The 72089-nt window shown below is 42.2% G+C and overlaps 1 long non-coding RNA gene across 1 annotated transcript; it reads left to right on the top strand.

Annotated features, from left to right (window-relative positions):
- The first annotated feature begins 44369 nt into the window (after positions 1-44369).
- LOC120398571 lies at positions 44370-70167 on the top strand. Its single transcript, XR_005594546.1, has 3 exons — positions 44370-44550; positions 59040-59225; positions 70053-70167. It is a non-coding gene; the product is annotated as an uncharacterized LOC120398571 (long non-coding RNA).
- Positions 70168-72089: the final 1922 nt, after the last annotated feature.

Below are 72089 nucleotides of genomic sequence, written 5' to 3'. Positions count from 1 at the left end.
GGAACAGGCACATGAAATTGCAAGCCCAATAGCAAGGATTTTTAATGAATCTGTAAACTCAAGATCATACCCTATGACTGGAGAATTGCTAATATAATAGCAAATTTTAAAAAAGGAAAAAAAGTGATCTGGAAAACTACAGTCCTGTTAGTTTGACCTTAATTTCATGCAAGGTCTTGGAACAAATTTTGAAATAAAGTAGTTAAGGACATGGGAGGTAAACAGTAATTAGGAATAAAATACAACATGGTTTTACAAAAGGTAGATCATGCCAGACCAATCTGATCTCTTTGTTTGAGAAGATAATGGACATTTTAAACAAAGGAAATACTGAAGTCCAGGTAGATTGGTTCTATTGCAAGGCATTTGATTCAGTTCTATATTGGAAATTAATTAAATTGGAGAAGATGGGGATTAATATAAATATTGAAAGATGGCAAAGGAATTGGATAAAGAGGAGTCTACAGGGGGTCACATTAAGATGTGAACTGTCAGGCTGGGGGAATCTTACTAGTGGAATTCCTCAAGGATCTGTCTTGTTTCACATTTTCATTAACGATCTTGGCACAAAAAGTGGGAGTGTACTAATAAAGTTTGTCATTTGCAAAGTTCAGAGGTATTGCAAATACAGAGGAGGACTTGAATATCATACAAGAAGATATGGATGACCTGAAAACTGGAATAATAGAAATGAGATGAAATTTAATAGTGTAAAGTGCAAGGTCACGCACTTTGGGACTATCAGTTGGAAGTAAAAGAGGAGGAGAAAGACCTGGGGTATTGGTTGATCACACTCTGAGCCGCCAATGTGATACAGCCAGGGAAAGGCTAATGGAGTCTGAGGATGCACCAGGCAAGGTATTTCCAGTAGAGATAGGGAAGTGTTAATACTATTTTACTAGGCATTTGTGAGGCCTCATCTGGAATACTGTGTGCAATTCTGGTATCCCATGTTTAAGAAAGATTAATTCAATTTGGAACAGGTGCAGAGAAAGGCTATAGGATGATCAGAGTAATGGAAGACCCTACCTTATGAGAGGAGACTCAAAGAGCTTGGCTTTTTCAGTGTAACCAAAAGAAGACTGAGGGAAGAACTGATTGTTCTCTATACAACACATCAGAGGGATAAATATCAGGGAGATGGGAGGAGTTATTTAAGTTAAGCGCCAATGTGGACACAAGAACAAATGGATACAAACTGGCCATCAACAAGTCTAGGCTTGAAATTAGATGAAAGTTTCTAACCTTCACAGGAGTGAAGTTTTGGAACAGCCTTCCAAGGGAGTAATGGGGGCAACAACAACAAAATGGCTTCAAGACTGAGCTTGATAAATTTATGGAGGGGATGGTATGATGAGACTGTCTACAATGGCATGTAGCTAATCTGTGACTGCTAGCAGCAAATATCACCTATTGCCATGATGGGACACTAGATGTGGAGGGCTCTGACTGCAGATAATTCTTTCCAGGTGTCTGGCTGGTGGGTCTTACTCACGTGCTCAGGGTTCACATGATCACCATATTTGGAGTAGGAAAGGAATTTTCCCACAGGTCAGATAGGCAGAGAGCCTGGGTGGGAGGGGGGTTGCCTTCCTCTATGGCAGTATTTCCCAAACTTGGACACCGCTTGTGTAGGGAAAGCCCCTGGTGGACCAGGCCGGTTTGTTTACCAGCCATGTCCACAGGTCTGGCTGATCACGGCTGCCAGTGGCCGCAGTTCGCTGCTCCAAGCCAATGGGAGCTGCTGGAAGCAGCAGCCAGTATGTCCCTTGGCCTGCGCCACTTCCAGCAGCTCCCATTCGCCTGGAGCAGTGAACCATGGCCAGTGGGAGCTGCGATCGGCCGGACCTATGGACGCGGCAGGTAAACAAACCAGCCCGGCCCACCAAGGGCTTTCCCTACACAAGCAGCATCCCAAGTTTGGGAAACACTGCTATACAGCATGGGCCATAGGTCACTTCCAGGTTTACACTAGAGTAAAAGGTGGATTCTCTGCAACTTAAAGTCTTTAAATCGAGATTTGAGGACTTCAGTAACTCAGCCAGAGGTTAAGGGTCTATTACAGGAGTGCACCGGCAAGGTTAACATAAGAACAACCATACTGGGTCAGACCAAAGGCCCATCTATCCCAGTATCCTGTCTGCCAACAGTGGCCAATGCCAGGTGCTTCAGAGGGAATGAACAGAACAGGTAATCATCAAGTGATCCATCCCCTGGTGCTCATTCCCAGCTTCTGGCAAACAGAGGCTAGGGACACCATCCCTGCTCATCTTGGGTAATAAATTCATGGAGGATAGGTCCATCAGTGAACAGCTAGTTCTTTTTTGAACATGTTATAGTCTTGGCCTTCACAAAATCCTCTGACAAGGAGTTCTACAGGTTGACTGTGAATTGTGTGGAAAAAAATACTTCCTTTTGTTTTAAACCTGCTGCCTATTAATTTCATTTGGTGACCCCTAGTTCTTGTGTTAGGAGAAGTAGTAAATAACACTTCCTTATTTAGTGTCTCCACACCTGTCATGATTTTATAGACCTCAATCATATCCTCCCTTTGTTGTGTCTTTTCCAAGCTGAAAAGTCCCAGTCTTATTAATCTCTCCTCATACGGCAGCTGTTCCATACCCCTAATTATTTCTGGTGCCCTTTCGTGAACCTTTTCCAATTCCAATGTATCTTTTTTTAGATGGGGCAACCACATCTGCATGGAGTATTCAAGATGTGAGCATACCACGGACGTATATGGAGGCAATATTATATTTTCTGTCTTCCTATCTATCCCTTTCTTAATGATTCCCAACATTCTGTTGGCTTTTTTGACTGCCACTGCACATTGTGGAAAGTTCAGTGAAAACATCCACCCAATGACTCCAAATCTCTTTCTTGAGTGGTAACAGCTAATTTAGACCCCATTATTTTATATGTATACTTAGGATTTTGTTTTTCAATGTGCATTACTTTGCATTTATGAACACTGAATTTCATCTGCCATTTTGTTGCCTGTCACCCAGTTTTCTGAGATCCCTTTGTAGCTCTTCTCAGTTTGCTTTGGACTTAACTATCTTGGGTAGTTTTGTATGATTTGCAAGTTTTGCCATCTCATTGGTTTACCCCCTTTTTCCAGATCATTTATGAGTCCACAGCCTGCAACATGCAGGAGGGTAGACTAGATTATCATGATGGTCCCTTCTGGCCTTAAAGTCTATCAGAGTTCAGATCCTTCCTGTTTCTCTGAAGTCACCTTGACATTACATTTTCTGCATCTTATGGAGTAGCCACTGCTAATTCAGCAAGGCTAGCATAACATTACTTCTTGGCCAACACACAGAACACAAGTATTTAATGTATGTGTGGGATGGAATATTAGAATTCTTGCCAACAAATGGGTGGTGTGGTATGCCAGCTCCATTAGAAATGCAGCTGCATGAAGTAGCTATATCAATCTTAGAAAAAGAGATCAGAAAAACAATTTTGTGCACACACATATTAGCATTAAAAAAAAAACAACTTTCCAACCTTTACAGCTTTTAAACAGCAGGCTTGCTTTCCACAACCAACCTCATTTTTGCTTCTGTGGCTTGAAGTGGCATTTGAGGTAAGGCTGTGCAGTAAATCTTGGACAGATTCAGGAGATGAACAAAATGTGACATTTACAACTCTGTCACAATTTAATGCTGCTCAGGAGGGACATTTCATTGTTCTGGTTCAGCATAGATTCGAAAAGATGATTCAGCATATTGTTCAAAGCTGTGTGCCTTGGAATTGCCAGATCTGTCTGATGAGGCATGACCTTCCCTTTTTTGGAGTTTCCATTTGTTTGTCCTCAGAAGCAGTAATAAATGTTAGTGTCTCCCTCTGCAAAAGCTAGGGCAATGAAATTCCATATACAGGGTATCTGTTATACCATAAATCTTGGGCCACCTAATATTTTCCACTTGTCACTATACTACACACTACAGCCACTCAATTTCATAGGAGCAATGGGAATAGAACATAGTATAAATACTCCAAAATAGAGTCTATGGTAATAGGGGCTACATAAGTGCTTCACAATTTGTACGTTTTTAGCCTCAATAGACCTGTGAGGTAGAGATGTGCTATTATCCTAATTTTACAGATGGGGAACTGAGACAGAGAGATTGGCCCAAGGTTACACAAGAAGTCTGTGACATAACAGAAAGTTGAAATGAAGTTTCCCAAGTTAAAAGAAATACCCTAATCACTGGATCATCTTTCCTTGCTGTAGATTCTCCTGCTCAGAAAGTGACATCCCTTACATCTTGCACTAAAGATGAGCTTCTATTATCTGTTAGTAGCATAGGGTCTATAACATGCAGTTGAGCAGTTAAGACTCCCATGCAGCAGAAAGCAATGGCAGACACATTAGCTACTTCTATATGTACTATATTGCAAGCTGGCAAAGTTAAAGTAGGAAAACTAGAGACAACATCCTGATGGAGACTTTCCAAGTGTTCCTCAAAACAGTGAGGAACTCATTTCAATTCAGTGTTATCTATAGCCCACATAAAAGTGAAGTGACACCAAATTTATCATTGGAAATTTCTTTACATCAAAAAACTAAACTAAAAAAAGTTACTTGCACTAAAGCAATGAACCCCACAGTATTTTGTGTCCCTTGTTATGGGTCATTATCCTTTGTGCCGCACACCAGGTCTTTGGCTGTGCAAGAGGTATATGGAAGAGTATGTACAATGTCAATGCCAAGGTATCACTGGCTCATTCTCTAGACAATGAAAGCTGTGGCACACAAGAAGGTTGAACGAGCACTGCCATTTTGTATAGGATTCACATTCAGGATCATGCCTGGAGATCTTTATTTGGGCTCTATCTGAACAGAAGGGGCTTAGTTCATACAAAAGTCAATGGAGTTAAACTAGTAATGAGTTTGGCCCACCCAACACCATGATAAAAGGTGAAAACGTCAGTTCCCTAAAGGATTTAAGTGATTTCAACAAAGCACTTTGTGTGCCACATCCAACATTATACAACAATTAAAATCTCTTTCCAGCTCTGCAAGTTGTCCGTGGTTGACTGGGATTCCCAGGAGGCCCCCTACAACTCAAGGCAGACTCTAGTTAGTAATGAAGCAGACTGTAATCCCCGGCACTGAAAGAGATTCTTTCCCCAGTTACATTGTAGGCCAAAAGCCTAATAGGAAGAAATTGTCTCAAGTAAATTATACTCCATTTTGCTAGCTTTGAAGTAGTAAGAAGAAATTGTTCTGAGTTTATTTTTTGCTGATTGTGTTAACATTTGTTCTTAGAAGGATAACAGTTTTATGGCTGTAATTGCCTTATTTACTGTTTGATGTGAGTGAAGACCGTATGGTAATTAACTGAGAAAGGACAACTGGGTCGAATGATCAAGAAGGAAGTGGAGGAGTCAAGAGGCACCAACTTTACTATCAATCACCCGGCTGGTTGATTGACAACCCTAAAGCAAAGGCATATACCCCAAGGACGAGATAAGGAGTTCAGCCAAAGAGACAGATAAACAGCTGTGAATCCTCCCCGTAACAACTCAAAATAATGCTAAATTAAGAGCAACCTTGAATACCTCATGACACAGCTAGGTCAATAGACTTGTATAGGAACCTATCACTATAAAATAACGGTGTATTGCCATGGGACTTTGGGTTCATTCTGCATCAACACTGGAGCTTCAAACGCGTTCGACAGAGGCCCAACTCTCCACCCTTGTGTGCAGTTTCAGCTGGCCACTGGAACTGATCAAGCAACACTAAGGACTGGTAACTATAAAATCCAGCTGCAGAACCTTTTGGTGGGTGGAGGTGTGTGAGAGAGAGAGAATGGAAGCATATGCTAATTTTAGTGCTTAAATTGTACTCTCAATAAATGCGGTGTATTGCATTATCCCCTTTTTTAAAAGATTCCGTGTGCTTCTTAAAAGCATAAGAACACGTCAATCTGAGTATTTACAGATTCTTGTTCAGGAAGTGTGATGCTGTATGATTGAATATGAGCATTTTTATCATTGTTGCTACCACTATTATACAATTGCGACAAATCTTGTACAGAGTAGGTCATGTAAGGTGTCAACAGAAAAGTTATGGTTTGCTAAGTATGATTATCTTGTTTATAGGCATGTATCATCTTTGTATCAGAAGTTATAAATATTGGCAAATTTACACATGTTGTACACCTGGCTAACATCTCCCAGATAAAATTTACATCCAGGCCAGACAGCTATGCATTGTTGGCCCAAGCATCAAGGACACTTAGCTTCCACAATGGGCCATAGAAGAAACCCATTGCCCCCCAAATAGCTCTTCCTGCGGAGGCCTTATACTCCAAGGGGCCAATGATCATGCTGTCACTCGGTAAACTATGCAAGGATATCTGATATGCTCATGTGATTCCACCTTGGGTCAGTAATTTTCCATGCACCTGGGCTGTGAGCTTTGTGTGAGGCAGTTAAACTCCATGAATATGACAGAGGATATAAAAAGGCACCTGAGACATCTCCATTTCATCTTCATTTCCTGCTTCATTTCTCTGGAATAGATTTCTAACAAGGAAACTCTAAACAAGGACTGATGATTTCCCCCCTCCCCACACACACTGTTTGGATAATGCCAGCTAGAGACTTTTCAAGGCACAGTTTATTCCATCACTGCTACGATCCTGATCTATGAACACTGGGGAAAAAAATCACTTGTATGTATAGGATCTATTAACCATTTGTAACTCTCTTTTCTTATTAAACCTTTAGTTCAGGGATTCTCAAACTGGGGGTCATGATTTTCTATTACATGGCGGGTCATGAGCTGTCAGCCTCTCCCCCAAATCCCACTTTACCTTCAGCATTTATAAGTGTTAAATATAAAAAAAAAGTGGTTTTAATTTTTAAAGTGGGGGGTGTCATGCTCAAAGGCTTGCTGCATGAAAGTGGTCACCCATACAAAAGTTTGAGAACCACTGCTTTAGTTTGTAGTTACTGCAGGATTGGCATCAGCGTGATTATGGGTAAGATCTGAGTTATATATTGACCTGGCTAAGTGGCTGAGCCCTTGGATTAGAAGGAACCTATATTTGCTTAAATTGGTTTTCAAGTAACCACTCTTCATAAAGTCTAGGTCTGGGTGGTGCGCCGAGGGCTGGAATGCCTAAGGAGACTGCATTTTGAGCTTCTTGTTAGCCAGTGTGGTGATAGAATAAACCACCAGTTTGGGATGAGTCTGCCCCATTTCTCAGCAGCCTGAATTTGGTATTCTCAGCTATGACCCACTGAGGCATGGTGACAGGAGTGAGTGAGTGAGTACCTTCATTACAAAATTAGTCTGGACACATTGGCATGAGATGGTGCAACTCCACTAAAGGCAATGTAATTACACCAACATACATGAAGACTGACTTTAGCCCATTAATTTTGTAAGTGCTATACAAATCCTGTAAATAAGTTCCGTACTGCTCCTTTTTTTCCAAAGGATGTAGTTACAAGAGTGCTCTCACAGCATTCTACTGCGTATGCATTGTCGGGGCACCATGCCGTCACATGTTCCCTTCATTTTGCTTAAAAGACACAATTTTACCCCTCTTATCTTAAAGTTATTAGGCACTGGGCCAGAACTTTAGTTGATGTAAAATGAAGCATAGCTTCAGGATGTGCACAACTTGCTGGTATTCCTAGCCATGAAAATTGATGCCAATCTACATCAGTTAGGGATTCAGACCAGTATGTCCACATATATCAAATAAATCATGCAAAAATACAGTTGTGTCATTTGAAATGCCCTTTTCTGTTTCTCACCTTTTGTTTGTTTTCTAAAACTTTAGGGACACAAAAAATGTCTTCATTGGTTCAAGGTTAAGCTAAAATCAGGTATTTTTAACTCCTGAGATAACATTACATAAAAAAAGGCACAAAACATCTTCTAAAGAATTTGGCCACATTACAGTATTACATTTCATTTTCTAGAAACACCCCTTTTCATGCATCACACTTCCAGTAATAGATGCACAGATTCTAAAGCCAGAAGCCACCACTGATCACAGAGTCTGACCTCCATAAGAGGCCAGAGAATTTTCCTGAATCAATTCCTGTTTGAATTGGAGCTTATCTTTTAGAAAGACATCCAATCTGGATTTTAAAATTGTCAGTGATGGAGAATCAACCACAACCCTTGATACATTATTCTAATGGTTAATTATCTTCAGTGTTCATCTGCATCACAATTTTAATCACAGCACACACAACAGTCGTCTTCCTTCCACAGTGCAGTGAGATACCTAGGATACACCTGTTCATTGGTCCAGATTGTATCCCTCAGTTCTATAACGTGGGGTGCTTTTACACTGCATTGTTGTAAGAGCAACCACTCCTGGTCTGCTAATACACATCTCCAGATGGCAATTACTGCTGGTAATATTGTATGAGAAACATAACCAGCCACTCTTGAATTACTCAGCAGAGCAACACCAGTCCCAGACTTTCCCCAGAAATGTAAGTCTTGTACTGCCCAGTTTTCTTCTGGACAATACAAACTCATAAAGTTCATCATTTTATTAATAGAAAATAACAGGATTTGTGCATATCTCAACTTGAGTTTCCCAAACACTTAAATTCAACCACCACATTGGTTTAGATAAAAATAAAACAAGTTTATTACCTTCAAAAGGATAGATTTAAAGTGAATCTAAGTCAGGCCTGCACAACATACGGCTTGCGGAGCCTCACTGTGTGGCCTGCGGAGGGATTCTAAATCCCCCGCACACGGCGCTCTGCGGGCAGCCCAAAGCCCTTTGAATCCCGGCCGCGGGGTGGGGAGGGCACTGGTGGGGAGGAAAGGGGAAAGCCCAGTGCTGGGGTGGCAGGGGGTATGGGTGGGTGGGGGGAGAGCCCAGGACTGGGGCAGCAGGGGGGTACAGGGGGGAGCCCAGGGCTAGGACAGGGGGCAGCCAAATTTTTTTTTGCTTGGGGCAGCAAAAAACCTAGAGCTGGCCCTGCTGGGTTCCCCCAGCCGCCAGAGCCCTGGGCCCTTGAATTTGCCCCTGAGGGCTCCCAGCCACCTCTTCAGCTGGGAGCCCCTGATTGATTTAAATCAAAGTATCACCTCCCCACCCCCAAACTTCCTTTTTGGCCCACAGTTGTTTTGGTGGGGCGGCGCTGGTGAAGGAGGGTTTGTTTCCGCAGGGCTGGGCGGCCCTGGGGCGGGGTGTTTCTGCGGGGCCGGGAGGTTTCGGCCCTTAGCTGTTTTCTTTGGAGTAATGTGGCCCTCGCCACTTTACGAGTTGTGCAGGCCTGATCTAAGTAATGAGGCATAAGTCAGAATTTGTTCCAAGAAAAATAAAAGTAAAACACAACTAATGCCTAACTTAGCCCAGAGTGAATTCAAAACAAAGGCCTCTCACCACTTACTAGAGAAAGAAGCATGTTACACTATAATGTGCATGTATGGTTTGAGAGTCTACATGTAATGAACTTCAATGACTCAGTGTCCAGTGTGACCGTATAGCACATATTCTGAAAATAGGCAGAAAACATTCACAACTCACATGTTCTTTGTAATGATCACCAGTTGAACTTAAATAGTATCCATTGAATAATTTCAGTTTTTCATACGAGATTATTTAATGAATAACCTTTTCATTACTCACCCAGCTCTACACCCAAAACACAGATAAAAATCCTTTTCTCCAAAAAGGAAATTGTAAAGCCAGGCCCTACATTAAAAAAGTATTTTTATAGCTCTGTTATTGAGTTTGTTTCACCTCTGGCCATACTAAAGTTTCTGTTCAGCAGCATATACAGTAGAACGTCAGAGTTAGGAATAACATTGTGACAAACTGACAAGTCAGCCACACACTTCATTTGGAACCGGAAGTACCCAATCAGGCAGCAGCAGCAGACAAAAAAAATTAAATAAAAATAAAAGCATTCCTGTGTTAAACATATGTTACTAAAAAATTAGGGAAAATTGAAAAAAGATTTAACAAAGTACGGAAACTGTTTCTGAGCTTGTTTTGTTTAAGGTGGTTAAAAGCAGCATTTTTCTTCTTCATAGTAAAGTTTCAAAGCCGTATTAAGTCAATATTCAGTTGTAAACTTGTGAAAGAATCGTAACATTTTGTTCAGAGTTGCAAACATTTCAGAGTTATGAACAACCTCCATTCCCAAGGTGTTTGTAACTGAGGTTCTACCAGATACTGGTCTGACCTGAATTCTTCAAGCACACACCCTAAAGAGCCCATGCTTTTGAAGCTTTAAACAGTTGGTTTGCTTTAAAAAAAGTTCATTTAAACAGGAGGACTAAACCCAAACTGATAGCCACCTTGCCATCAAGATGTGTAATATAAAAGTAAATAAACATTTGATCACATTACTGGAACCCTTGAGCTGTCCAGAGGATAATAAGCCCATTTCTTAGCGATTTACAAAGTTCAGACATTTGTTTCTGTTCTGCACTGGAACAAAAAAACCAAAACATGTTGAACATTTTCATGAAAACACATGTGAGCAGAGCAGAGTTTTCCATCCCAGATCTCTCCGATTCAGCCAGAGCACAGACCTAAGCCTGGCTCCTCCATGTCCCAGGCCAGGGCCTTAACTACCTGGCTTTAGAACGTCAAGACACACTCACTGCAATGTGCTGCAATGGAAAGACCACGTGCTAAATAATATCAATGGGGTCTATGGGTCTGATTTTTCTAAATGAAGAAAAGTGCTGTGAGGTATGGCTTGAAGGAATAAGCAAACTAACTGCGGGGGCGGGGTGTAAACCTGAACAGATCCAAGCCTTTGCTTGACTCTAAATCCAAACCTGGAGTTCCATGTGTTTTCTCCCTGTCCTGGGGTGCACCACTTACTTTTAGTCACTCTGGGGATTAGTGCTTGAGGTCAATGGCTCCCTTTTGTAGTTTACATACCATCCCTCTCCCTCTGGTCTACAGCCCCTCTCTCAGCCCCAGGAACCCCAGCGTCCTCTTCGTGACTCAGCCCTCCAGCCAGGTCACTCAGTGTTCCCCCATTCTTGGGTGGAGGGTCCAAAGTCCCTTCACCCCAGCAGTTCTAGGCAGTATTCCCTTCCACTGCCCCACAGTACCACACTCTCAGTAGCTGGCAGGGGAACCCCGGCCTACCCTCTACTCCAGGTTCCAGTCCAGGAACCCTCAGCTCAGCAGGTCTGGGCTTTCCTCTCTCAGGCCTCCCTGCTCCATCCCTGGACTGCTGCCTACCACATTCCCCTTCTCTTTCTGGGTGTACTAGCCCCAAAACCCTCTTCCCAGGAAGTGACTGATGCCTATTTTTCTCCAGCCCACCTGTTACCAGCCACCTGGCTTTATACAGGCCTCACCTGTTGCTGCCCAGCTGAGCCTGATTTCAGTTAGTTCCCTGCTCCCTGGCTCCTCCTCCAGATGCAGCCTGGAGTTTATTCTCCTCCCTGGTCCCTTAACCTCTTTCAGGCCTGTACAGGGTGGTCCCCCACACACATTCCCTCAACTTCCCAATTTGGGCTGAAGTACTATACAGGGGTGTAGCCACAGGTGGGCCATGGCCCACCCCCTTAGCATCCAGCCCACCTCCCACCCCCGCCCAGCTCTGCTCTGGCCCCAGTGCTTGCCATGTTTCACCCACCTGCCCAGTGCTCCTGCCAGGGAGCAGGGTTGGGACATGGGGCTTGCTCTGCTCTGCCCACGTGGTAGTCCTGCCGGGGCCAGACAGGTGGAGCAGGGCAAGGCCCCACAACCTGGCTGGAGGGGCAGGCAAAGTGAGACAAGCCCCTGTGTCCTGACCCCACTGCCGGCTGGAGTGCCAGGTGTGGGAGCATTCATTTTTCCAGGACCCCAGGTTGGCCCAGTTGCTAATCTGCCACTGGGAGGAAGGCAAGCAAGCAGGTGGCTGGCAGAGGTAGAGGAGAACTTCAGAAAAGATAGGCCCGCTGCCTGAGGGAGCTGGGCCCAGAGTTGGGCGGTGGGACCTGGAAAGGAGCCAGAAGCTGTGTGCACTAGAGAACAGTATCTCCTCCCAGAGCTGGATATGCACCCAGGGTGCCCCTGACCAGAGGGTCCATCCATCACTCCCCACAAGGCTGGCTGCAGGGTGTGGGGAGAGGTGGGCCCCCTATCCCTTCTGCCCTCCCACCCCCGTTAATTGCCTGCTCACCCATCCAAAGTCAGGGCCCACCCAAATATCCCATGCTGAGTATGTCACTGGTGCCATCACAGAAAATGCTGACTTTGACAGACCCTATACAGCTAAATCCATATGGTGCATAATACTTTGTGAGAAAGACTTGATACCCGATTTGACCCCCAGCCAGGGAAAGGAGGAGGTAGCTTGTCATATTAGTTGCATTCGCTTCTAAAAAAGGGTAAAGGTTGTCTTTCAGTTATTGCTCAGATATTTGAATTAAAGAGCTGGTTTCTACCTTAGATACCAGCACACAAAAGTTGTACAGATCTGCCACAGTCCCTGGGAAAGTGGAATCATTGAGGGGAGAAGAAGGGGTGTTCTCCCCTAACCCAGGCGCAGCTAGAGTGACTAGATGTCCCAAAAATTGGGACTGTCCCTATAAAATTGGGATTTTTTCATACATAGGCTCCTATTGCCCTCCACCCCCGTGAAAAATTGGGACATTTGCTGTCTGGTCACCCTAGGCGCAGCCCCTCTGTGAGGTTTCCATAGGAAGCTGGTTCAGCCAATACTACCTCTGAAGATCTGCAGGGAAGGATTACAGCATTTCCTCCTTCACAATCATCATGCCCTTTTAAGAGATTAAAGGACCAGGAGGTAGTAAAGGAAGGCCCTCAAAGCACAACTCCAGCAAGATTCTTACTGTCCAGAGCCTATAGAAATCTGGGAAGACTGGACAGCAAGAAGGAAACACCTAGTATGCCATGGATTCCTATGGAAGCACCAAGAACTATGGCTTGGAGAGTAGGATCTTTAGCTTCTTCCACACTGAGCAAGCAACCCAGGCCCTTCATCAGTAGAGAGCCGCAGAGAATCTGAGCCAAAATTCATAGCAGAAATCAGGGCCCCATTTGACTCCCATTGACTTCATTGGGGCCAGAATTTCAGGCAAATTTCAACTCCCTCTAGGAGAAAGTTGGGTCCTTATTTAACCTAAGAAGAGCAAATATAGCCCAGCACTTTGGATTAACAAAATAAATTCACTACAATTCCCCCAAATCACCATTGTTGTTGGCATGCTGTGCAGAGGAAAAAAAAGACATTCAACTTTAGAGTTAGCGAGAGCATCAAAAAAAAATGAAGGGTCACATCCTGTCCCACATACTGGAGGGAGGGGATGAAATTACAGTTTCAAATTGGGAGGAGGACAGGAAGAGGAGTGATTGAAATAAATGCAAAGAAAGTTGACTGACATCAGTTTTGCTTTCATGTAAAAAAATACTGCCTGAAACTAGACTTGCAGAAGCAGATGATAGCATTTCCAAGAAGCGAGCATAGTCCTTCTGGAAGGTCACCAGAATGCAGCAAGACACAAAGCTCCACACTGAGGGTATGTCTATACTACCCGCTGGATCAGCGGGTGGTGTTCAATGTATTGGAGATCAATTTATCGCCTCTTGTCTGGATGCGATAAACCCATCCACTAATCGACGCCCGTACTCCACCTCGGCAGGAGGAGTAAGCGCAGTCGACAGGGGTGCCGCGGCAGTTGACTTGCCGCCGTGAGGATGGCCAAGTTGCGTATCTTAGTTCGAACCTCCCCGTCCCCAGTGTAGACCAGCCCTAAGTTATTTATCTTTCTAGGTAGACGGTACAATATCAATATAAAGTATTTGTTTTCTCATCTGTACCTTCCTTATTCTGAGCATCAATATGGTTGAAGAGAAGAGGAAGGATTATACTTTTGATCAAACTAAGTAAGTATAAATGACACTAACATTTAAAAAAAGCATTAGAAATAAAGTGTTTCAGGCTCTTTTACAAACACAGCTGAAGACCAATGAAGATGAACACACACACACCCACCCACCCAAGAGATTTGACAGAAAATATTGATGTCCCCTGAGGTATAGAGGCTCAGTGCTTTGCCATTCTTTATTTCTCTAGCCATCAATAGCATACTGTAATGAAAAATAATTAAGTAACTGATCAAAGAATCTACAAGATTGATCCTACCCAATATCTTCCTGACTTCAAAAGGCATGATGGAGCTGGGAAAAAGAAAGGATAAAATTTGGGATAGGCTATAAACTTTCCATCTCCATGACCTTAGTCAAGGCATGATTTTGCATCAGAGCTATAAAATTTGAAATAAGAGGTTTTTAACCAATTGCAATCTAGTTTCCTTTGGAGTTGACTAAACTGAGAATATCTGGCACACTTTAGAAGAATGGGGATACCTAATCCTAATGGGTTACCGAATGAGAGATGTAAAACTGCCTTTTCTATTATTAGCCAGATGATCGTCGTCATAACCTCAGTTAATATACTGAGTGGTGATAACTGCAATTAGCAAATGAGAATTCACTGAAGGAGTCCAGAGCAGAGATTCAGTTTCATATGAGACTCTAGGTCCTTGTTTTACCTTCATATGCTATGAGACAGCATTTATTAAACTGTGGAGTATCCTGGTGTAAAGGATGATGCATTCTGAGAACCAACCAAAATGAGGGAACCAGGGAACAGACAGGTGGAATTCATGAGAGGTCAAATTTTTTGGAAGAAGTGATCTGCAATATCAAAAAGATTAGAGAACCTCTCCAGTAAGGTGTCCCACTTGCAGCCCAATCCTCAGCAAGCGTTAGTTAGCATATCCCCTTACCATTTATTTGTAACATGTGAGTATATCATATTCTGATGAAAGTAACACTTGTGCCAGGGAAAGCAAGTGTCCTGAAGAGATAATAAAGCAGCCTGAAAAACTAATGTCCATTTTAGAGAAGAAAAGCTAGAAATATATGTTAATGAACTGAATAAAGCACGGGTGACTCCACTGGTTCAGTAAGGTGCTAGACAACATGGAGTTGCTTGATACTGTATTCATCCAAACCTTTGGTCTATTTAATCTCACAAAGGTATATAGGGGGAGGAGCCGCCCTTTATTTTGGCAAGGGAAGAGGGTGGAAGAAAGGAAACTTAGTTATTGGCTTTATTGAAACAATGTATATGTAAAAGATAGTCTCTCCTCTCTCCAATGGCTTTAATGGAGCAATCCTGATTTATGTAATCAGCTGAGAGCCTCTTTCCCCCTCACACATGTAGGGTGACCAGATGTCCCATTTGTAAATGGACAGTCCCATATTTAAACCCTCGTGCAGGTGTCCCGGCTTTGTTTAAAACAGGCAAATTGTCCTGTATTTGTCTCCCCCCAGCCCACCCCGGCATCAGCACTGGTGGGTCCTGCTGCTGGCCAGATCCCTGCTTGCCAGCCAGCCTCCATGGGGTGATCCAGTGGCCAACGATGGGGGTGGGTGTACAAGGCTGGTGGCGGGATAAAGATGCAGCATACAGGGCTGACCGCTGCCAGTGGTGGTCTGTCAGTGCAGCCCCACTGCATGCCAGCTCCTGACCAGCAGGGCTCTGCCCCTCCCATTTCCTGCTGGCACTGACTGCATGTGGTGAGCTGTGGTGGCGGGTGTGTGCAGGCTGGTGCCAGGCAGCAACCAGTTACATGTCGCCTCTGCTGCCCACCCATCAGCCCTTTATGTGCTCCCCCATCACTGTCTTCTCCCTGCTTTGCCCCTTCATCCCCCACACCCAGCCCTGCTCCTCCTCAATATCCCCACCAGTGGCTCATGTCCCAGTCCCAGTACTGTGCAACCAGCCCCTGGTCACAGTGCTGAGCTCACCAACAGCCTGGCCGGCAGGCTCCTTCCTTCCCCCACTGCCTCTGGCTGGGCTGGAGCACCGGAAAAACCCAAGACCCTCCAGCCCTTGGTGCTGGCCAGGAGGAGCCGAGCCCTGGATGTGCCAAAGTCCCGCACAGTATTAGCACGGGGAAGCCTCTCTGCCCCTCAGCTAAGCTCTGGAGTGGCGGGGGTGGGGGTAGCGATTTGCAGCCTGTTCACACCCTGAACCTGCAGGCTCCCCAGGAGCCTGGGGCAGGGGCTTAGCATCCTCATCACCCTCCACCCCTCCATCCTGGGTCCTGCCCCCAGGGAGTGCGGGGCTGCTCCGTCCCCTAGGCACTCTTCCCTGCTGAGCCACCTCTTTGGCCAGGTTCGTTGAAGTCCCTGCAGTCAGGTTCCCTAGGCCTTGGTGCACAAAGCATCTTTAGAGCTTAACACCTGCCTGCCCATGCTGTAGCCAGGGGACAGGAGGCAGCTGGGTTATGTCAATGGCCAGCAGCAGCCTGAAGGTCTTAGCTGCCTTTTGACACTGTCCAGACTGGAAAGGACAAACTGCTTCCAGCCGGGTGGGGAGTGTGGAAGAAGAAAAGATGAGCTCTGAAAAGACCTGGACCAGGTCATCCCTTTCCCCCCCCCCCCCCCACACACACACACCCTCCTCTCCTGTGACTGAAAGTAGCTCCCATCCCTTCCCTCACACACACAGTGCCAAAATGCTGCTGGTGGCTACATTCTGGTGTGAACCCCTGGAAGAATCATAGAATCTCAGGGTTGGAAGGGACCTCAGGAGGTCATCTAGTCCAACCCCCTGCTCAAAGCAGGACCAATCTCCAACTAAATCATCCCAGCCAGGGCTTTGTCAAGCCTGACCTTAAAAACCTCTAAGGATGGAGATTCCACCACCTCCCTAGGTAACCCATTCCAATGCTTCACCACCCTCCTAGTGAAAAAGGTTTTCCTAATATCCAACCTAAACCTCCCCCACTGCAACTTGAGACCATTACTCCTTGTTCTGTCATCTGTCACCACTGAAAACAGTCTAGATCCATCCTCTTTGGAACCCCTTTCAGGTGGTTGAAAGCAGCTATCAATCCCCCCTCATTCATCTCTTCTGCAAACTAAATAATCTCAGTTCCCTCAGCCTCTCCTCATACGTCGTGCTTCAGCCCACTAGTCATTTTTGTTGCCCTCAGCTGGACCCTAAAGCCTTAAAGATAAGAAGATAAATAAAAGGAAACCAACTTCTTGATTGCCATTGAATTCGCTTGAATACAAGTAATTTTACCAGCTGTCCCATATTCAGCATAGGGAAATATGGTCACTCTACACACATGTATCTTTGTCAGTAATGGGTTAGTAGTTGCTAAGGTAAATAATCTGATCAGACCAGGGCATAGGTTTAAGGCATGAAAGCTAACATTAAAATCAGTAATACCACAGCTAATCTGATTACCCATTAACAAACAACAACGTACACGCAAAAGCCAGCCCCTTGTAACTGGACTCAGTTTTCATAATGATGCCCTTCTCTTTATTGCTATATTAATTTAGTTTGCAGTATCACCCCACTGATAAAAGAAAAACAGAACTCCTGCCAAAGCAGTCAACTTGATGCTGACTCCTAGGCCCATGGGCCTTTTATACTAGCAAGGCCCATCCAATAGTATGTTTTGTCACAGATTCTTGAGTGACTGCGGAATTTATGCTTTGTTGCTGCCACCATTGCCTGGGCTGCAGGTTTATAGAAATAAAGCAGTAAGCACTGTATGATTCTCTGGGGCAGAGGGGAAAAGTAAAATCAATACCTATTTCTGCAATACCAACATTATTTTTTTGTGGAGAATCAGGTGCCAGTAGGGCCATCAGGCGCCGTAACACTGCTGTTCAGCAGACAGCTCATTACTCAATAATAGGGTAGCAAGAACACAGAAGGGTGTTGGCTGAATGACATTCAATCCCTATTGTGCTGAACCTTCAGGCTTCCCTGCAACTTGTTAAGATTGCTTAATTGGTGGAAGCATTCTACAACCAGACAGCAAATCCTTAAAAAAATAATAATAATAATAATAAATCCTACCTACCTACCTTCTCTAGTAAGCATTTATTCTTTTTAGCTCACAGGGCAGCAGTCATGAGTGATTTTTTTATATCTGGAAAATAATGAGTTTACTCCCAATCTCGTTTACCCTACCAGTAACACAGGTGATTTGTTTTCACACACAGCTATAGCATGGTTGCTTTCAAGGATACCCTTTGGCACATAACAGCATCTTGGTTTTCCTCTGTCAAATTTTGCCACAGGCTCCTCCTTTGTGCATTTGTAAGGAAACCAGCTTGATTGAAGCTATTTTCCTGGATTATATGTTGGATATACCAATCAATTGAATGTAATACCTGCTATTAGAACCATATAACAGACAAATCCAGCCCATTGTCAGATTCAAGTACTTGGGCAAAAAAAAATCCACTGCAAGTCATTTGACAATGAAATAAGATATTTTCTTAATTATATATTATTACAGTGCCTTTCATCCTGGAAATATTTCCTAAAGACTTAAACACATCTTGCACTCAGTGAATTGCAGCCATCTCTAGTTTCCAGTATGGGAGCAGTTTTTAAAATGTGCATCAGTGCTACGTAACATCAAGGAAAGGTGTGAGGTGTTAAAAAAGTGCTGGTGAAATCTAAGGCCACAAGTGCAATTACATTGAATTAGTGGTCTGATGTATTTATCTTCATGTCACATTTGCAAGGCAGGGAAATCCCTATTTTGGGGATTGAAATGGGAAGCACAGAGGACCCAACATTACCTGTGAAGTTTGTGCCAGAGTGAATTGAATCTGGGACTCCAACTCCTAGATTAGTGATCTAACCATTGGAACATGCAGTTTGTTATTGTTGTGGGGCTTTTCCTTTAGATTTGATCATAAGAACATAAGAACAGCCATATTGAGTCAGACCAAAGGTCCATCTAGCCCAGTATTCTGTCTTCTGACAGTAGCCAATGTCAGGTGCCCCAGAGGAAATGAACAAAACAGGTAATCATCAAGTGATCCATCCCCGTCATTCATTTCCAACTTCCGTCACACAGAGGCTAGGGGCACCATCCCTGCCCATCTTGACTAATAGCCACTGATGGACCTATCCTCCATGAATTTATCTAGTTCTTTTTGGAGCCCTGTTATAGTCTTGGCCTTCACAACATCCTCTAGTAAAGAATTCCACAGGTTGACTCTGCATTGTGTGAATAAATACTTCCTTTTGTTTGTTTTAACCTTCTGCCTATTAATTTCATTTAGTGACCCCTAGTTCTTGTGTTATAGGGAGTGAATAAAACACTTCCTTATTTGCTTTCTCCACACCCATCATGATTTTATATCATATCTATCATATTTCCCTAGTCAACTCTTTTCCAAGCTGAAAAGTCCCAGTCTTATTAATCTCTTCTCATATGGCAGCCATTCTATACCCCTAATCATTTTTGTTGCCATTTTTGTACCTTTTCCAATTCCAATATATCTTTTCTTAGATGGAGCAACCACATCTGCACGCAGTATTCAAGCATTCATGGATCCTCCCAGTGTCACAAAAATCAGTAGCAGGGCTGTAAGAATTCTGTTGTATATCCTTTTCTATTTGAATAACCCTAGTTTTATTTAAAACTTCAGGCTAACTCAAAAATTTTCAAGAAAAATTAGAATGCCAAGGAGCATCACACACACTGCAGCCCCTGAAGTTTTGAAGGCTCAGGCATGAAGCCCTTGCAGAAACAGTCCATCCAGTACAGTGGGATATTTCAAAGAAAAATCCTGCACTTCCCACTCAGGCAACAATTTTGCTGGATTTGATGCTTCTGTTGAAATAATTAGGAGAAGCTTTTTCTCACTACCTCTGATCTTGTCAGAACTCATTCATAACATAAACAGGGTAGGGCCTCATCAGTAACAGTTAAAATAAAGTGAACTTTGAGAACTAGTGATTCAATAATTGGCATTTTCCCCTCAAAGATCCCAACCACAGCCATTCATTTAATATCAGACACGTAGCATTAAACATGAAATTATTTCCATTGACTCTGTGCAAGCTTAAAGTTAGAGAGACAAAGTGAGTGAGGTAATAACTTTTATTGGACCAACTTGGCAAGGGACAAGCTTTCAAGCTCTACTTCAGGTGTGGGAAAGGTACGAAGTATCAGAGCTAACTACAAGTTTGAACAGATGTTTAGCATGGAGTAGTTAGAGGGTTACAGATGATGAGATCTCGGGGGGGGGGGTTGTTTCTTGCATTTGCTCAGAAAGTAGATGTAGCTGTTAAGTTTTGCTTCTTTTTTCCTGCAATATGCTGGGACTGACACAGTTACAACAGTATCTTCCAGGGTTGAATGCAGTGAATTTCACCATCTGAAATCGAAGCTCCACAACACAAAGAAAAGAGAAGTAAAACTTAATAGTGACATTTACTTCTTGAGCAAATGCAAGAAATAAGACACCCCCAGAGGTCTCACCAATCTCTAACCTTATGATCATTACACACAACTCTAACTACTTATTCTAAACTGTTTAATCATGCATTTAGCTGTAACACTTAGCACTTCTCATTTTGTACACCTACAATTCTCCATATATGACCACTGTCCCCATCCTCAGAAAGGACACCTTTGAAAGTCAAGCCCAGGAGCTTAAATTTATAACTTTACTTGACACTAAAAGTCATAGACCTAAAGCCATAAATCCACTGTCTTTATAGTTCATAACCCCCTGCCCACACACACCCCTCCTCCTCCCCTTTTGGTCTTATGACTACAGAGGTTAACTGTCCACTTCACCTTTAATGGTCTCTTACAATGTATTAACTGCTTATTCTAAACAGTGTGTTCCACCTTTTATTTAGCTGTGATACTGAGTACCTTTCCCAGACCTAAGAGCTCTGCATAGCTCAAAAGCTTGCCTATCTCACCAACAGAAGTTGGTCCAATAAGAGATTACCTCGCCCATCTTGTCTATGTAAAATTCTGTCAGTCATTACAATTGAATAATATGTTTACGCCTTAGAAATATATTGCATCATGGGCTGGTGCAAAATGCCTGCCATTTTCTACCCCAGAAATGGCTGCATTTCAGCAGTGGCGGAATGAGCTTTTTATACTGCCCTCATACAAATACCTAAAATGTTATATGAACCTTCTGGATGAAAGATATTTTATAAATATAAAGGCAAAATTAATTCTATGCTTGTCCTGTTTCACTGTAGAGAACGAATACCTATCCATTAGCCAGTTTTCAGATTTATCAGCTGCATGAAATCATTCATACTAGGTTCAGATTTACAACTTTTAGTCACCTTGAGTAGCACCACTTCTAATCAGTGAGATATTATTGATCCTCTCAATGGCTTAAATTCTTCCTCCATTAGTCAATGACATTAATCCCATTGAAATCAATTGTACTGCTTGACGTGCTATTTAATGTGAAGGGAGGCAGAAACTGGGGTTTAGAATTGATAGCAAATCATTTAGCAGCTGCTATAGCAAAGCAAATAATTCTGTCTTCACACCACCAATGGATCACAACTCACAAAAAAATTAATACCATCCTACAAAAAGTAAAGCGTGACCATTTCATTTGTACAGTTAGCATGGAAGAGGACCTTCCCCCCCTCCCCTTCTCAATACTTAGAAAAAAGCATGTTGGGATTTAGAGACTGAATGGAACAAATCCTGAAAGCTGTGCCTTAACTTCTGGCAAGCCATAAATTGCCAGGAAATGCTTAATTTAGTCCTTTGGAGGTTTTCTTCCTTTAAATAAAATGCTACTAATACAGGACCTGATCCTATTTAAATAAAATGAGCCTGTGGTTCTTTACTTCAGCAGGAGTAGTTTTGGGCTCATAGAAAAGGTCAACTATTCTTGATACCAGGTGTCAAAGAAAGACTAAGCATTGTGTTTATGTATAAACACTGTAAGGAAAAGAAGAGATTTTTGCCAATGCTATACATGCTGATGTGATGGTTTTAAAGCTATTTAAAATTGTGTTCATGTCCCAGGAATGAATGTGCATTGAAAATGAACTTCAAAGTGTGTAAATGTGTACTGAAACCAAATATCATTCACATGTATATGTACACTCAGCCAGTCAGGCCACAGAACCAATACTAGCCGAGTCATCAAGATACTGGGGTACATACTTAGGAGTGTCCAAAAAGGGTAACAGACTTAAAAATCATACAGGAACCATTTGATCATTGGTGTATCTTTTGTAACAGGCAGGGCCCCATACAACATTCTCCCCCACCCCAGAACTCCTAGATTTATCTCTTCTATTTAGGGGGAAAATTGTTATGATCTATAGTTGCTTTTTAAAAAAACCAAACAACCTTGCAGTTATTTAGAACACTTAAATAACCTCATGAGCAAGTGTCTAGAGTAGCCATGCAACTAGACTATCAATTTGCTTCCTTTGCATATACCCCCTCAAAGGCTCTCCCTTCCTGTCACTGGAGAGGAGCTTTGACAGTGCAAGAACAATAAACCTGACTGATTGTCTGTACTTGTCATATGAAAAAGTTTGTGCACGCACACGTCTGTTTCTTTATCCCTCATTAGATCACCCAGCTATCAGATCTGGGCAATTTTGTGTTATTATGGACAAAGGATCTTGCAAGAAGGATACCATCAAAAGATAATGGACGATGGAAACAGTCTCCTTAGAAGTGGCACTGCAAGGGCTATTTTATAGGGCTGTAAATGGAAGAAAAAAGGGATTTTTACTAAGAGTATATGATTCACATTCCAACTTTGCTTAAAATGTTTCAATTTCTTCCTTCCTTTCACTAATGCTTTTCTTCTGTCCCAGGTTTTTACTACCTCATCCTCTCTTCTCAGTGTTCTCTCTGTTTTCTGCCTTCCCTCTCTCTTTTTTTTTAAATTAAAAAAAAAAAGATCTGAGCAAGAGATTTTACGCCAGAGCTGCCAGAATGTTTTCAGCAGTGTTAAAATAATTACTTCTTCCAGATGTGCCAGTTCAGCACAGTATGGGACACAATGGCTTGGGTGAAAGAGACAGTACCATTACTGTTTTCAATGCTTCCTAAGCAGGCAATATCAGCAGACAGGCAAAGAGACTGAAGTACTTATAAAACAAGACCTCTTCCTGTCTAGGGCACAGAATGAGGAAGCCTGAACTGCTCTTCTATGATTAGAAGAGTTTATTCTTGTATAAAGAAGTGGGTACTTTTCAAAAGAGATTCCCATTAAAAATAAGTTTAATTTCACCATGACCTGCTATCTGGGTCTGGTACTATTCAATAATTTTCATTAATTACTTGAGTAATGGAGTGGAGAGTATGCTTATAAAGTGTATGGATAACAACAAAGCTGGGAGGGGTCTCTAGCACTTTGGAGAACTGGTCTTAAGTCAACAAGATAAAATTCAAGAGAGACAAACACAAAGTATCACACTTGGGAAAAGGGGGGGAAATCAAATGCACAACTACAAAATGGGGACTAGGTTAACAGATTCAAAATGGCCCCTTCTGACTTTGGATTACCTAGTGTAATGGGCCACAGAACTTCTCCCCCAAAAAAATTCCTAGAGCATTTTTTAAAAAATGCATCCTATTTTGATTTTAAAATGGTCAGGGATGGAGAAACCACCACGGTCCCCTGGTAAATTGTTCCGATAACAACTGGCTAGGTGGTAGTACTGCTTAAAAAATAAAATCTAAGGGCTATGGTGAATCACAAGTTGAATACCAGTCAATGTGATGCAGTTGCAAAAAAATAAATAAATAAAACCTAACCACACACAATGTTCTGGGATTTATTAATGAGAAAGTTGTCCTGCTCTTCTCAGTAGACTCAACTGGAGTAGTGTGTCCAATTCTGGATGTCACTTCGGGGAGGGCAAGAAGGGAGAGAGAAACAGATAAAATGGAGCTCCACCACACTGCCCCAGTATCATATTGACTTAACAGTAGTAAGATTTTGCCACCCCAAGCGGCAGGGGGGAAAAATAAAATTAAAAAAAAATAGCCGTGATCGGCAGCACTTCCTGAGGGACCCACCGCCGAATTGCCACCGAAGACCTGGACATGCCGCCCCTTCCCATTGGCTGCCCCAAGCAGCTCCTTGCTGCGCTGGTGCCTGGAGCCGGCCCTGTAAATGGTTTAGAATTTCACAGAGCACAGATGGCCACTTTTCTGACTACAGACACTTTAAACCTCAGGGCATTAGTTGCTAATATTCTTGAGTTGACTGAAGTTTTCCAAAGTTCAATTCTCTGAATACATTTTTAATCTGAAATTCAAATTTTAATGGAAAAAACTTATGGGAGTATTTTTCAAGGAGCTCTATAAAAATCTCACCTGCTTCAAGTTTCTCTTTACTAAAAGCATGACTGCAGACAAATAACCCTACTGGGGCTAAACCTAAGGCTGACCAAAAACATATGCATAGATCCTTTTTATGATATTGTACTTTGGGGTTTCTAATTAAAACCCAGCCTTAGTTTAATTTAAGTATCTATTAAAATAGTTAAGACTCATTTACAGTATTCCAAAACCAACTAACTGCTTTTTAAAAAAGTAACTGGGCTGACAACTTCTCCATCAACTCTCAGTCCTTTGGTAATTTGAAACAGCTCAAGTAATACCCTTTAAAAAGAATATGAGAGCTTGTCAGACTCAGCTAAGGCTATAATCAAGCATTTTCTTTCCAAGGTGTTAAATGCTTTTCCTGAGAGGAGCTGTCATCTCTAAAATGTCCAAACAAGTGACAAAATGGAATTGTAATTTGTTCCTTTGTCCCGCAATGTTGTATTGGCAAGACAATCGCTTCTGGGAAAGCCAAACATATAGATTGGGGGCAAGTCTCTCTGGTTGCACTTTACAGGAGGGCTGATAGAAAAGTTGATATCTCAAAGCTCCCTCCTTTAGCACTTGCCTTTGAAATGACTATTTGAATTTCCTAACTGGTGCAGAATAGCAGCCATGAAAGATGCAATTATCATCCTATGATTTATTAGGCCAGATATTTCCAGTAGAGATAAGTATTAATGCCATTGTACAAGGCACTGGAAAGACATTTTCTGAAATACTGTACAAGGTTCGTTACGCATGTTTATGAAAGATGAATTCAAACTGGAGGAAGGGCATAGAAGGGCTACTAGGATAATCAGGGGAACAGAGGGCCTATTTTACAAGAGGACACTAAAAGGGCTTTGCCTGTTTAGCCTAAGAAAACTAAGGCCAATAGGACTGTTCTCTATAAATACATTGGAGCGGGCAGAGCACCAGGGTGTATGAAAAGCTGTTTGAGACAATATTGACACAAGAATGAATGAATATAAACTTGCTGAGAAGAAGTAGTAGTAGTTTTCTAGCCAACAGAGGACAGAGGTTCTACAACAGCCTTCCAACATGAGTAGCGGGGGCAAACAACCTAGCAAGTTTTAAGATGGAGCCTCATAAGTTTCTGAGAGGGATTCTATGGCCAGGTTGTCTATGATTATAGAGGACTGGACTCAAGGACCCGGGAGGTCCAGGCCTATGTTCCATAGAAGGTAAAGTGTAATAAAAGGTGAGAAACATGAGTACTGGTTAAAACTGATCTTAGTTGCTGGCTCGAGTCACGTGTAGAAAATAAGTTATATCCCTGTCACTATCCACTGACCCCTGTGGCTAAGCTCTCTCTAAGACTAGATAGACTGTCACTCTCTACATTGGTTTATGAGCAACTTTTCCACTTGTGCTATTTTCCCCATGTGCAAAGACATCTCCCTTATCTCTCACATTGTCAGTGTTTCTTCCTGTAAGGAGATGCATTGTGCTCCAGCTTTCCTTGGAATTGCAAGCATATTGCTTTTTGTCTTCCATGCTAAATATCATTTAATATAAACTTTCTAAATAGTAAATTGAATTGGGAAAAAAGTTTTCCTCACAATTATTCACCCAGTTCTTCAAGAAAAACCTATCTGAAAACTTGAACAAAACAAAACACTATTTCAAGTTTTTACTCATTTTAAGAGGCCTCATTTCATACTGTCTTTATTTCATGCACTTGCATAGAGATTTTCTAGCTATAGGATTTCCTTACGAACATGGATTTTCTAGAGAAAAGTATTATTGAAAACCATGCTACACATGGGGCAAAAAGCTATTAATACACAAGCATTTACTTCATCTGTGCCTATTCACTAGCTTGTGAGGCTGTTACCTAGAGAAGGTACAAGTTATAACCCTTATTTCTGATTTGTTTTCATTTAGTTGAAAAATAATCTTAACTATAGGTTTCTTTAACATGATATTGAATGTGATATATTGCAAACGGTGTTAAAATTAGAAGCCCTCACTTTAAAAGTAAGGAGTTTTCTGGTCCTGCTTGCAGCCTGGGAGGCTCTGCAGGAAAGCATACAATCTGGGTCTCATGCAGTCAGTCAGCAAAAAGCCAGCCTAGAGCTGAGCAAGGTAGGTTGAGTTTTGCATCTTGGCCTTAAGGAGCAGACTGCTTAGTGTCTGTTTGATTCTTGTGTAAAGGTTCCAGATTCTAAGTAAAACAGTATTACATTGCAATCTTCCTTAATGAGTATTTCAGATTTTTATATAAAAACTTTTGAGTATATGCCAAGAGCATAACAGAATACTCACTACAAGCTATTGGGGGTCAGGGATAGCTCAGTGGTTTGAGCATTGGCCTGCTAAACCCAGGACTGTGAGTTCAATCCTTGAGGGGGCCATTTAGGGATCTGGGCAAAAATCTGTCTCAGGATTGGGCCTGCTTTGAGCAGCAGGGTTAGATTAGATGACTTCCTGAGGTCCCTTCCAACCCTGATATTCTATGAGTCTATTCTCGGAGAGAAAGACACTGCTCAATGCTAAATTCAAATCAGTTCAATCTTGGGGGGAAAAAGACTAAAGTCTAAGATGAGTGGCAGGTACAGAAGATCACAGGTGACAAAATAGCTCACTCATGGTGATATATTCTAGCTGCAACTGAGGAGGTTATGGCATCTGAAACAGTGGAAGGCAGAGCAAGAGAAACAGTTTACAGCAGAACCTCAGAGTTACAAACTGACAAGCCAACCACACACCTCATTTGGACCTAAAGTATGCAATCAGGCAGCAGCACAGACAAAATAAAGTAAATACAGTGCAGTACTGTGTTAAATGTGAACTACTAAAAAATAAAGGGAACATAAACAAATTTGACAAGGTAAGGTCACTGTTTCTGTGCTTATTTCATTTAAATTAAGATGGTTAAAAGCAGTATTTTTCTTCTGCATAGTAAAAAGTTTCAAAGCTGTATTAAGTTAGTGTTTAGGTGCAAATTTTTGAAAGAACCATAACATTTTTTGTTCAGAGTCACAAGCATTTCTGAGTTATGAGCAACCCCAAGGTGTTTGTAACTCCGAGGTTCTACTGTACTCCATTCAGGGGCGGCTCTAGAAAGTAGGCTGCCCCAAGCAGCGCGGAGCGCTGCGCCGCCCTTCCCCGGTCCCGCGGCGGGTCCCCTCTTCCCGCGGCTCCGGTTGAGCTCCTGCCCGGGACCAGCGGACCTGCCGCAGTCCGGCCTGCGGGAGCTCACCCGGAGCCGCGGGAAGACGGGACCCGCCGCAGTCATGCCTGCGGCAGGTCCGCTCGTTCCGGGCTCCGGTGGACCTGCCGCAGGCATGCCGGCGGGAGCTCAACCGGAGCCAAATGCCGCCCCCCCGGGAAACGGCCGCCCCAAGCGCCTGCTTGGCGCGCTGGGGTCTAGAGCCGCCCCTGACTCCATTGCAGTCCTCACATCTTAACCCTCCCCACATCCCTTTCCATAGGTAATTTCATTTAGGCTATGTCTACACTAGAGAGTTTACAGTGGCACCTCTGTAAGATCGCTCATGGAGCCGCTCTATGCCGATGGGAGAGAGCTCTCCCATTGACATAAACCATCCCCAACAAGCGGCGGTAGCTATGCTGGTGGGAGAAGCTCTTCCGCTTACAGTGCTGTGCACACTACCACTTGTGACATCATAATTTACGTCACTTGGGGGCAGGAGCAGCTCTAGGCATTTTGCCGCCCCAAGCATGGCAGGCAGGCTGCCTTCGGCGGCTTGCCTTCGGATAGGGTGACCAGACAGCAAGTATGAAAAATCGGGACAGGGGTGGGGGGTAATAGGAGCCTATATAATAAAAAGCCCCAAATATCAGGACTGTCCCTATAAAATTGGGACATCTGGTCACTCTACCTGCAGAAGGTCTGCTGGTCCTGCAGCTTTGGGGGACCTCCCGCAGGCGCCTGCGACAGGTCCGCTGGAGGTCCACCGAAGCCGCGGGACCAGTGGACCCTCCGCAGGCAAGCTGCCGAAGGCAGCCTGCCTGCCGCCCTTGAGGCGACTGGCAGAGCGCCCCCAGTGGCTTGCCGCCCCAAGCACGTGCTTGGCGTGCTGATGCCTGGAGCCGCCCCTGCTTGGGGGAGTGTTTTTTCCCTACACCCCTGAGCAACGTAAGTTTTGCCAACAAAGGCCATGTCTACACTACTTAAGTCAGAGGACGTGTATTTAATTTAGATTTAGTCTGGTAACTGCCCACCTGTTACCAGATGCTGTTTATTTCTTTACATATTCACAACAAACAATGAGGTTAGAGTGGCTGTCTTTTTAAGATGAATCCAGGTTAAGCCAATTTATCTTTAAAAAAAGAAGTGACAAGATTTACTAATGCCATTTCCACAGACCACATACATACCACAAAAATCAATTGTGGTCTCATTTCTATTTCCACCTACAAGAGCTGGTGACTTTAAAAAAGTGCATGGAGTATCAACTCCTCCCAGGAAAGTTTGAAGCAGAAACGGCCCTTAGGTTCACATTTACTATTGGTCTTATTACTCATTAGACTATACAGATTGTATTTGAACATTGAAACATGCCACAGTAATAAATGACTTAAGGTTGTAAGCAGTGCATTTGGTTTGTCCTTGTGCTACCCAATGATCGTATATTTTAATCCCCTGCCCACTTTAAATTTCTCATAAATGCCATATAGAAATTTGATATGACACATGCTTTGTAAACCCCATGGATCATTTGCTGTGTGTACGATGCCTCTCTAGTATTAGGCTGTAGTGTACAGGTTAATAAACTGAATAAATCAAGCATCCCCTGATAGACTGCTAAACTGTAAAGTCCCTGTGTTTTCTACTGGAATAGTACTGTGTCGTTAAGAGAATAAACTTTCCATATGTGTGTGGGGCCCGGAGGGGAGGGGGAGAGGAAGAGAGAAGAAAAAAAAACAATTGCAAACATTGCTGCTTTTGATTTAAAAATAAATTGTGCTGTACAAAGTATAAATTACCTAGCTAATGTATACAATTTACAGTCAGGTAAAGAGCTATTTAAAATAAACCTGCATCACAATGAATTGAAAGTGACTGAAAGACGTTGACTTCAAGTGACACTCATCTAACCTTGTTAAAGACAAAAAAAGAAAGTAATATGCTATACATTTTTCAAAACCTCATTGCCTAAAGGAATAGCTAACCATTTTATTTGAAAAAAAAAAAAGTATTGTGGCACCCTTAATTCCAACAGATGCTAAATTAACCTTTGTATGCGTTAGGCAAGTATAATAATCGGTCTTGGTGCTACTTGCACAATATCTAGAGTCTAAACAGCAGGTAACTTTGAAAGGCGTTTGACTTGCCTGATCTTTGTCTCTCCATATTCACCGGTTTGGTTTGTGGAATAGGAGAAGAGAGATAATAATTCTTGAATGATGGTTTAGCATAAGGAACATGAACAGTGCCTAAAGACATTAGTGAAGTCAAACAATTTTAGACTAAGTCAAACATGAACATGTAAATTAAATTAGTGTGGCTTAGCCAAGGTTCAGCATGACCTGTGAAACTGAGTTTTCAAAATGCAATTTGACTTCTAGCAGCAGCTCCTTCCAAAGATCTCACTCCTATTTTGTTAATAAGCATTTTCGTCCAGATGTTCTCACCAGCTGGTCAGCCACAGAAAAGGGTAACCCTGAACATGGCTCTGCTCTCACATCAGTATAAATTAGAACAACTTCAGTGTGGCTTTACTGGAGTCACAGTTTCAAGGCCCTGATTCTGATCCCCTTCGAGTCAATGGAAGTTTTACAATGGGAGTAGGATCGGGTTCTAAATGAGTTCAGAATTGTGCCTCGATTCTACCTCTTCTCTATAGTACATATAGCAAAATTCAAAAGGGGACAAAAACCATGTGGCAAGAGACTTTACTGCTTTCTCAGTGAAAGACTTAGACACACCATGCATTTTAGTATAACCCAACATAAAACACATAGAAATTTAAACTGATCTTCCTCGCCTTTGAAATGGTTTTTAATTTCTTTACAATTGGATTCAGTGAATCCATGTAACAAAGTGCGTAGTCTCACTGAAGTGAGTGGGCTACCCACATGAACCAAAGTGTTTCCAGTACTAGGCTCTTAAGCATTGTGATCCAGCCAAGCTTATACACATAATGTTAACCATGAGTAGTCTCAAAACTACTGGAATTATTCACATTTTAAATTGCACATGTTTAAGTGCTTTGCTAGATCAGGGCCTTACTCTTCTCAACACAGCCAGAGCGAACAGAGAATTTCCTGAATTTCTGCCAGAAATTCAGATTTTTTTTTAGTTCATTCCAATTGAAACCAACAGCCAAAATTTCCCACAGTTCCATTTTTGTTTTGATCATATCTAACCTTTTATTTTGACATATAAAATAGTTAATAGAATATAAAAAGAAGAGTTTAAACAAAATAAATCAAGATGAAGTCAAAACAGACCATTTCAACTTCCCCCCAGAAAGTTCCATTGAAGTTGCAATGTTCCTCTGCAGGGTTTTGATTTTGACAAAACTACTGTCAAAAAACCTTTACCAGCTATAATAGAACATAACATGAAAAGAATAACCAGATACCCACTCATCTTAAAGAGATTTTAGAGGATTATGCACAGGTCAAATATTTTGCCTAAAATGACCAATTTTTCTCCAAATAAGTATAGAGGAGGGCATGATAACATCAAGTAATTCTCAAAAGCAATGCTTCCACAAATGTTATCACACAATTAGATGAAGATGTTTTATTATTTCAGGCATTATGCATATCTGGATTCCAGGTCCCAGGAATACTGTAAACCTGTGGTGGCCTGCAGCAGAGGTGGGGCACTTTCTCACTCTCCCCTACAAATACAATAGGTTTCGGCTACGTACTTTGCAATACGTAGATGTCTGCCTTTGACTAGTTTACTTAGAATTGTAGCAATTCTCCAGTACTGATTATCCATGAATTTTAGACTAGCACAAGGATCCAAGAGAATCAAGGGAAGGCTCACTTTGTGGGACAGTGATCCTAAACTATTTTATTTTAATAGCGCTGCATGCATCTGTGCTATCTGCCATGCTGCCCCCGAGCACATCCACAAAACCCCTCTCTCCACATTCAAGTCCCTCCTGAAGATTAGCCTCTTCCATGATGCCTGAAGGAAACTTACTGATAAATTACTATTTAGTCATAACAAGTTTAGGTAGAATTTACTTGTTCTCCTCTAACTGAATCTATTGATCCATTACTGCCCCCCCACCATCATAGTTTGTATTAGTATTTAGACTACAAGCTCCTCATTGCAGCAATTGTGCTTTCTTCTTTGTTTGGAAAGCATCTAGCACATTGTTAGCACTGCCAGAAATGAAATGAATACTAGAACAACAGCATGTGCTTTTAGTATCAGGTGGACATATTGAGACTAAGATGAAAAAGAAATAATCCTCAGTTCAGTCATTCTAATGCTCAAGAAACGTATTTAAGGACAGGGTCCGAGATGTTACTCCCGGGAAAATTTTGCACCATGGTACAATGCAGAATTTGTGCAGAAATTAATCTGCACAGTGTTTCCTTCCTGCTCCCCCACAGAAGTGGTCTGCAGATCTTCTGGTCGCCACTAGGGGCTGCTGGACCCAGCAGAGCCCAGCTTACAAATAGAAGACACTGCCAGGGGGAGGGAAATGGAGCTGGAGTGTTCCAGGCAGCTTCAGTTCCTGGTACCCCTGAAGAAAGGAGGTGACATGCAGGAAATGCCACCCTAGCCTGATACCCAGCATCACACTGTTTCTTCCTCTGGATCCCTGGGCTCTGAGGGAAGAGGGGATGTGTGTGTGAGTGTCTGAGCTGGGGGGGCAGAGAAACAGGAACTGGGTTATTGAGGGGTTTCTTTAACTCTATACTCCGGGGGGGGGGGGATTATTTTTGTGCCTGTATTGCTTCAGACATAGTTGCTGACAGATATTTTGAAATAAAATTACCGAAATAACTGAAGCTGGTGTGATTATATAGTGTTATTTTGACAAATAAAATATGCAGAATTTTAAAATATTATGTGCAGAATTTTTATGTGCAGAATTCCCCCAGGAGTAGAGTTGTGGAGCATACCACTATTTTCAGTTGTTTGTTCTCTTATAGCTTCAAAGAAGCTAAACATTTTTATTTTGATAATTTGCAACAGTAACTAAGGAAATACACATCTAAATTTTCTCCTGCACTGATACTTGATATGTTGAGCATTAACCCAGTGCTAAAGGGTTTGGGTTTTTTTTTAAATAGCAGAATAATTGAAAATAAGTGTGTATAATTTTCATTATATAACCTTAGCTTGACTTTTAGTTTCTAATAAAGAAGAACTGAAGTCTGTCAATATTGACTTAGAGCCAAATGTCCTGTATTTAATTCTTTGACACCATGTAATTTGCTGTGTCAATGATATATTATGCAATGATTGGCAGCTAAATCTATCAATTGTGATAGCCTACACAATTTTCCAATATCCAGATTTTCCTACTGATTTAAAACATAACAGATTTAGCGGTTCAAGACAGAGTTTAGAATTAATTGCCATTAAATATCTACATCATATTTGATCTTGCAGATTTCTATTTCCTCATTTTGTGGTTCCAGACAAGAAAAAAAAGCCACACAATCTCTCACAGAACATATTGCCTTTTCAACACATTTCCTGCTATAAACTGAGGGTGGAATGATGCCTGACTCCATACTGGACTATCCATCTTTTACTATACTCTCCTACCACCTCCCAGTGGATGGATCCCTAGAGCTTAAGGAAAGAGAGTGGTGGTATGAAGAACCTTATGCACACAAGCATAGGGAGAATTCTTCATCCCCTGGCTTCTGCAATCAAGTTTTTTTGTTCATTTTTATATATAAAGACAAACGGGGCCACCCACTGGCCCTTATTCATTCAGTTTTCCTTCAGACTTTTCCCCGGGAGACTCCCATTGAAGACAAGGACCAGACTTCAAAGAGAAACTGCTGAGCTTCAGTTCATCTGCAAATTTGACACCATCAGCTCAGGATTAAACAAAGACTGTGAATGGCTTGCCAACTACAAAAGCAGTTCTCCTCCCTTGGTTTTCACACCTCAGCTGCTAGAAGATGGCCTCACCCTCCCTGACTGAACTAACCTCATTATCTCTAGCCTGCTTCTTGCTTGCACATATATACCCGCCCCTGGAAATTTCCACTACATGCATCCGACGAAGTGGGTATTCACCCACGAAAGCTCATGCTCCAATACGTCTGTTAGTTTATAAGGTGCCACAGGACTCTTTGCTGCTTTTATTGAACACAATGATATTCTGTCTGAATAGATTCAAGTTTTTACTCAGTAAGGACCAGAATTTGGTGCACACATCTTATGGCCCTGTTTCAGCAATGAAGCACATGAATAATCTGAAGCCTGTGAGGAGTAAATGGGACTCAAGTAAATGGGACTCCTCACAGGCTTATGTACCTTGCTGAATTCAGTTCAAGTATAACCTTGGTCTCAAATATATGATGGCCCACTAATTAAAATCATCAGAAGACTGCTAACCAAACCATAAATGAAATTCCCAGCTTCTACCAAATACTAGTTTGTAATATTGTAGATCAAATACTTGATGAAAATGAAACAAATATTAACTGGCCAAATAACAAAATTCTTTAGATCTCCCTTCATCATACATGAAACGCTAAACTGTTTGAACTTCCACATCAGAAAAGTGTAGATTTTTAAATACCTGAAGTCAAAATAAACTCATGAGGTTATCAGCAGTCTAGCAACACACAGTTTAGGCTTAGTTTTTCATTGACTCTTCCAATGTTTTAATTAAATGATCTCTTCTCTTCTCTAGAGACTGAAATACTTTTCCTGGATAAAGCCTGAAACTTTAGATCCAGAGTTGAAGGTCATACAAATTTTTCCACTCCTCTGTAAGCAGGGGAGTGGTTCATTTGGGGAGAGAAGTGAAAAGAAACCATGAAACTGTTCAAACCTTTGGCCCGTCACGTTAACAGCATTTGCAGTATTTTGGTTCTACTTCATTTTGAAATATATGAGTTATGAGTTCTAACTGGACAGAGGTTATATTACAGAAAAATCCATCATTCTCTAAGAAAGAAAAGCTGCAGTTAGTTTTCTAGGAACCTGTTCTCCCCCACCCAAGCCATTTGGAAGAGATGTGTGAAATCCACTGTGTTACAGTACCCATTAATGCAGTACTTGCTGCATTCCATACAATATTTGCTTTTGGCATCTGCAAGCAACATCAATAAAACTCTGAACACCAAGCTTTGGTCTAACGGCCTTTGGCCACTGCTCTATTGAAAATTTTTAACTGCTCACATACTCCATCATCAAGACACTCCTAATCCTCCAACAAGACCTCCAGCTACAGGAATGTCAGCTGTTGACCCAGCTTTTACCACCACAGTCCACCACATTATCTAAAGAACTTTACCAGGTAGGTGCTGACTTGGTTTGGATAAGTCATCTCCATCCACCTTGTGTAACTGAAGCAGTTTTGCATCATTCTGCTTGTGCTTCAACATCTGACCATGTGGGATAGGAATGAAGTTGCACACTTCAGAGGTCACCCCCCAAGATCTTTCAACCCTGACATGTTTCAAAGAACTCCAAGCACGGTAACATCTGACCAAGCTAGTACTGTGCCTAGAAATCAATGCTGCAAAAAGCCTGAAGTCCCTGGCTGCTGTTTCATTAGTCTCAAAGGTCTCTTTGACCTTTGTATCTAAAAAAAAGGTCTTTCTACAACAAGAATGATACATGTACAATTGATTTTGTCTCCAGTTCCCAGTATACACCAGGGACTCACTGTGGTGCCATTTCTGTAGTCAATAGGGGACAGGGGAATTCAGTGTGAACAGTTTTTCTCTTTGCGGTGATCACAGCCTGATGAGTACAGTATGCTGTGGTCATTCTTCTCTTCAGTGGATGATATGCTCAACAGGCAGCTATACTGTACCATGTCTTAACTTAACTTTGCATTGAAAGAATACTATACGAGCTCCTGTTTACTGCCCCGTTACTGCATTAAATTAGTAATGAGCTGTAAGAGCAGAGACTATTCATTTACATTTGTGACAGATGAAGAGAAAGCATGCTCCACTTCCACTGGGGAAAGCATCTTGTATATTTCTGAAGAATCCCTCAACACTATTTCACTCCCAGCCAGCTGCAGAACAGTATTGACCTGACCGGGAGGCAGATGCATCTGTCTCTCAGCATGTAAGCATTTGCACAGAAGGCGTATTTTGTCCATTTAAAATAGAGGAGTGAAAATTAGCATCTCTCCGCCAACTCTAAGTCTTGGTCAGAAACCAGATCACAGATAGGTTCTCTCCTCTGGAATCTGTGGACCAGACACTGCCTCAGTTTTATACAATGAGCACGTAACAGAAAACGGTGATTGTCAAGGGAAGTTCTGCACCTATATTGATAGTTTCAAAGATTTTTGGGTGAGGGTTATATTAGAAACCCCAACATTTTTCTATTATCTTGATGTTCATACTTAGAAGGCGAGACAAGGGTTAATAGGCTTTCTGAAAGAAGTGCATGCTAAGGTGGGATTTGAAGGGGGGGGGAGACCACTTTAGAAGGGGTGGGGTGTCCCAGCACTCATGGAAGAAGGCTCAAGATGGGTGAGTGGAAGTTACATACCCAGTTGTGTAGGAATTGAAAGTAGACAGCAAAAAAAGAGACAAGTGCAGTGTGGTGGGGATTGAGCCTTAGATTACATGCCCATCCAAGCAAAATTAAGAACTCCCTGGGGTCCCTGCATGGGCTACCTAGACCTTGGGTCTACATGGACAGGTGTAAGTAGGGTTACTAGCCCGACAGGTGGTAGGCATGGAAGGGCAGGGCTTGGCTCCATCCCTCTTACTTGTTGATGCATGTAGCGGTGTTGGCCAGTAGAAAGTTACTTACCCACTCAAAAAGCAAGGAGAAACCCAGGAATTGTTGTACTTGAGAGATGTATCAGAGCCACACAGCTCCAGGGACTGCTCCTTGCTCCACACTGCATCTCTACTCAGTCTTAGCAAAAGGGGAGGACAGGAGGAGTTTGCATTTGGTGCTTAAGAGAAGCCAGTGAAGGCATTTGAAATCTGGGAGGGGAAAGGCAGCTCTCAGCCAGACATAGTCAAAGCTATACAAAAAGTCTGATTTGACCAGTCTATTTGGTGCATGTACAGTGTATGCTAAAATTGTAGGAGCATTTGAAATAAAACATTTCAGGTAAAAAAAAAAATGTAAGAGTTCCTTTGCTCCTTTTATCAGAGCCATAGCACTAGGGTAGTCACATTTTGCAGAAGGTCTTAAAGTTCAGCCAGTCATGGCTCAAATACACTTGTCTGTATTAACAATAAATGGTTTAAAAGTTTACTACACATTTAATTTGCTGACATTTATCATGGCAATAGATCAGAAACATGGTACAATAGATATTGCAAAGATTATATGCATCAGCAAGAGAAAATCAAAGTGCTGTGGTTCAAGAGTTACATTGGTGGATCTGCAGCATGAGGCAAAAATAAACCCAAACATTTTCTGAGCCAGAATTATCCTTATGTGCTACATTGAGGTGGTTAATGTATCCAGAGGCCAGTTTGAGTAACGCAGCCTCCTGAAGATTCCAGTTGCACTCTGGAAATTCAGAAATCCTCATCAATAGCTCCTAGCCGTACTGTATACAAGGCTTACATTAGGCTGAGTCATGCAGTCCTTATTCCACTCTAGCTCCAATTGATTGTAATTGGGATTTGGATCAAATTCAGTAGTCTTTACTGAGGCCTAAATTCCTAGCTTAAGTCTATGGGTTTAGGGTACGGGACTCATTGAGTTGTGTATGTGAATATAAACTCAATATGACCAGCTTTACATTATTTAACAATGCCATTTAAAAAAAAGAAAAAAGAAAACAACACCACACACAGAAGCAATAAAGAATTAGGACATAATGCAACTCAAAGCCCAGGTGATGAGACTAAGGAAGTGTAACTTTCACATTAAAGTAATATAAATTAAGTACATTTCAGACAAGCCTTGCTCTTATTCGATTGTAAGAGTAGATAATAGTTTGATAAATTGATAATTACTAATTCAATTTTTGCTGAGTAAGATGTATAGCAAGACCCCCTTTTTGCATTTGAAAGTCAAAAAGAGCCTCAAGGAGAAATATGTGAAGCCATATATCTGTCATTAATCTGGAAGAACTCACACCTCAGACACCCCTCAGCACACAGACTGAATACAAGATCAGCTCTATGCCACAAATTGGATCCCAAATTTTCTTTACATTTCAGATCAGGACATCTATGATTCAGCTTCTGGGAAGTACTACAAAATGACTTGATGCCCAAAGGTCACTTTGTAAAGCACTCAGGAATGTCAGAATAATTTGATTTCTCAATTCCTACCTCTTTTTAGGGCATTACACATAGATGACCCCAGGCAGACATTCTACCCTGGTTGTGAGAAGGGTGTTTCCTCAAGTTATCAGGAACCATAAAAGGCTTCTGATCAAAAGCAACGAGGAAACAGTGAGACAGCAGAAGGGACATTGTGTTACACACAGGGCTGGCTCCAGACCCCAGCGTGCCAAGCACGCACTTGGGGCGGCGTCCTGCGGAAGGGCGGCAGGCGGCTCCGGTGGACCTCCCGCAGGCATGCCTGCGGAGGGTCCGCTGGTCCCGCGGGACCGGTGACCGCCAGAGCACCCCCCGCGGCATGCCGCCGTGCTTGGGGCAGCGCAAATCCTAGAGCCGCCCCTGGCTACACAGCAATCTGCTCCCAGATCAGGAATGAACAGTGATCACAAATGGACACTAGGGATCAAACTCAATCAGTGTATAAATATATTCTGGTGGGTGATAACCACCGGGTCTGTCTTTTCCTTACTTTGGCAACACATGTAAAGCTTGGAATGCTCATGAAGTTCCACTGAGTGAGTTGAGGGTTTTTTTGTTTGTTTGTTTGTTTGTTTGTAAGTGTAAATATTATGGTTACCCCCAGACACTGAACATGCTTAAAAAAAACCAAAAACACTACTACATAACTTTATGGCACAAGAATTACTACAGCCTTGAGACTAGAAACCATTCCTTTATGAATATGCAAGACAGATGTCATTTATAGAAATAAATGACATCTTAGACATGTGGAATTAGGTCTTTCAGTAAGAGTCCCCCCCAAAAAATTATGGTGAAACAGGCAAGTTTTTTGTACCTCTGAACCCTTCCAATACTGTGTTTTATACCCATAAACATATTTATTTATTAAGTTTGGACAATGTGATTGACAAAAATAGAAGATAGACACAGAAGTCAGGATATTCTAGGAAACATAGGCTTTAATATACACATATTACTGCTTATCCGTGTTATCAGTGTTATATCCTTGGGGCAGCCGGTGTAAGCAAAATCACTTGAGAGAAGAGAGAGCAGCAAAAACCAAAATTTTTTTTTTATATATATAATATACAGAGCTCCTCAACCCGTTGAGCTAACCCTAACAAATAATAACTAACTCAGCTGCCATAAAAAAAAAAAAACCACAACACAAATACACACAACATTCCTCTCCCCTAAGAACATCATCCCCCAAAAAAAACACACTAGAGAGAGAGGAGGGTGGGGCTGCCTCCATTCCCCCCAACTAAACTGGGGATTATTTTTTTGTCTAATAACCGTGGCTAGCTCTCTAGCTAAAGATCGTCTCAGGGAGAGGTGTCTCTGGGATTAGGTGGATTACCACACTACTGGTTGTTGTTGCCAGCAGCACTAGGGGGGGGGGGTCCGCAGCGCAGCAGGGCAGGGGGGGGGGGTATCCAGCTCTGGGCAAAGGGGGATCTCAGCAGCCAGTAATGGAGGAGAAACAGTCAGAAACAGGTGACTCGTGATCGATCCCTCTCAGAAGAGGTGAAGTCAGACCCAGACCAATGATGGGCATCATGGACTGGCACATGCTGGCCAGGGCATATGATCTGCTAGTCGTCGCAGCCAGGTAAGATTCTCCTGTTTGAGAGTGGGTGAGGTGAACCCATTTAGCGATGACTGGGCTGGGGAAAAGGCGGCCTGGAAAGTGCGGGCTGGCTAAAACTGGCTGTCTTCCCGTGCGGTCTGTTGATGCCTTGCTCTGGTTGCGCTGATGATGACAATTTGTGCTGCTGATGTTGCACAAATTGTGTGGGGCAGAGAAGGTCAGCAGCAGAGAAAAGCAGGCGAGAAGTCCGTGTATGTATCATGTCGGCCGAGATGAAAGGCCGGAGATGCGGTGAGTTGTGTTTCTAGAAAGTGTAAAAGTAGGAAAGACGCTTTGAATGGAGTTTGCTGATTTTGCTGATTTCAAAGCGTTTTTCATTTTCTGGCTTGTTCTAATTGTGCTGGTGATGATGGTGGATGATGATATGGTGCTTTGATGTTGTGTTGGTTCAAAATTTTTTGAATCCCTTTTTGAACTGTGTTGGAAACTGTGTCCACAAAAAACACTTAAGAGTCTCTGTTTTTGGCAAAATCTAATCTGCAGAAGACTGCAGCAGAGAGACTTCTGGGAAGTGAGACTGGGCATTTTACTTGGGGCCATTTTTCCTGGCCAGAATCATCCCACAAGAACGCAAGGGGCACAAGCGTTTCCACGTGTTTTCGTGCCCAAGGGGGTGCATCACTGGGTGCAGGGTGTGGTCACTGGGGTGGGTCACCACCCATTCTGACACTTCTCTTTTGCTTCTTCATGAACCACCTTCCATCTCTTGCCACCAAATTTCTTGGCCACTCCCGTGCAGTGCAAACAATCTCCTCAGTGCTCATGCAGATCATCTTGACCTGAATGTAGCTGTTCTAACATCTGTGAAACAAACAACCAGATCAAATGACACGTCTCCCCGAAACAAAACAACCAGACAACCGGATACTCCGTGGACAAGGGACATGATGGGACCGGACATGTAGAGACAGAGAGGTTTGTCGAGATGTTCCATGCATCACCAGGTCCATATGGTCACTGCGTCTTCTCTGGTGGAGTAGCTGGAACATCTGAGCGTCACCTGTTCAGTGTAGCAGTGATTGTGTGGTAGTGTATTTTTGTTGTGTTCAAATCGTGGTGTTTGACCGTGGCACTATCGCGGTGTTTGGGATCATATGTATTTGCATTTGGCCATCTTGATTTCATATGTGTTTGCTTTCATGTGTGCAATGCCAATGTGTGTGCCCGCTTGCGGATGTGAGAAATTGAAAATTGGTGAGAAATTGTATGAAAAATTGATGGTCAAAAAGTTAGAATCCAACAGGTGATGATGAAACTTGAAACTCCTAAAAAAATCTCCCTTTGTCAAAACAATAAAAAATTTCTCAACGTTCCTCTCACGTTTAGAGTTGTGAATATTCTCTTATAGGTCTCTCTGTGAGCATAGGGTCTGCTCCCGCTCAATATTGCAGGTAAGGCATAAGAAAGACATGCACTGCTCAGGCAGGTGGATAAACAGCATCAGGGTGGATGGAGAGTGCATGGAATTAGCAAGTAAGTTAGTAATGCATCACTTAGCAATGCATCCTTCACTTTGTTTCACAGGCCTTCAGGGCTTCAAGGAGCCAGTGGTGTCTTTGTGGTGATCAGTGTAGTGAGCTTTTTTTTAGCTTTAGAAACGATGAAGTCTGGCTAGCATTTCGTTTAGAAGTCCTAGAAACTTAGCTTACATTTTTAGGCTTTTTTGAGCTTTTCCCAGGGCCTTTTGTGAGGATATGCAGATCCAGTGAAAGAATCAAAATAAGGTGTTGAGGAAATTCTCATTCATCATCAATTCTCTTATTCCATACTCTTCCACTCTTCTTGTCTTAGCCTGAAATTCTCTCTAGTGATCTTTCCAGTTTCTTTCTTTCCAGAGGATATCATCTTAGATCCATCCAGGATATGATCAATCATCCAGCTAGCAACTCACACATTCTCTGGAACAGGGGGACTGGCATGGGACAGAGGAACAAGGGAGCAGATGTTATTCCAAGAAGTCGGTAGAAAGCCCCTTATGAGTCCCTACTTTTCATAGCATACATTGACTCAGATCTGTTTTTCTTGATCTTGTGCATCTGTAAATTCAATCAGTATCTTTCAGATTCTTCTGTCTGAACAGTGGGAAGAGGTCAACACTCATCGGCGTGGGAAGTGGGGTGTGCACTGCACACAACATGACAGTGACTTTGAATTGACGAGCACCTTCAAAGCCATCTTTCCATTTTGGGACTGGCGCATGATTGGAGGGAGCCTGGTATTATGACTCCATAGTAACTATTGTGGACCAGGGATGACATTTTTTGCTGATGGCATTTTTTCACAGTTCAGGCCTTTGATTGGCCTGTTTCTGCCAGGTTTCATGTTTCTGGTGGGCAGTTTTCCTTTCATACTGTCCAAATCATTCATTCTAAAAAATCAGCATCATCTGCAGTTATAAAAGTTTTAGTTTCCCAGTTCCTGGTTTCCTTAGTTTCTTTTCTTTCCAACATCCAGTGCTCCTCCAGCCCACCTCTTCATCCCAAGCTCCAAGACCAACCTGTCCATTGAGCAGTGGCAATTTCACCACACCACACCATTAGGCTCCACCTGCATCAATTCATGCAGCTCCAGTTTAGCTTCTCCCGATATAGCAGCATCCAGTGTTCTGTTTTTTTGAACAGAGTTTGTTGTGCTTTTGCTTTTTGCTATACACAGTCTCTTTATACAGTCTCTCGAGATCAGTGTGACGGCCCAGCACGCGTCCAGTTCCAGTTCCATCCATGGTTACTTGCCAATAACGTGAGCCCCATTGCCAATGTCTGTCCATTGCCAGCATTGCTCAAGATAGAGGCACTTGCCTTCTGCTTGAGGTCTCTGCTACACATCCTGGGGTGCTTTGTCTCATTTTTTTGTGGGTGTCTCAGGCCTCTTTTCAGGCTTTTCTTTTTGTGCCCTTTTTTACTTTTACACCACAACCATGCCACACTCAGCACAGTCACAGTCCTTACACCAGCAGTTGACACTGCACCCTGATGCCTGGTGACCCGGCACACCACAGTGGTCCACTCTGTTCTCTTTTGTGTTTGCCTGGTAGGTATTGCATTCCTTGTGTTGTGCAGCCTTGTAGCCTTCTGTGATGTACTGTGAGCTTCTGTCATCCGTGCAATATCAACAGCCTTCTGTACACTAAGCTGAGCTAACTAGCTTCACTGTACAGGCCACACACTAACCTGGCTTCACACACATCTTTTCAAATTTTCTTTAAATTCATCATTCAGTTTTATTCTTTTTAAATGGCTAGTTATTTGCTAGCTTTTTTTCATTCATTTTCCTCAATTTCCTTTTTCAGGCTTTTCAGGTCTTAGGATTACCATTGGGGAGAGGTTAGATTAGTCCCCAGGATTTTTGAATGTAGTACCCCATTTTAGAGGCAGGCTTAAACAGGGTGAGCTAGTGCAAGCAAAGAGAGTCAGTATAGTCCAGCAGAGAGTTCAGAAGGTTAACACCTTTCTTTTCAAGTAATGTCATTTGCACATGCAAAAGCTGTATCATCATCAAATAAAAGCTAAACTGCTCAGTATAAACATGCCACTTCTGGCCACTCTCATCTCTCAGATCAGCAGCTTTTTTCCTTGTAGAGTTGGTCCTTAGTTTTTCTTTTTCCTTTTTTGCTTTGGCAGCACTTTTTTCCTTTTCTTTTTCAGTGTTAAATTCTTGGCTTCAACTACTACATATCAGCCAGAATCCCACAGCAGTAGCACCACCTATATGAATCCAGAGAGGCCAGAGAACAGGCAGCTAAACACCGGTTGATCCATTTTAAACAACAAAAGACATTTATAACCAAGATATATACAGAGCTAATAACCTAAAATCAGACTTTAATCTGGAATCTCATATTTGGAATTTTTGTGAAAGCCCCACTTCCTAGAGTCATTTGTTGAGAATTTCAACTTTCATTAGAAGTGTTTCTAGCCATTATGGTTTGCTGAGAAACACTAGAAAATATGAACTCTGGAGGCTCAAAAGAGACCCCAACCTTCGTTTTTAAATCAACCTCATGATTTTGGGGGGGTTGGATTCATGATTTTTTTTAACACTGGAATTGGTAATACTGTGTGCATCTCAGAAATAGTGAAATTTTAGGAGGACCACCATATGAAGGATATTGTAGGATTAGAGGAGTTACATGAATAACTAGAGAGAGGGAAATAACTATTAAGACAGAATGAAAAGATTGTGATTTTTTACTTTAGAAAGGTGACAAAAAAGAGAATATAAAATGAATGACAGCATAAATGGCAAACACCATTGATAAAAAGAAATACTTTATCACAGTGCATAATACTGTGGAACTCATTGGACTCAGTGACTTGCTGTTACAAACAATTAACATGATTAAAAAAGAGGAATATTTCTGGATATTTCTTTGGGTGACAAGAACACCCAGAACAGAACAACAGCGATTGATACAAACAAGAAAAAATTGGTAGGGATATTAAGCTTCCTGCTTCAGTGTTAAGACAATATTTAGGTCTCAACCTAACCTCTAACAGAGAATGTGGGTGGCAGATTATCCCACATCTGTCCAAATGTGGAGTTTTTACACTTTTCTTTGAAACTGGCCCCAACTGGAGACAGGATAGCTGATCCGACAGAGTTGGAGTCCAATGCAGCATGACGTTTCCTATATAACTAGAAGTTTGACAAGGGAGAGGCAGACAGCTTGGTGAACTAGGCTAGGGAGGAGTATTCCATGCACAGGAGATGGCTAGGTAGAAGGCAAAGAAGTAGATGGAGAAAGGAGTCAGAAGAAAAACAATGGGGCATTGAGACTTGCATTTTGACAGAGTGGAGAAGGCAGTGTAATGACAGGAGATGAGATCAAGAGATGTAAGCTAGAGTGGAGCTGTACAATCCTTAAAGACAAAACAAGGAGCTTAACTACACAGATGGGGTTCAAAGTCTCATGAAAGAGACTTGCTGTGACAAATATGGGGGTGACCTGTAATAAATTGTCAGTACTGTATGTTGGCCTGGTTCTGGCATAGTGCTCTCTGTATAGGCATCTTTGATCAAGTGCTTCCCAATAAGGAATGGTTTGGAATAGGTCAGACAGGAAGGTGATAGCTCAAGATGGTCACCTATCAACTGTGACTTCAGGGGCAATGTCAGAATTATTAACTGAGATGACTCTAGCTTGGATCCCCAGACACCCTATGCAACTGGTTTGACCAAAAGAGGGTCAAAGCCCTCCAGCACTTGAAAACTCCTGGAGAACAAAGGTTTGCATGATTTAAAAAAAGGACACTCATGGGGATGTGGAAGAACCAGATTGAAAGACAGACAAAGGAACCTTGAGTTGGCAGTGAGGGGACATTTAGAAGAAGTGAAGCCTGCTTAGGTAACCATTATGGAATGATAGTACCATAGGTAAGATAGACAGATATGCATGCAGGCTGTCAGACATTTAAAAGCAACATCCTCTAATACTTTGGTCCAACAACAACAAAGCCACCACACATGCACCCATTTTGTTCTAAGAAGGCTGTTAGTATCAGTGGTTACAGGTTCCCAAAGCAATAAAATGCAGGTGCCTGGAACCCAGTTAGACCCTCAGGGTGATAAGTGGTTGGTATATATAGGGTAGCCTGACCCAGTTCCCAATTAAGAGTAGAAGAATCATGAGATTCCACCTCGAGACAGCTAAGAGCAACAACAAGGGACTCAAGATCTGAACTAGATGAATTCAGATAAATCAGAAAGATTTAACTAGCCTCAAAATTGAGATGGTTAGTTTGGAGGGGGAATAGTAAGGCTTACTTTAAAGAAAATAAAGACAAAATGCTTTTCCTGGAAAGAAGTAATTTGTTCCAGATTTTCTTGCTGTGATTTATTGTACATAAAAATGTCATGTCAGGTACACTCAGTTACCAGTCTATGCTATGTTAAAAGCTTTGGCAATCTAATTTTTCCCCTAATTATGCCGAAAAGGTGTGTCCTTTTCTCATAGGAAACCGGAAGTAGATAACAAGGAGAAAATAAAATCTGTCCTTGTTTTTGGCATCTCCTTAGACATGATCTTACCTCACAGGAATCAATCTGTATATAGGGAGATACTGTAAAAACACAAAATGAAAGAAAGTAATTACAATAAATGACTACAGTCTTTAAAATGATGTCTGTGGAAAGGTTTCAGATACACCATTTGTCTATTTTCCCCCTTTGCTTTTAAGCAAAGCCTAGGCTAATTTTCCTTTTCTCAGCACACTGATTCCTTTTTGGAAAAAAAATATGTACATTGTACATCACTCTCTCCCTGGCTCATAATTTATTTGTCCAAACAAGTTATAAGCCTACCAAAAGGAAACCTAGCAATAAAATAGCTTGAGATGTTTCCATTTTGTTTAACCTTGATTTTCCTTACATTTAAAGCCACAATTATGTATTGAAGCAAAGCGGGACTCGCTCCATTTGGTTTTGCATTCCCAGTGCCTCAGATCACTGTTCCAGTTCACAGGCATTTCAAAGCAGTGCTGGTGCCAGAGCAATGCAAACAAGCAAGAATGTTTGAAGCCAGTTGAGGTCAGCTGTTTTCTCCACAGCTTTGCAAGTCGGTCTGGAGAAGAGGCTTTCCCCAGCTACACTCCTTATTTTTCAAGATGCAGGCTCAATCTGAGTATAAAAGTGGGGTGCAAAGCCAGCTTGTCATAAGAAAATTATTTACCAAGAGGAAGATGAACTCTCAGCTCTTGTTGATTTTGGTTTTATTCACACTTAAAGAGGTCAGTAGAGATTTGATGAAGTTGATTTATTTGGTTAGTTACTATCTCTACATGGGGTCCATGATACCAACAAGGAAAGCAAAGCAAGCCAAAGAAATGCAATTTTAAGGTTTCGCCTTCTCTGAAGCTTCAGCCTCCAGCAGTCACATCCCATTGACTGGTTACTAAACATCAACTAAAGTTGTGGTGAGTCCGAGAATGCCTTTTTAGACAATTACAATATGGGATTTTCCATAGACAAACCAGAAGTAGCTCCATGAAAGGAACATGAGAAATACTGTGAGCTGCTGTGTAGCTACCTTTTTATTCCCACTCTGGATTCACATGTTCTAGCAGAAGCTGGATTTATAAATAGTGTCCATACAAGGATCAAGAATCATCCCAAACAAAAAGATCCTCATGCTAGAAAGATAAGACAACATATTGCAAGCTTTAAATCCAGCACCTCATATTAACTAAATTTAGATCCAGCATTTAGGTTTAGCTCCAGAATGAACAACAAGGAGAGACCTGACAAGCTTTGTGTGGCTTGAAAGCTTGTCTCTCTCACCAACAGAAGTTGGTCTAATAGAAGATATTACCTCACCCACCTGGTCTCTCTAACAGGGAGAGCAGAGAGAGTTAAGCTATCAACAATGAGACAGATAAACTTGTTATTTAGTAGAACATTTCTGCTGGAGCTACATAAAACTGTTTTACTCTTCAAATACAGAGCAAATCAAGACCACCACCACCACGGAATTCATGGACTGACTCAAGATGCAGAGGATGACAAGGATATATTTTAGTTTCTTTGGTGACTAGATTCCTAGTGGATAATAATCGTGTATAGTAAATACTGTATTTAAATGTTATAGGCAATTAGGAACAGTACCGCAGTGGGAAAAGAAACAAACACCAACACGAGTACAGAAGAGCCAAGAAAGAACCCTGTTGTACTGATCCTGATCTCAGGTACACTGGACTTGAATTGGCTGAGAGAATTTATTTCCCTCTTTTTTTGAAAAGAAAGGAGATTTCATGTTGGGTAGGAGACAAGAGATTAAAGAAATGATGATACAATATATTTTAATTAAAAATAATCCTTCAGTTTAGCACTCATTGTTTTAAATACAAAAATTGTATGAATCTTTTGCATTTTGATGTATTTGTATGACATATCAGTTTTAAAGTCACTTTACACTTGCATAATACATTACATTGTTAACTCTATTCAGGTTTACTGCCTAGTTAGAAGCAGAATTTGAGTAGAACCAGTTGGACAGATTTATACTGAGTGCTTTAAATTCAAATGATTTTTTATAAAAAGACAACACCCCCTTGGTAGTTTAATTGTGTTGTTTATTACACACCTGGGGACTGACTTTCATTAGCTGGCTGCCCTGGTCAGATGCTTACTAAAAATGGCCATGAATCATCCCATAATATTTATGTGAAATATCCATTTAATCTCTATTTCAGCCCGTGGGATCCAAGCATTTTTTTAAAAACACAAATATAAATGAAATTAGTTCAGTTCAAAGCACAAGGAATGTCAGCTGGAGCGTTTGCAAATCCTAATCAGATACAGCCAATAGCCAGAGGTAAAACTAGCCTTTCATTTGTGTGGGTCATCAGCATACTAATGAGAAAAGGCTGCAGGAGTGGGAAATCAGCTTCTGGATTTTAAATTACTGGGACTGTGATGAGTCCGCTGGATATTTTAAATAAAAAGGGCTTTTTAATATCTGCAATAGATCACAAAATTATATGTTGATCTAAAACTGGCACACTCTGGGACTTCAAGCGAGTCACTTAACCACTGCAGCTCAATTTCTTTTCCCTGGTGGGACACAGAGACCCCCTTGGCAAAAGGTCCCTGTTCTTTGCAAACAGCTCTTAACTCAAACCTGAAACTCCTTACACCAAACCTGTCTTGCAGAATATTAACTTATGAAGGATACCATGACAAGTATCTATAAAAAGCATGTAACTTGTCAAGATTCATTTTGAAGTGTATGTTACCATGCTTAGTAAGAGCTGAAAAATGCTCTTCCCCCTTCTTTAGCCCAGAACCAAGGACTTGTTTATGGACTTTGTCTTCACTGTTTTTTGTTAGGCCATTTCTCTCATAGCTTTTGCATATTCATAATATGAATCTCTCTATTGTCATCTCCAACACTGATACTGGCCTGTGCATAAATCTCAGTGAAAAAGCTAGTTTTTAGAATATTTCAAAGGCTAGTACTGTATGCCTAGACAATTACAAATTGAAACCTTCTACCAGGCAGACTAAATGCTATATTGTATGTAGCCAAGCTCCTAATTAGAGAAGCATTAGTTTAGGAATTCACATTTATAGCTACCCACTATGCAGTCCAACCTATGGATATGCAATCTGCTGCTACTGGTACATGACCTTTAGTGAGAGACTGATCTGATCAGCAGGTTTCTATATTTTCAACTGAAAGCTATTATAATCACTTGTGAGATACTTTGACAATTAAAAATTAGCAACATGAAAACATTTCATGTTAGTATAATGCAAAATGTTGATATTTACCATTTTTGCAACATGCTAAACCAGGGGTCGGCAACCTTTCCAAAGCGGTGTGCCGAGTCTTCATTTATTCACTCTGATTTAAGGTTTCGCGTGCCAGTAATAATTTTAACATTTTTAGAAGGTCTCTTTCTATAAAAGTCTATAATGTATAACTAAACTATTGTTGTATGTAAAGTAACTAAGGCTTTTAAAATGTTTAAGAAGCTTCATTTAAAATTAAATTAAAATGTAGAGCCCCTGGATGGGTGGCCAGGACCCGGGCAGTGTGAGTGCCGCTGAAAATCAGCTCGTGTGCCGCCTTCGGCACGCATGCCATAGGTTGCCTACCCCTGTGCTAAACCATTTCTGAGGAAAGATGACTTTTCCATACAGAAAATCTTAATACATTGGTTTGTGGTGGCTTTTGATCAAGTGTTGAAGTTTAAGTTAAATGGTAAAACTTGTATTTATAGTCATGTGGCATTGTGCAAAAAGGGATACTCATTTTATGTACCATTGTTTCACCTCGCCTACAGGCTTACAGCATCACTTGACAGCTCTATATCATACCTCATCTAAAAATACATGAAGTAAGCTTTCAAATTATATATGGTGTGGGTGTGCATAAGGCGAGTACATTGAATTCCAAAAAAATGTCCCCCTTTTTGGAGAATTGCAGTACGCCTACAATCCCTGAATGCCCTGTTATAACATGTAGTACTGTGGTAATTCTAGGCAATGCTGCTGCTCCTGGGGAACCTGAAGTTTTGTCCCCTCAAGTGCTTGAGAAATGAGTCAGGCCCATCAAAGAAATCCACAAGACTGACTTATAATCTCATGATTTTTTTGTGTGTGACTTCTGGTTTGAGCTTTTAGGGTTCACATTTTTCAGCCTCTTTTCAGAGCCATGAGGGCTAGAAACACAGGACGTATGCTAAAATAGCAAGACTTGGCATCTAGAGCTAGTCAAAAAATGGAATTTCCTGTCAGATGTAAGTTCCAAGATTTCAGAATTTGATGTCATCTTGATTTAGAATGAGAAGTCAAAGTCTCAAACTTCAATAAGGTTGAGATTGTTTTGACTTATAACCAAACAAAACAACCTTATAAATCAAAAAATCTTTTGGTGGTCTCCAGCAAGAGTTTTGACAAAGGCAATAAGCTCTCACAAAATATTTCAATTTCATTGAATCAGCTTCTTCTAAATGCAGACTGAAAACTGCTCTGTCAGAAGGTTTTTGCAACTCTGTTATTTGCAGCATTGAACTCAGTTTGGGCTTCTGCAAGTTCTACCATAATAAACCTGTCACCAAATCAAGTACACAGAACGCTATTACAAAAAAAAAACAGATAACCTTCCCAAGCAACACAAGGCCTGGCATGTTTTCAGCTGCTTCTGACTGCCAGGGATGGTTCTAACACTTATCAACCCTGCAATTGCAAGGTATTGCTGCCCATACTGTAGTGCCAAATGTACGAATAAGCTGTTTTGTGCTGACTGGGCTCTGGATGAGCTCTCAGCAGGGACAAATGCACATTTACCCCTCCTCCTTTTCAGCTTTTAGTCATGACTTTTCTCCTTCTACAAACACACACCAGCCCTGGACACGTCCCCTCCTCTTATTTATACGTGCCAAAGCGGACATGGTAGAGCCATTTGAAGTGTGGTGGGAAAGGCATACTTGAAATCGTGGAGCTTGCAGCCCCAGATTCTCTTGAACCAATCTTGATATCTGCAATATATCATAGCCAGGAAAAGGAAGTAAAAGAAACAGACTGCTTCCCACACCCATCCTCTTCTACTGCTAAGCTCACTTGCAGACAGTCAGGAAGGAGACCGGACAAGAACTGAGAGCATGTATCAGTGAAGAAATTGACACAAATACTGAAGATTCCCAGCTAAACTGCAGATAAAGTGTGTATGGCAAGACATTCATCTCATGAGACATTCTATAAAGGGATTACTGGGCAGAGTAAGAACGAAGGCAAAATGAAGCCTCCCTTGGGATGGGAGATTCAGAGTAAAGCTAATTACTGCTTAAAGCTCAACATGTAAATCTGATGAGCCTTGGCTAAAATAAATATTCTCTAGTCTGATTAGTGGATTATTACATAGGGCTCTTGTTTAATAATGGGTTATAACAGTGTAACAGCACAGCCTTTGCCGGAACACAACTGAGAGTATCAACTCAGGACAAATTGTTTAGAGCAGGGCAGTTACAGCCCAAAGCTGGGTGTCCTTTATTACTAAAGCACACCAAAGCAGCTAAACAGAGAGGCCTTCAGTTTTACCCCACTAGCTAACCAGAAGTTATACAAGCAATTCTCTCAGATACTCCAGTTTCCCAGTATCACCACCAGGGCCACTTCTTATGGGGATGAATAGTTATGAAAACCAATACCCAGTAAAAGAAAAAAGATTCTCCTGATCCCAGAGGACCAAGCCCCAGACCCAGGTCAATATACCAGTTAGATCATACCCACAAATCATGCTGTTGCCAATCCTTTAGAATCTAAAATCTAAAAGTTTATTCATAAAAAGAAAGAAATATAGATGAGAGCTAGAATTGGTTAAATGGAATTAATTACATACAGCAATGGCAAAGTTCTTGGTTCAGGCTTGTAGCAGTGATGAAATAAACTGCAGGTTGAAATCAAGTCTCTGGAGTACATCCACAGCTTGGATGGGTCATTCAGTCTTTTGTTCAGAGCTTCAGTGTAGCAAAGTTCCTCCAGAGGAAAGCAGCAAGATTGAAGACAAAATGGAGGGGTTTCCAGGGCCTTTTATATCTTCTGCCATATGGAAGGACAACCCTTTGTTCTTACCGTGGAAAAAAAAAATCACAGCAGCAAGATGGAGTTTGGAGTCACATGGGGAAAAATCACATGTCCATTCATGACTCAGTTCTTTACATGGAGAGCAGCCATTGCTCACATGCTACCTTGAATGTTCCCAGGAAGACTTCTCAAGTTGATTGGAGTCTCCCAAGGTCTATTGTCAGTTAAACATTTCTTGATAGGGCACTTAATCTGAAAAGTCCCTTCTTAATAAGCTGGCCACGTGCTTCACTGGTGCTACTTAGAATTAAACATATTGAGATACAAGTACATAGCCAATATTTATAACTTCAAATACAAAAATGATACACACATATAGATAGCATAACCATAACCAGCAAATTACAGCCTTTTCATAGCCACCTTACTGGACAAGATTTGGTGCAACAATGATCTATACAGGCACAGTTCATGTTAACAACATCACATACAGTAAGTGTTTTTACACTGGCTTTTCTCAATATTTATCACCCTCAATATTTATTAAGCAGGAGGCACTACTGGAAACCCAGACAACCTCTCCCATACATGTACCACACACACACGGGACAGATACTACCTTTCTTACACAAAAGAAAATGTGCTTCTTAGCTAAAGATATCCTGTTGACTGAGACAGTGTTTTACAACCAGAACTTATACTTGTAATTTATTCAAAGACTGTCTCGGAATACATAAATACCTATAAAGATGTACATTGCTTCTTTAACTCTATAGCAGGAAGCCAACAGGAGAACAGGGCTGAAATGGTTCTAGGAAGCTGTACAGCAGAGTTCGGCTACCAACAATACACCACTGACGTGCTCCTGTCTCTCCGATTTTCAAACAGCTACAACCAATGCCATCATAAGGATACCATGAAGTCTTACAAGAGATGAGCCAGTTCAAACTCAACCTGGGTACAACCAGAGTTACGCAGGTCAGGAGGAGTAAGCATTTGAATGGCCCCTTTCAGTAAAGGCACATTATTCTCTTGCATGGTCCCCAGAGTCCTGCATATCGTGGCCATCCAGTGTGTGTGACAAGTGGTGCTAATGGCAAGAAAGCTTTCATATACACATCGCCAGCTCAGTAGACGACTCTGTGGCTAGACCTGCATCTGGGAGGAAGGGGCAGAGATCTTTGTATTTGTAGCCTTCTCTCAAAGGGACTGCCTGCCTATTGGTGCCTATTGAGTCCCAGCCTCAATTTGTGCCTTCCTAGGGTTTTCTGTGCCCCCCAGTATTCATGTGGTTCAGTCCTCTAGCTGGGTTACTCTCAAAGATCAGTCCCCTTTCAGGGGAACAAATGTGCAAACAAACCAGAAGTACTTTCACCCCACTTGAGCTTCACTTCATCTTGCCCTCTGAGATCAGTTCAGAGTCCCTGCTAGGGTACCTTTCAGTCTCTGTGGTTCTGGAAGAGAGCCCTGACTTCCAAGGGACTTGAGGAAGGACCCTTGCAGTCTCGGCCCCTCTGGGCTACCTTTTCCTCCTCTCTGGGATAAAGCCCTGAATCCCAACCAAGCTGCTTCCCTGGAGTCTTTCCAGACACTATTTCATGGTCTGCCAGAGGAGCCCAGCTTGCTCACTGGGGTTCCTCTCCTCAAACTGAATTTTTCAGCTCTTTTGAAGAAGTCATCCAGCTAATCAGGATCAGTTCTGGAAGGGACAGAGGGTAACTAGTCTGGTACACGTGTGGCTAAACCCAGTAACCCTGGGTTGACACCTGACTGAGGCATCAGCTTGCCTTTTGTCTCTGGGGAACAATTTTGTGGCCATTCCCCCAGACGTGGAACGTGTCTTAGTAATACCATACAGCTTTACATACCATGCAGCTACACATATTTTACCGGGACAATAATGGGCAGCAAATTATAGGTTTTCAAGTAATACCTCACAAGGCATACTTTGTACACAATTTCACATAATCCTGTGAAAGGGTGAACACAGGGGTACAGACCATCATATCCGCTACCAAGCCTCTCTCTATACAACCAGAATAAAAAAAAAAGGGAAGCAGAAGAGAAAAAACACACCTAAAACTCCATGCAGGTCTCATTTACCTGGGAAGCACAGCAATGGAGAATTCATAGATAGTGCTTCACAATTCACACTAGCCCATATATTTTTGTATTGATCATTCTAGTTAAATGTAATTTTCTCATGTCTTATGAAACAGCATACTATTTCACAAATAACATAACTTTATTAAAATAAATGGGACAATAGGAACTATATGGGATTTGCAGCTTATTGCTATGGAAGAAGAACATCATTCAGTTGTCTAAGACTTGTCTTTCTAGTTCTTAGCTAGAAAAACTGTTGCATATTTGTATAACAGGGCACTCACTTCTCGAGCTCCTCCTTCAATTAGTTGCTGCTACTTCCCTGGGCCTCTTCTGACCTAACCCTTTGATCTTTACCCCTTACCTTAGGGCTAAAGTTCCGAGGTCCTCTTTCTCTCCTAGATTCAGCAAATACAGCCAGAGCAAAGCTCCTTCCCTTCTCTCTCTAGCCCTAGCTAGGAACTGAGCTGCTACTGCCCTGCTACTTTTTTTATGTGAGCCCACCAGGCTCTGAGTAGCTGCTTCCATGCAGCCTCTCTAGGCTGGCCTGGAGAACCCACCTTCACTGCTCCTGTCCTGGGGCAGAGTGTAGTGTGATATGGGACCTCCAGGAGGGGACCACAAAAGGGCCAGGTACACCCAGACACAATTTGTCTAGACAGGCTGAATGCTGAATTTAGGGTTAGGTCGTCTTAAAAAATAAGCCATCCCGTTACGGAAATAGTGATAGGCGATTTCTTGCCAAGTTCAGAGGTGTTGTGATCAGTACCCTCTGTAATAGTGAATCAAAGATACCTTACATTACAGCAAGTGTGAAGTGCAGAAAAGTCAGAAATGAATGTAATACCACTTTTTAGCACAGCAAGAACTAAAAATGGAGCACCAGACTCAATTTTGAATTCCTGCATTTGGAAGATTGTTTGTTTTTAGCGAAAATCCTATAGTCTTTATTTAGATAAAGAAAACCCCTTTTGGAAGTACATGCCATTAATATATGAAGATAAAAGTTTTCATGACAATAAAAAAGTTCACCCGTAAAGAGATAGCTAAAAATTTTCAACATGGGAACAATCCAGGCAGTAGACCCCAGCAGCTTCTTATAAACTGGTAGGCCTCAAACCTGTACTAATCCCATAGACCCATTTAGGGTGACCAGATGTCCTGATTTTATAGGGACAGTCCTGATATTTGGGGCTTCTTCTTATATAGGCTCCTATTACCCCCACCCCATCCCAATTTTTCACACTTGCTGTCTGGTCACCCTAGACCCATTAAAATCACTACTTACATCATTTGAATTCAGTGGGACCTTTGGCATGAATATTTCTTATGTGAATTGAGGGTTTGGAGGATCAGTGACTTAAGCCCCTACTCAGGAAAGCACATGCCTAAATCCATCCCTACTGCGACCCAAAGCACCCAGCTATTCACACTCTATACCCTACTATAGCAATCTTTGTACAAAATATGTCTTGTGAGGTATCATTTGAAAGCTAATAACTCATTGATTATTAATATTCTTGCATAATGTATGTACTAGGTGTGTATTAAGAGTTATGGATATATGCTGAAATTATGACTAAAATGTGTTTAAGCCTGGCACGTCAGAGGGAATTGGTAAACAGGTCTGTCCTAAACAAAGGAATGTGGGCTTACCTCAATTTAAATACAAGCAGTAAACAAAACCATCAAGACAGGAGTGGGAGCAGATTGCAGGAAAGAGAACAACTTGCATTTTAGCAAACACCAGCAAGGGAAAAAAGATCATGGAGCTATCTTTACCACTGGACTCCATCTCTCCTTCTTTGCAGTTTGCATAAAATTTACTTTGAGGGATAACCTTCAGAAGAACCATTTCAAAGTTTCACTGGACTAACAAAGAAAGGAACAGAAACCCCCAAACTCTCTCTTTCAGCTAAGACGACAGCAGAACCAGTACTTTGAGACTTCTAGAGGAGCCATCTTGAACAAAGCCTGTACATTGCTAGGTTAAGTTTTATACTTTTAAATGCATGTTTCACTTTTATTTGCTTGTAACCATTCCTAACTTTATCTCTTCCAGTATAACTCACTTAAAATCCAGTCTTCTTTTGTTAATATACTTGTTTTACTATTACTCTAAACCACCAGCGCTGTGTTGGAATTAAAGTGAACATTAACCTCAGTTAGTGTGGCAAGTTGTTGGGTTTTGTCTCTTTAAAGGAGCAGATAGATATTATTCCTCTCAGCGTTGCAGGAGAGGGCTGGACATGGAACACATGGGTTTGGGGAAGTTCAGAATGAAGGCGTGGTGGAGTCACTGGCTAACATTAACTAAGTCTGATAAAGACAAGAGTGTTTCTGTGATAACTGCTGGCAGGCTGTTGGGTTCAAAGTGCTTGAATCAAAGCTGTACAGCATGAAATGCATGCTGGTTGCTGGCGATGTGTATCCAAGACAGGAAGCCACAAGTAGCAGAAGCATTTTGGGGCACTAGGGGTTATAATACACCCAATGAAACAACCTCTCACAGGTCTGAATAGCACCCTAGTACGTGACACCTACTGAGCATAGAACTAAAACACATTCTTAACTTCAAGCATGTGTTTATGTCACAGTGAGACTTAAATCATTATCTGCATTTACTCTTGATGACTGGAAGCCATTTAAAAAGCATTTTAAAACTGTTCCGTGCTCATACCTTAACATCTCTCCCTGGCTTGTAGAATGGGAGTATTTTTTGTTATTTTTCCTCCTCAAACCCAAAAAATATTGTCAGGCAGTGAAATTCACACTGCAGACCAGGAAATCCCTTGAAGTTAGGACAAAAACAGTTTCAAGATTCTAGAACTGTAGGCATCTTTGCACTTGTAGTAAAAAGCATGATTCAACACTAGGCAAGTTAAATATTTTGGTGTTTTATTGCTTTTCACCAAATACCTAAAACCATTCTATAATGGACTAAAAATCACCTGCCAAATATCCTTCTGTAAGCTCAAGAATTCTTTGTGCAAGTAAACTGGTCATTGATTCTTATTAAAAACAGACAAGCCCATTAAAAATAAAACAAAAATTCACCCACCCTCAAAAGAGAAACTTTCAAGTAATCGCATGAGAACTCATTGTTCTGGCCATCATGAATTTTTAAAGCCAAACTGCAATAAGCTTATCAGAGCTATATTCAGAGCTGTGTGAAACTCAGTAGTTTTGTAAAAACAATTTGCCTTCACCCCAGTTTCAGATCACATGGGTTTGCTTCCTTAAGTTTCTCCTTGAGGTTGCCTGGTTTGGAATGAGAACACAGTGAAACTGAGTTTGCATGGTTTCTATGTGAAATCATAACTCAGCTCAGGGTAATGCAAAACCAGGTCCAGGTTTACGAAAAGCTTTGTGAATCTCAGCCATTTGATTTACCTAGCAAGTGAAACCAAGGTAGAAGAGGAATTTGAACACTAACATGGGGTGTGTGCTCTGCTGAGGATGGGAATAGAACTTTGAAAATTTTGCAAAAATGCCTAAGACCCAGCTCCTCAAAAAGGTATTTAAACACCTAATTCTCTGTGAGAGTCTGAGCCTAATTGATTTAGGAGCCAGAGTCCTATTTTCAAAAGTGACCTAGGCACTTAGGAAAATTTTACCCTCAAACTGGAGTGCTACTTGCTGACAGATACATTTGCCTTTTTCCCTATTCTGTTTTATTTTCTTCTTGTTTTAAGCAAGGCAGATCTGTAACTGCAGAACCACCACTATCCCTTTATCTGTGAAATGCTTTTCATCCCCACCATGACTATCAGCCTCTTCTACACAATGCTTTCCCTCCACAAGTGCAGTCTACACAATTCAAAACAAAACAAAAAACAAAACCAACATTTACCTCTTCAGAGTATAAGGACATAATCAGTGTCTCAGATACCACTGTGTATTGGCTACTAATGGCCACCATACAGGAAACCTTTAACCACCTCAGGCAGGAAGCCTCTGCATGTGAGGATAGGGTGACATGTTGAAAAGAGTAAGAGATCTTAGGGTACAAGAAGCCTTGATAAAAGATTTAAATAATCCTGTTCTTCAGTCTGGCTGCTCTCCAAAGTAGTAGACAAGCTAGCAGTATAAAGAAGTAGAAACTAATCTGAATAGTGATGAATGAGTTTGTGTCAGTAACAGGCTGAGCAAACTCATTTATAGCCTCATAAGTAAAAGAATAATTCAGTCTTCCTGGAAGCTGAATGATCAGCATTAAAAAAAAATCTGAGTGGATTTCTCTCCAGTCAGAGAGCAACAACTCATATTTATGCCCCATGCAATTGATAAACAATTATATAATCAAATAAAATATCCACCCACTTTATTGGGCATAAAATACAATTCATTTTGCCTTAGATATAGAAGCAAATGTAAATGCTATAAAGGGGGCACCATCTTCACTCTGACTAAAGGAAAGTATCAAGTCATTACATCCATTGTAAAGCCTGCACAAAAAGGCATTTTATTTTATCAAAAGAAATATAACAAAGTGCTACCTTATTAGCCCTGACAAAATTCTTTAGTATCATTCAAGAATGACCACTCATGCCAGACATTCATCTGAAACCATTTCACTATTAAATGGCAAAAAGCTTCATTAACACACAGTTAATTTTGCCCAATGATTACTTGTGCCTTTACAAAATATTGAGTTCAACAAAACTTAAGCTTCTGAAAACCAGGAAATACGGGGTTAAGGTAAACACTCACACAACTTACCTTGGCACCATGGAGCTGGCAAGCACCACTGGGAATTACCTGGTTTCATTCCACCTGCTTTCAGTGTTTTATGTATAACTATACTGAATGGAGGGACTAAAGGGACAAGTTGGTAGAGGCATGTTTATAATATAAGGAGATCTGAATCTGAATCCCCCCATGTGAGTGATCAAAGGAAAAAGATGCATGTGTACCTTGAGATTCCAGTTTGTATCATTTCAACAGAGTTGTGTCAGTAGCAGTGCCCTAGTATCTTCTTCCCATTGGTATTTATCAGTAGTGAGTCTAGATGACAGAGCGGTCTGTGGGTTTAATGATGGGTAGGTTTAGGTGGTAGCCTGGGTACAAGTTTGAAGGAATTGTAAAAGGGTGTGAAGTGGTTGTTTAATTTTACAAGTGTGTGTCAGGCGCACAGTTGGGTCTCAGCCTGGTCTATAGGCAATCTGGCAAGCTCAGCTGGGCCCAATAAGGCTTCTCCAAATGGTGGGGCTTCCTCATTGGGCAGGGGAGTCAGCAATAGCACAGTGGCTGCTTCACATGTGTCATGTCTGCAGCTGTGCTTACTCTGCTCCTGTTTCCAGTTCCTACTTGAACCAGCTTTCAGTGCTTTCTCTGGTCCTAGGGTTGCCAACTGTCTAATCACACAAACCTAAACACCCTTGTCCTACCCCTTCTCCAAGGCCCTGCCCACTCCATCCCCCCTCCCTCACTTTCACTAGGCTAGGGCAGGGGGTTGGGTGAGGGCTTTGGGCTGGGGCTGAGGGGTTTTGGGTGTGGGAGTAGGCTCTGGGCTGAGACTGGTGCAGTGGGTTGGGGTGCAAGAGAGGGTACAAACTCGGGAGGGAGTTTGGATGCTGGAAGGGGCTCAGGGCTGGGGGAGGAGGTTGGGGTGCAGGAGGGGGTGAGGCTCTGGGAGGGAGTTTGGGTACAGGAGGGGGCGAGGGGTGCAGGCTCTGACCGGCCAGTGCTTATCTCCCACAGATCTTGGTCGGCAGCACAGTGGAGCTAAGGCAGGCTCCCTGCCTGGCCCCATGCCACTCCTGGAAGCAGCTGGCACGTCCCTGCAGCCCCTGGGGGTAACAGGGGTCTCCGTGCTTCCTGCATCCCGAGCGCCGACTCCACAGCCCCCATTGGCCAGGAACTGAGACCAGAAGACCACAGCAAGATGTATGGGTTTGTTTTAATTATTAACTTTAAGAACCATGTAACAAGGAAATGCATTTAATCTTGGCACATCATAGACATATAACCAAACCTCACCTCTAATGGCCTGAAATTGTAATTAGGAGGGTCCTCAGTGAAGTCATGGCTGGGGAAGATTATCATCTTATTTAGATCAGTTGAGAGTCTGGCTCATATACTTGTAATATTACAGTAAGTTGGAGGTCATTTATTAGCCTTACTATTGCAGTTTATAAAGAAACTGTAGACCAGTTCATCATCTGGTTTTAAGTGGTATAGCACCCCTGAGTTCAATGGAGGTATGGTAATTTACATAATCCAGAAATCTGGTCCATTGTGTCTGCTTCCCTAGAAAATAATGGGACCACTCACAAGAGTGAGGTATTATTCAGTGAGTGCAAAGGTGGCAGAAGTAGGCCCTCGCTTGTCTTAAACATTACAGGCAAGTTTTCCCATTATTTTCCATCGTCTACAGTCACTTCCTCTGTGCATTTTTCATTGCCACCATACAGATTAAGTAGCATTTTACATGATTTTTTTTTTACGCATGTAAAGTGATGATAGAATGTGAAAGACAGAGACTCAGACCCTGTATCTTAACATTACTCGTTTGCGGCAGAATTCAGTGCAATGACTTCCAGGAAAGGTTTGTCTGAGTAAAGACCAGGCCTACTCAAGAATGTGTATGATTAAAGTAGACAATAGCTGCACAATAAAACTAAGAGGATTCCCCCCACCACCACTCCATGTCTATAACACTTCTGTATGTGCCTAGAACCATAGGGATGGATGCATAGTTATAAATGGAATTACCGGGTAAATAGAAAACAAATGAAAATACATTTTTAACTGTGCAACAAAATAGTTAAAACAGAAAATACAGAAGTGAATTGCTACAGTAATGTGAACTTTGCCATGTTGTATATTCATAGAAAATTCTATTTCTGTTTTCCTGGTTGTGTGTGTAGCTTAATATGTTACTATTTAGGTTGTCAAGCATATAGCAAAGCACACAGGTTGTGCTACATGTTAGTTACTATGATCATCTTAATTTTTTTGCATTTCCTGACCAAAAAATTATATTGTGCAGCCTCCGTGTTATCTGTACTTGTGAGGTGAGCCAGAACATCCCATACTATGGTCTACTGATCACTAGTGTCTGAAGGGTGCTGACTAGTCATCTGGTGCTGGCTCCTTTTCCTTATTTCTAGTTGCTAAAGGTCATTAAAAGTCAGCTAAAAATGCATTAAATCATTCCTTTATTTGGCCACGTGAGCAATTGTAGTTGTCACAAGGCTGTTGTGGTGTTGCAAATGGGAAGGGGAACGAGCCACAATCTCACAAAGAAGAGGGAGGTGCTTCATCAACTATTAGGAAATGGTCCACATCAGGAACAAGTCTGAGAACCCCTTGACCTAGAAGCTCCTTCCTCACGGAGGACAACAAAGAGGGCAGAATTTGAGAGACAGACATTTTTCTTACGTGGCTGCAATAGAAGTTTCACTCCAAGAGCAACACCGAGTAGTTATCTATGGTTCCCTGTCAAACAGGGAGGACATGTCCAGTGGAGTTCCACAGGGTGAGTCCTGAGTCTGTGTCAGGAGAAAGGGCCTACCGCTAGCCAGGCTACCTGCTAGCTCAACCCCAGGTGCTCTAATAAGTGCAGGTGGGCCCCAACTGAGCCTCCTGATTGGCCCAACGGCCTGATTGACTGAGGGCCAGTAAACTTGCTCTTAAGACTCGCAGCAGGGTGCTGTCTGCTCAAAGTATTTGCCCATGGCTGAGCTAGTTCCTGTCTTGTCCCAGCCCCACTTCTGGTTCTGACCCAGCCCTGCTCCTGTCTTCTGACTCCAGATAACCTGGTTCTGATCTTCCGCTCTCATTCCTGGCTCTGACTCTGGCTTGACTTTTGACTCTGGCATCTGTTCTCTGACCATGAGGTCTGACTCCTGCTCTGATCACTAGGCCTGATCACCCACGTGTTGCTCACTAACCGTCTGGAACTATTCAATATTTTCATTATTGATTTGGATAATAGCTTCCATGCTAATAAAATTTGAGGGACACCAAGCTGGGAGGGGTTGCAAGGCCTTTGAAGGACTGGATGAGAATTCAAAACAACCTTGACAAATTAGAGAATTGGTCTGAAATCAACAAGATGAAATCTATTAAGATTAGTGCAAAGTGTTACAATTAGGAAGAAAAAAATCAAATGCACAAATATAAAGCAGGGAATAACTAGCTAGGTAGTGTTTTGCCAAAAAGGATTGGGGGATTATAGTGGATCACAAACTGAGTACAAGTCAACAAGCTGATGCAGTTGCATGAAAAAGGCTAATATCATTCTGGGGTGCATTTATTAACTGTTAATAAGACATGGGAGGTAGTTGTCCTGCTCTACTCAGCACTGTTGAGACCTCAGCTAGAGTACTGAGTCCAATTCTGGGCACCCCATACTTAAGAAAAGATGTAGATAAAATGAAGAGCCCCCAGGAAAGCAACAAAAATAATTCAAGTTTTAGAAAACCTGACCAATGAGGAAAGGTTAAAAAAAACTGGGCATGTTTCTTAAGAAAAGAAGACTCCAGGGGGGCCTGATAAGTGCTTAAATATATTTAGGGCTGTTATAAAAAGGAAGGTGATAAATTATTTTCCATCTTCACTGGAGGTAGGACAAGTAGTAATGGGCTTAAATCTGCAACAAGGGAAACTTAGGCCTGGTCTACATTGCGGGGGGGGAGGATCGATCTAAGTTACGTAGCTTAGATTGACTTACCGTGGTGTCTTCACCATGGTGAGTCAACTGCTGCCGCTCCCCCGTCGACTCTGCCTGCGCCTCTCGCCGAGCTGGAGTACAGGAGTTGATGAGAGAGTGCTCGGGGGTCTATTTATTGCCTCTAGACTAGACACAATAAATCAATTCCCGCTGGATCGATCACTGCCCGCCAATCCGGCTGGTAGTGAAGACATACCCATAGGTTAGATATTAGGAAAAACTTCTCAACTGTAAGGCTGGTTGAGCTCTGGAATAGGCTTCCAATGGAAATTGTGGAATCCCCATCACTGGAGGTCAAGAACAGGTTGGACAAAACCTGTCAGGAATGGTCAAAGTTTACTTGGTCCTGCCTCAGCCCAGGGGGCTGGACTTCAAGACTTCTTGAGGTTCTTTCCAGCCTTACAGTCCAGTGATTCTATGAATAATGGCTTTCTACAATTGTTTCATCATTTTAGATCTAGTCTCACCCATGACCTTCTACAGTAAAACAGTAAAGGTAAGTCAGATGAGGTTTTTAGTAGTGGATAAAACTGGCTGAGCTGTGTGTAGGGGTTGAGAGATTGATAACTAGAACAGCAGGTGACCATACTGCAGTCAGGCTGCATATTACAGGTAACTCATATCACAGGAGGGCTAAATTACTCTCTAGCGCCAAACTTCATTGCCCACTATTAACAAGGCCACAAACCTGAAGCTGGGCAGTTTTGCATTGCTTTTGAAGCAAAGACACAAATTAGAATGATGTTCTAGAAGCAACCCCATTCCATTCCACAAAAGCAACATTTTTATGAATAAATGAGACAAAGGCTTATTGTGAGTAAAGATATCAATACTCAGTCAAAATATTTCATGGCTTTTCTGCACAACAAGTGAGTGCATGGCAAGCCAGGGTGTGAATCTACAATATGAGGGAAGTGAGTGAAAGTAGAAGTTGCGGAAGGCACAATAACGATTGACCACATATGGAGAAGCCACTTTTAGCTGATCAGAGAAGGAGGGAGCAAGAACAAAGCACATTTCCAAAAGTTTAACCTTGTTTCCAGTTGAAAATGAAATGGAAGGAAGGAGACCATACAGTATTAAATAGCCAGTCCCAGGATGAGGACAGGGGAGGGTACAAACTGCTGTCCCTCAATACCTGCACTAGGGCAGAGATGAAGCAGGGAACCGTGGTATCTAATTGATAAAATATGAGTAGCAGTTAACACTTTATCCATCGCATTACACTCTGTATAAATAGTTAAGGTACTGGAAGCTATTTTGGCTTCCCTAAATTGTCTGGCACAATTGATCCATAATTAACAACACTCACTGGAGCCCAGAATCCAATGACTGAATTGTTTACGCAGTTCTCTAACCTGTGTTTCGGTCAATTGAGTGCTCATTGGAAAAGGCTCTGCTGAGCCTTAATTCTAAAAGAGCTGTTAAATTCACACGCCGTATACATGCTGCATGTTTCTGGGTCTTCGATTTTCTGTGGGTTTTTTTTTAAATATCCTTTGTGCTGCTATTTTGAATCCAGGCCAGACTAAGGCTGAGCCTAATGGGAGGCCTTACAGTGGTGCAGCTGTACCGCAGTACAGGGCCACCGAGAGCAGGTTCGGGCCCCTCAGCAAGGGCAGACCGGCTAAACAGGGTCAACGAAGCCAGGCCCTGGGGCCCCTTACAGACCGCCGGGCCTCGGTAATTTGTACCAGCTTCCCCCCACTCTCGTTGGCCCTGCCACTGTAAGGTCTCCTTAGTAGCTGCTCTATACAGACGATAGAGAGCTCTCCTGTCAGCACAATTAAACCACCCCGAACGAGCGGCGAGAGCTATATCGGCTGGGAGCCTTTCCACATCTGCGCTTCTGTTGATGTAACTCACATCAGTCAGGGGGTGTCTTTTTCCACTCCCCTGACCGACAAAAGTGCTAGTGTAGACATAGACCGGGGTGGACAAACTTTTTGGCCCGAGGGCCACATCAGGGTTCTGAAACTGTATGGAGAGCCGGGTAGGGCTGTGCCTCCCCAAACAGCCTGGTCCCTGCCCCCTATCTTCCCCCTCCCACTTCCCGCTCCCTGACTGCCCTGCTCAGAACCTTTGACCCATCCAACCTCCCCTGCTCCTTGTCCCCTAACTGCCCACCCATGACCCCATCCCCTATCCAACCCCCCAGCTCCCTGTCCCAACTGCCCTACCCCTTATCCACACCCCCGCCCCAAAAGGCCCCGCGGGACTCCCACACTTATCCAACCCCCCCTGCTCCCTTTCCCCTGACTTCCCCCAGGACCCTCTGCCCCTTATCCAACCTCCCCGCCACCTTACTATACTGCTCAGAGCACCAGAACTGGCAGCCGCACCGCCTGGCCGGAGCCAGCCATGCCACTGCGCAGTCTAGAGCACTGGGGCATGCTGGCAGCTCTCGCAGCCGCTGCCCAGCAGGAGCTCACAGCCCCACCACCCAGAGCGCTGGTGGCATGGCGAGCTGAGGCTGCAGGGGAGAGAGACGGCAGGGGAAGGGCTCAGGACTAGCCTCCGCAGCTGAGAGCTCAAGGGCCAGGCAGGACGGTCCCACGGGCCAGATGTGGCCCGTGGGCAGTTGTTTGCCCACCTCTGACATAGACTAATACTCATCTGACGTTATTACCATTTGATGGGGTTCTGATCACCTTTATGAAATAAGCCTGACCATCTCAATGCAGTTCCCAGTGACCCTATCACAAAAAAGTCACTGTATTTGACACTAATTGGTACCTTTGTTGGTAGTTTCTCCTTATCTACCAAGAATGGAAAAGGCATGGAGATTGAATTATATTGTTAACCCAAAAGGGTGTCAGGACTGATGACATTAGTGTAGATGATTTAGGAGTCGAAGGCTCAATCTGGATTTGAAAGTTATAACGGCATAGCATAGCCCTTCAGTGGTTGTAGGTTGCATCTACACTAGAGGATGATACTGGCTTAGCAATGCTGAGAGTCTCTGTAGTGTAGACATACTGTACATCTCATTTTCAATTGACTTTCAGTGAGACTGAAGCTCCTCAGTGCCTAAGTCACTTTTGAAAATGAGACTTAGGCTCATCATAAGTCAGGAGTTGCAGTGCTGGAGGAGTCATACTTAAATACCTTTAAAAATCTGGGTCTTAAGCTGTGCAGCATAGTCATAGCCTACAGTGGCACAGCTGTGCCCCTAAAGCCTTGCTGCTGTAAGGCACGCATGGTCGCTGCTTTTTGTCAGCAGGAGAGAGCTCTCCTGACGACAAAATAAAACCACCTCCAAAGAGGGGCGGTAGCTTTGTTGGTGGGAGAGCATCTCCTGCCGACAAAGCGCTGTCCACACTGGCGCTTTTCTTCAGTAAAACTTTTATCGATCGGGGGAGAGGGGGGTTTCACACCCTGGGCGACAAAAGTTTTATCGACAAAAGTGTAGTGTAGATATAGCCTAAAGTGTAGGTAGGCCTGGCTTGACATAAACATGGGAGAGGCCTCGCTTCTTGGAAGACAAGACATGGGAGGTAAATAGGTCAGCAGGCTGAAAATGGGATGTTTGTGCTAACTAAGGATATGGGTACATTAGAGAGCTTACAGCAGTGCAGCTGTACCAGTTGCTGTAGTGTCATATTGCTCATGTAGCCACTGTATGCCGACAGGAGAGGGCTCTCCTGTTGACATAATAAAACCACCTCAACAAGCGGCGGTAGCTCCCAGTGCGGTGCACACTACCACTTATGCCAGCTAAACTTCTCTCACTCGGGAAGGTGTCTTTTTCACACCCCAGCGACATAAATTTTGCCAACATAAGTGGTAGTATAGACATGGCCTAAGAGACAGAAGGGGGAATATCCAAGTAACCATTTACTACCATCAAGATAGCAATGGACAAGATTAGTCAGGGAGCTAAAGAGTAGGCTGCTTGAGCATAGACAGTACATGAACAGAGCATTCTGTACAGGGATTGGTTCCCACAAAGTAACCAAGACCAGCCAAAAAATTGTGGTGCAATATGTAGAAAATGCAATGAGATGTGTAACTGTATATAAAGGGAGAGGGTTTCACTGTCAGTGTAGATGTCTGGTGTACCCTTCATCCACCCTTCGTGTTTAAGTCTGATCAACTCAAAGAAGCACTGCTATATGCTAAATAAGGATACCTATGTGACAAAGTCTAAAGTCCAAGTGAGTTCTTGGAAGCTGAGTGGTTCCAGGGATGCCTCTATGCCACAGCACTATTTTGGTTTCACTGGATAGAATGATTTAGGGTCCGGTCCAGCAAAACACTTTAGCACATGAGTAGCTCCCTTGACTTCAGTAGGACTACTTACATAACGTCAATTCCCCAGAGTGGGTTGTCAGCAGTGAGAATCAAACCTGGAACCTCAACACATGAGCCTCTACTGTCTGCGCTAAAAGAAACAGCTCAGTTACCCAAGGCTGTAACAGGCTCATCAATCTCTAGTTGGACTAGCCACCACTAGAGGGAAACAGAGTGCCACACCAAGCAGGCAGGGGTTACACTTAAAAACTAAGCACATACATATATGTTGCAGGATCAGACTGTTAGCCCAGTCATTTTAAAGTTCAAGTTCACAGTAGGAATCCAGAAAAATCAATATGCTTTACTGAATATGCTAAGATACTTATTGCATAGCAATAATGTTACATTTCACTTTGTTATTTTTCAAAGAAATGCACTTATAGTGTTCCCAATGCCCTACAATTATCTCTAATAGTAAGTCTATTTAGTAGAATCATAGAAATTCTCAAATACGAGATAAAGAAGGAAAAAGCTCTAGATCTATGATATTTCATTTCATGGTATATCTGTTGAATAATTCAGCATCGGATTCATCTTCTTTCTGATAATTTACTGCATACGCTCCACATATTTCATCCTTCAGTGTTTATACATATGCATATATGTAGCTACCACACCAGAAATGGAAGAGGGGAAGAGGATTAGTAGGGCGTTCTAAAGCACTTGATCACACATGCACCAAGATTCATTGCTTTATAGTTGATTGGTAAACATTCTCTAAAAGCATCCTTCCCTTTTATTTCCTTCCCTCTCTCATTTGCTGCACTTGTCTCTGCACTGTCAGTACAGGATTTACAGGAGACCCTCGAATAACATTTTTCAAGAGAGCCCTAAAACTATTTTTTGCTGTTCAATCAACTAGTCCCAATTACATTGCGGGGAAGATCAAAATAATCCCACAAACAAACAAGAGTAAATCTTAAGAGATGACTGATTTCCCTTTAATTGTAATTTCTGTTTTCTCAAATTTGATATAGCTCACTATAAGATAAGGGGCAGATTCTAGCAGGTGTAACCTGTCATAGCTCTGACTTCAATGTCACTCTGACAATTTGTGCCAGCTGAAGACCTGCCCCTCCAAATGTTTTCTGAAAATTAGTCTGGGCTGTATTCATACATTTTAAAGAAATCAAAATTAGTTTGAAGATTATTTCTAGTAACAAGCAAATGCCATTGTTGGCCAGGCACTAAAATGCTATTTAAGAAGTTAAATTCTGCCCAAAGTTAGCACTTTACAAGTCCAGTTACAAGATGGCGTGGCACAAATCTAACTGAATAAAAAAGCTTGCTCAGAGTACTTAGAGCTCAATGAGCATTTCAGTATAAAATGGATTATAACTTCACACTGACCAGCATTCTGAAACCACATGACAAAAGATGTACACAATGGAGAATACAATACTGTAATGTATATGCACCAGGAGGCTAATTTTGAAGGTGGAACTTAAGGTTGAGAATTTTGAGTGGTGCTTGATGGGGGTTAAAAACACCAGCCTGTACATTTTATTTTGACATGGCTTTTTTTTCATTGGAGGGAGAAGGAAGTAATCTATAAATAGTAAACGAAGCTAACAGACTCACAGAGGGAATGGGGGAGAAGGAAGAAAAGTAAAAAGTTTTCCCAACTCACAGAGGTAGGGGTTGAGGGGAGGGAATTGCTCTCAGGGTGAGAATCCAGGCCAAGATTCAGCCCAAAGCAAACTTTTGCAGAAAATATTTGAAGAACAGATTTTATTAGCAAAGGTTGTTGACAAAACCTTAACTATACCATCGCAAATGGCATTTCTGCAATTATCTTCCACCATTGAAGGAAGACCTACTGACCTGTTATACACAGGTTCTGACTATCCATCCAGAAACCTTACACTCTCCATCACTATAGTCTATGCACTGCTTAAGAACTTAACAAATAGAAATGACACCACCATCAGAAAGCATGCTTCATAAAGGCTGTAGGATATAATAGTTTAGAATATCTTTTAAATTGCCTGTTTTTATGTTTGTTTGTTGGGGGCGGAAGGGGATTACAGTTAGTCCCAATAAGCAATCCCAGCTACATGCTGAGACAGGCCAATAATTGTTTAAGTGAATGTTTTTTGTATTGTGGAAAGAGATGGGGGTTTTTTTTCCCCCAAAGTATATTTTTATTAAGGCAGAAAGCATTTAGAGCTCAAAGAGCATTTTTTTAAAGAAAACTTTATTCCCAGCTGTGAGGATTTGACAAGAAGGGTAATTTCACTGTGTATATACACTGTACAGTAAATGACGGGCATCAGGGGCGGCTCTAGGCATTTTGCCGCCCCAAGCATGACAGGCAAGCCGCCGAAGGCAGCCTGCCTGCCGCCCTCGCAGCGCCGGGCAATATCTGAATGGCAATATACAAAAACCTGTAGGAGAACACTTCAACTTCCCTGGCCACACAATAGCAGATCTTAAGGTGGCCATCCTGCAGCAAAAAAACTTCAGGACCAGACTTCAAAGAGAAAACTGACGGGCATTCTACATATACTTTTCCTTTACAGTACTTTTGACATTTAGATTAGCCTCCATTGACAAGGCACATCATGTCTTCCAATCCACCTCCTCCACTAATCACCTCTCCACTCCTGTTCCATAATATTAAAGTCTCTAAAAAAGCTTGATGAAACACATCTGTCTTACACTGTATTGTAAAAAGCTCACCAAACTTGGATACTCAGCATTAACCCTCTCTTCACAGTTCAACAGGCACTTGGTATACTAAGCAGGGATTCCCAAGGGCCTTCTGCTGAAAGTGCCCAGCTATAGACCTTTTGGAGTTTAACTCCACAAAGAAACTTAGCAGATTGTTGTTTTAGGGCTGGATCCAAAGTCCACAGAAGGAATCCCATGGACTTTAGGTGTCTTTGGAGTCGACCTTAACTGCACTGAGAGATGCAATGAAAAGCTTTCGTTCTAAAAGCTGCAGTTCTACCAGGAGATTTAAACCACATTTATACTGGTGAAAGATGCTGATTAAAGGCCCTTGAGACTTAAGTCCCCTGTTTCACCACAGAACAGGGAAGAGAAGAGTATCTTCCCTGTATCTGTTAGTGTGTTTCAACCCTGTTAGAATGATCTCTAAAAGTAATATAGCCGGGAGTGTGGCTTATGTCTAGTTCTTTAGTTCAAATCCAGACCAGTAATGAACAAAGGTTTGTAGCATTGGACAACTTCGCAATCTGCTGAGAGTCTAAAATGGACACCAATCTAGTGGACAAAGACCCATACCTGACAACTTCATTGGTATTTTTGCTGTGATTGCCAATTTCCTGAATCAACGTTGTATTTTAAAGACTGTATTTATTATGTGAAGAATCAGGCAACTACTAATCTGAAGTGTTTTCATGTGCAAGTGCTGGAGATGTACTCTCCAGCACATGGGTTACAAACCTGTGGGTTCTAAGCCCCTCGGGAGAGGGGGTCCTGCCTTCTATTTAAAAGAAAAAATCTCTAGTTTTTGATTGCAGAGATAACTTTGAAAACATGAACCAGGCATAAACTGATGCAGCAATACTTGCCCAAACCTTCAGGCAGTCTGATACAATAGCTCTAAGAGGTGTCAACTGTCTCAGTCATAGCTCTGTGAATTCTGTGGTTCTGCTGCCATGGAATGACACTTTCCCAATATGCTACAGAAATCAACATTTTTTGCTAAACAAATTCACCATTCTATGGCAACCAGATGCCCAGCATTCTGTTTTGTCTCCCTTTTCTCCCAGGACATGCCTACAGCTCCTTTTGCTCTTCAGGTGTCCCTCAAGAAGAAGTTAATTGCATTACAATGCATATTCCCTGCACTGTTCCCAGGAGTCAAGCAACAGAGCACTAACAAGCATTACCTTGCTTCCCTTTTCAAGGATCACATGCCACCCTCCGGCAAACTCAGACCAAAACATTCACCAGAAAGCTTGCCCACTATTGCAGTACTTTAAAGGAGTTGTTGCAGTAGTGCACAAAGATTTTTTCGGAGATGCATATGGACAATGAGAAGGAGGGAGATCTGTGCCATTTGTATACCAAACGTTCAGAGTTACAAAGGAAACACAATAAATTCTTCAAACAAAAGTTACAGGTTTACAAAACTCAGAAGTGTATTGAATGGCAATATTGGAAAGCCCTCCAAGCATTGTACTTGGTGTCCTACAGATTGCAAAGCCTGCCACGCCTTGCAAAAACTGGAGAAATTTAGTTGGGCCCTGCCTAGGATGTTGTCAATGTTACATTGGTATTTGCTGCTGCCAGTCAAAGCAATTCCCCTCTCCAATGACCTGGTCAGCTGTCAATTTCATGGAATGATGGTAGGTGTTTGGGAATAGCTGGTTAGAAGAGTTCTGGAAAGATAGTACAGTATTTCTCAGTACAACTGGATGAAACTACAGGTGTCTTCTGTCTAACTTAATATTGTGAGTGGGAAGGGTCCATACATGAAGATTTGCTGTCCACTCACGATATGCTACTGGGGGATGACATTCTTTGGGGCTTTCCAGCTATCAGTTCTTGACAGTGCGTTGGACTGGCTATTAGTATTTCCACTGTAGGTGGCCCACCAATGTCAGAAACAAAACAGAGTAGCCTTATGACTTGAATGCAATGCCATTAACAATGGTCAGTTCACCAAGAAGCTTTGGAGAATAGCAGAGAAACAAAGTTACTTAGCTCTGGGCTACACTTAAATTATATTGATCTAGTTACATTGCTGGTGGCTGTGAAAAATGTCATACCTTAAGCACCATAGAGCAACATAATAACGGTGTATCTAGACTCTGTTTGCCAGAAGCTGGGAATGGGTGACTTGATGGTTCACTTGATGGGTACCTGTTCAGTTCATTCCCTCTGATGCACCTGGCATTGATCACTGTTGGCAGACAGGATACTGTGCTAGATGGACCTTTGGTCGTTCTTATGTTCTTAACCACTGTGCTGATTCAGTTAGGCTGATGGAAGAACCTGTGCTGCTGTAGCACAGGCATAGCTTTATTAATAGTCACAACATTTTAGTAGTATTAAGACTAAGTCCACCAGTACATGTCTCTTCACTTAGGTGAAGAATGTGCCTTTAATATCAGCAGCTCCTCCTCCACCCTGGAGTCCCTAGGCTTTCACGTGGCAATGCTTTGAATCACTTGCTTGAGCTCAGGGGAGACCATGATTTTTCTTGCCGCAGGTGGCTCTGCCCTTGTTGAATACATCAGACTAGCATTGACTTATCCTATGATTCTATCTAGGGTGGAATAGGACATTGCTTTTCAACCTGGGGGGTATGATTTGGAGGGAGGCACAAACAAGTACCAGTGGTCACATCCACCCGGCCCTGAGGGATCCCATGGCAGTCCTAGAGTGGAAATCCTAGAGTGAAAGAAAGGCTCCTGATATGCAATACAAATATGCCCTCTTTACTCACAGTAGCATTTGCTAATGCTGATCTTACTTTCATTCATGGATACCCACCCCAAGTCCATTGCCCTGGCCTCAGAAAAAAAGCAAGTGATCATCAGCTATACATCGCTGTGTTGCCACAGAATACGTAGAACCTCTCTAGGTTTAGTAGCTGCAAATGAGTGTAACAGCTCTCTGATGTAGCCCCTGTAGTATAACATTGAGTTTGGTCATGCACTTTGGAGAACTAGAAAAAGTTGTATTTTTAAATCAAGCTGAGAAGTTAGCGCAGTTTAGAAAACCTTGAAAAGTTAAGTACAGCAATCACCATTAAAGTGTCAGAAGTTGCCAACCATTACCACACAAGTATCTGAGATTAC

The sequence above is a fragment of the Mauremys reevesii genome, linkage group 2, assembly GCF_016161935.1.
Source record: "Mauremys reevesii isolate NIE-2019 linkage group 2, ASM1616193v1, whole genome shotgun sequence".
NCBI lineage: Eukaryota > Metazoa > Chordata > Testudines > Geoemydidae > Mauremys > Mauremys reevesii.
Note: the sequence above shows the minus strand (reverse complement) of the source record. Positions and strands in the feature narration are given on the sequence as shown.